This window comes from Papaver somniferum, chromosome 11 (assembly GCF_003573695.1).
Source record: "Papaver somniferum cultivar HN1 chromosome 11, ASM357369v1, whole genome shotgun sequence".
NCBI classification, from domain to species: domain Eukaryota; kingdom Viridiplantae; phylum Streptophyta; class Magnoliopsida; order Ranunculales; family Papaveraceae; genus Papaver; species Papaver somniferum.
Genome location: NC_039368.1, coordinates 126177050 through 126249138, shown reverse-complemented (window position 1 = coordinate 126249138; position 72089 = coordinate 126177050). Strand labels below are relative to the sequence as shown.

At 37.9% G+C, this 72089-nt stretch overlaps 5 protein-coding genes and 2 pseudogenes across 6 annotated transcripts; 2 read left to right on the top strand and 5 right to left on the bottom strand.

Moving 5' to 3' along the window:
* LOC113325079 overlaps positions 1-6253 on the top strand; it is a 21432-nt pseudogene extending 15179 nt beyond the window's left edge.
* A 25342-nt stretch (positions 6254-31595) lies between these two features.
* LOC113322807 (2-keto-3-deoxy-L-rhamnonate aldolase-like) lies at positions 31596-35994 on the bottom strand. Its single transcript, XM_026570960.1, has 2 exons — positions 34762-35994; positions 31596-31698 (listed from the first exon to the last, which is right to left on the bottom strand). The coding sequence occupies exon 1, from the start codon at positions 35905-35907 to the stop codon at positions 34792-34794; it is 1116 nt and encodes a 371-aa protein (XP_026426745.1). The 5' UTR covers positions 35908-35994; the 3' UTR covers positions 31596-31698; positions 34762-34791.
* An 8050-nt stretch (positions 35995-44044) lies between these two features.
* On the bottom strand, positions 44045-45802 carry LOC113320335 (patatin-like protein 2). The gene is made up of 4 exons (XM_026568249.1): positions 45566-45802; positions 45277-45461; positions 44826-45186; positions 44045-44747 (listed from the first exon to the last, which is right to left on the bottom strand). The coding sequence occupies exons 1-4, from the start codon at positions 45704-45706 to the stop codon at positions 44136-44138; spliced, it is 1299 nt and encodes a 432-aa protein (XP_026424034.1). The 5' UTR covers positions 45707-45802; the 3' UTR covers positions 44045-44135.
* A 2668-nt stretch (positions 45803-48470) lies between these two features.
* LOC113322038 (thylakoid lumenal 19 kDa protein, chloroplastic-like) lies at positions 48471-49375 on the bottom strand. Its single transcript, XM_026570045.1, has one exon. It carries the CDS (start codon positions 49318-49320, stop codon positions 48571-48573), a length of 750 nt encoding a protein of 249 aa, XP_026425830.1. The 5' UTR covers positions 49321-49375; the 3' UTR covers positions 48471-48570.
* A 118-nt stretch (positions 49376-49493) lies between these two features.
* Positions 49494-52782, bottom strand: LOC113322037 (UPF0160 protein-like). The gene is made up of 7 exons (XM_026570044.1): positions 52472-52782; positions 52194-52340; positions 51577-51675; positions 51250-51441; positions 50999-51118; positions 50307-50378; positions 49494-49948 (listed from the first exon to the last, which is right to left on the bottom strand). The coding sequence occupies exons 1-7, from the start codon at positions 52742-52744 to the stop codon at positions 49724-49726; spliced, it is 1128 nt and encodes a 375-aa protein (XP_026425829.1). The 5' UTR covers positions 52745-52782; the 3' UTR covers positions 49494-49723.
* An 8062-nt stretch (positions 52783-60844) lies between these two features.
* On the bottom strand, positions 60845-64250 carry LOC113323557 (vacuolar protein sorting-associated protein 26B-like). Of its 2 annotated transcripts, none has more exons than XM_026571875.1 (12): positions 64138-64250; positions 63987-64029; positions 63823-63897; positions 63666-63740; positions 63512-63584; positions 63035-63079; positions 62818-62929; positions 62662-62728; positions 62274-62318; positions 62003-62058; positions 61702-61877; positions 60845-61532 (listed from the first exon to the last, which is right to left on the bottom strand). In XM_026571875.1, exons 2-12 carry the CDS (start codon positions 63987-63989, stop codon positions 61354-61356), a joined length of 906 nt encoding a protein of 301 aa, XP_026427660.1. In that variant the 5' UTR covers positions 63990-64029; positions 64138-64250; the 3' UTR covers positions 60845-61353. The 2 variants fall into 2 exon arrangements, with proteins under 2 accessions (XP_026427660.1, XP_026427662.1); XM_026571877.1 differs by having other exon boundaries at positions 63987-64063; positions 64138-64244.
* Positions 64251-66317: 2067 nt separating this feature from the next.
* LOC113325078 lies at positions 66318-69079 on the top strand (annotated as a pseudogene).
* The last annotated feature ends 3010 nt before the right edge of the window (positions 69080-72089 follow it).

The following is a 72089-nucleotide window of genomic DNA, read 5'->3' as shown; positions in this document are numbered from 1 at the left end:
ACCCTAGCGACCGAACCTATACCAGCTAACCAAACACGCCTCCTCTGCCAAACCATCGAGCTCACCCCATTCCCTCTGCAGAAACCATTCTCGCCACCAGCTCCGCCTGCCTCTGCCTCAACCACCACCACATCCACCACCAAAGCCATCATGGCTCCTACCAACCCTAAACCCCATCGTTACTACCACTTTCACCTACTTTATAGCCTTCTAATCTATCAATTTCACGCCTCACCGATATCAGAAACCCTAGAGGTGAAATTGGTAGATTAGATTGGAATAAAGTTGAAATTAGAGCATGGGAAAAGCAGGAGAAGGAGAGAAGGAAGCATGGGTCGAGACTATTGAGATGAAATCAGAGAGTTAGGTGAGTGAATTTCGTTTTGGTGAAACCCTAATTTTTGGGGATTTTGATTTTTTTAGCTGGCATGTATAAATTGAAGCTTTGGGTGTTGTTATTAGGACATCTCTGGACTAGCCAGTGAACACTGTAGTAGTTTTGAGTTTTATTGATTCCCAAATTCAGTTGATTTTAGTTCCTGATGTAGTTACAATTTAAAGTTAAATTCAGTGCATCTTCCTTTGTTGTTTGTTTCTCTGTCAGTTTTGTAGTTCAGTTTATAACTTCATGTTAGTGTAGTTTAAATAGCATTACTTAATTGCTTTCAATTTCAAATTCAGTCATTTAAGTTCAGTTAAAATTTGAAGTCATTATTCAATTTTCTTGTATGATGTATGCTGTTAGTAACATGTTAGTTATGAGCTAAACCTCATAGCTAAGGTTCAATGAAACCATTAGGCAAATGCTAGTCAGCTCAGTTGTGAATTGGAATGCTTGTGTGCTTGAGTGCAATAGGTTAGCTAGTTGTGCTAAGTGAACAACTACACTTGTGATTGGTTGTGCCTTAAACAGACAACCAATGCTAGGGGTGTATGAGTGAATTTAGAAGATTAGCAAACTAGTATAAGGAATCTTGGAACACTAGGAGGACTAGAATCCCAACCTTTTGTTCCTTAAGAACAAGAATTCTAAAGAATAACTAAAACTGGTTAGCTCAAGCCAATAGGTGGATTTGATGACCTTAGCTTCACTTTCTCACCATTCATACCCTTAGCTACTTTCTCCACCGTTTGCTGTGAGTTTAGTGTTCAAGTTACACTGCAGCTATTTGCTGCCAATTTCTCTAATTGTCTAAAAACAACAACAAACCTTTTCTAAGTCTCTTGTTACTGTCCTGGCACTTAAAATCAGTGAGGAATAAATTAGAAGCAACCAAGCCCATAGAGTCCCTGTGGACAAACCCCTTTTTACTATTTCTTGCTTCAACTTCCCTGTATACTTGCAGGTTAGTTTGTAGGTTACTTTTACCTGCACACCAAGTTTTTGGCGCCGCTGCCGGGGACTCGGTAGCGGTTTGCTTGTTTTCTGATTTTTTTTTCCTGATTCCTGTCTTACTTTTTCTTCACTACCTTGCACTGCTGCAGTGCTGCTACTGTTGGTGTGCAAGTGTTGGTGACTCTGCTGGTGCTGCCAACTTGCAGCTGCTAACTGCTGCTGCTGCTGGTGTAGAGCTGTGCTGCCAAGTCTGCTGTTGCCAACTTGCTGCTGGTGCTGCCAGCTGTTGCAAGCTGTGCACTGCCAAGCTTGCTGCCAACTGCTGCCAGGCCTGCTGCCAACCTCTGCTGCTGGGCTTGTGCAACTTCTTCTGAATTGGGCTTGTGCAACAATCTCTGAGCTGGGCTTGCAACTTCAGCTGGGCTCCTTTGCAACTTCAGCTGGGCTCTGCTACACTTGCTGCTGCTGGGCTTGAACTGAGCTGCTAGGACGATCCTAAAGCCCAACTGGGCCTTGCAACTAAAAGGGGACTAAAAGCCTATTTTTGGGCTTCCCTCCAAAACAAGTAAGCCTAACCCATGAGTTAACCCACTTGGGCCTCATTTAAATTCAAATTTGGGCTTGTAATAATTAATTTAATTATTTATTTGGGATTGTAATAATTTTTATTTTTTTTTTCTTTTTTTTTATTTGGGATTGTAATTATTTTTTTTTTTTTTTTTGTTTTTCTTTATTTTTCTTTTATTTTTCTTTTTTCTTTTATGGGTTGTTTAATTATTATTATTGTTTTTATTTTCTTTTATGAGTTGTGATAATTTATGCTAGGTTTAGTTCAAAAATTTTCCAAACCCAAATTTTTAAACCAAAAACAAAACCCCTTCTTTAAACCAAAACCCATTCAAAACCAAATCTTCATAACCCTTGGGCCAAATTGTTTCCGATTGCTCTGTCTGACCAACATGTTAGTTAAGGTACCTACTAGGACATGATTGTGACCTACAGAGACCAACAAACACCTTGTTAGAATTAACCCAGACAACCTATCGAAATTCTAAGTTCTGAGGGAGACAGTCCAGATCAACCAGAAACAATGGGGAGAACCCCGTACCCAAGGATTATATGTACCCAACTAGAGCCAGTCAACCGTCCGTATTTGCTTGCCCGAGCTAATGCCATTGAGCTGAAAGCTGACAATACAGATGCTTCCTATTTTTTAGAGGTGGTGAGAATGAAAACCCTACCACCACGTGAGAGAATTCGAGGAAATTTGTGGAGCTCTGCGTTTCACTCAAATGACCGACGAAACCCTGAAGTTAAGGCTTTTTCCTTTTCCCTGAAAGATAAGGCAAAGGCCTGGCTCTATGCTTTACAGCCTCAATCCATCATGACATGGGATGACCTCATAAAGGAGTTTTTCAAAAAGTTTTTCCCGAACCACAAGACTGCGACAATTCGTCAAAGTCTGAATAGCTTTGTGCAATTAGAAGGTGAGACCTTAGCTAGATACCTGGAGAGATTCAATGAATTATTGCTCCAATGTCCCCATCATGGTTTTGAAAAATGGAGACTTGTGCAAATTTTGTATGAAGGTCTAGATGTGTCCACCCGAACAACGGTTGAGTCGATGTGTAATGGTCTATTCGTAGATAAAACTGCTGACGCGTCTTGGGACTTCTTGATTGAAGTAGCTGAAAAGACGCAACAGTGGGAATCCATCCGTGAAACCAGAAAGACTACATCCGAAGCAAAGGCTTTTAGGATTGAAGCGGATTTTGAGGGAAGAGCAAACATGGCATCAATAGTTAGGAGATTAGAAGAGTTAGAACTACATAAAAATTCAAAACCTTCCACCACTACTCTCCGAGAACATGTCGCTTCGTCTGTTTGTGCTGCTTGTAACGACCCCAACCATCAATTCCAAAATTGTCCGATTTGCTTGCAGTCCAGGAGTCTAGGCTTGAACAGGCACATGCCATGTTTCAAAAACCAGAGCATAACCCTTATTCACAGACCTACAATCCAGGATGGAGAAACCACCCTAACTTTTCATGGTCAAAAGGACCCACTCAGGAGGACCATCTCAACCCAATCAGAGCTATCAAAACAATCAGGGATATCAGAACAATCAAGGTTATCAACACCCGAGAAACCCTCAACAACAATCAAACTCTCAACAACAATCATATCCTCAACACAATACCGACAAGAGATTATCCACCCTAGAGGAAATGTTCCAGAGTTTGATGCAAAGTCAGAAAAATCTAGATCAAAAGATGGATCAAATATGTGAGAGAGAAAAGGGTAAACTTCCGAGCCAACCCCAACAAAATCCAAAGAGGATATTTCAAACAGGCACAACATCCTGCACTGAAACCTCACCTGATCAAATCCATGCCATTACCACCCTCCGAAGTGGTAAAGTCATCGAGAACAACGTGGGCGAACCTAATGAATCTGATACAAATTCCACGCTGTCTCCACAACCCCAGAAAACCAAAGAATCTGAGCAAGTTGGAAAATCTGACAATTCTACTGCTGTGAATGTCCCTTTGCCAACTCATCTCCTGTTGCCCCATTTCCTCAAAGATTGATCTATCAACAGAAAAGTACCCATTACAATGAGATGTTAGATCTGTTCAAGAGAGTCAACATCAACATTCCTTTTCTTGAAGCAATCAAGCAAATCCCTGCTTATGCCAAATTCCTCAAAGACTTGTGTACTCAAAAGCGCAAGCTCAATGTGCAAAAACGTGCTTTCTTAGCTGAGCAGGTGAGTTCCATCATTCTGAACAAAACTCCACCCAAGTTTAGGGATCCAGGATGTCCAACAATTTCTTGCACTATAGGAGAACACACGGTCAATAAAGCGTTATTAGACCTAGGTGCAAGTGTTAACCTACTGCCATATTCTGTTTATGAGCAGTTAGGTCTTGGGGAGTTGAAACCAACATCTATCACTCTACAACTGGCAGACCGATCTGTCAAGATTCCTCGTGGAGTGGTCGAAGACGTTTTGATCAAGGTTGACAAATTCTATTTTCCCGTAGACTTCATTGTCTTAGACACTCAACCTGTACAAAACCCAGACTGTCACATTCCTGTCATCTTAGGACGTCCTTTCTTGGCTACGTCCAACGCGATCATCAATTGTCGTAATGGAGTGTTGAAACTGTCTTTTGGTAACATGACGGTAGAATTGAATGTGTTCGATATTAGTCAACAACCTGTGAATCTTGATGATGATGATGTGCATGAAGTTAATATGATTGAAGGATTAATGCAAGATTCGTTGACTAACATTCTATCCGTCGACCCCTTTCAAGCATGTATGGAGAACTTTAACCCTGATTCCTATGATGATGCATACTGTAGTGACGTCCTATCTCTGCTCGAATCTGTACCTCAAATGGACGTCACTGAAAGGAAATATGAAGTGGAACCACCCTATTCTCTCTGATTCCAAGCTATTCCATCCATTGTTGAGCCACCCAAGCTTGAATTGAAAACATTGCCTAGTACGTTGAAGTACGCATTCCTAGGTTCTTCTGATACTTTACCTGTCATTATTTCATCATGTTTAGACACGGAACAGGAAAGTAAGCTTTTAGAAGTACTTAAGGAACACAAAGAGGCCTTAGGATGGACCATCTCAGATCTCAAAGGAATTAGTCCCACCATTTGCATGCACCACATTAACCTTGAAGAGAATGCCAAACCATCGAGGGAAATGCAAAGGAGACTTAATCCTAACATGAGAGATGTAGTCAAAGGAGAGATCCTGAAACTACTTGATGCGGGTATCATATACCCAATTCCCGATAGCAAATGGGTTAGTCCCATTCAAGTTGTGCCTAAGAAGTCAGGCATTACTGTAGTTCAGAACGACAAGAATGAATTAGTCCCTACTCGTACAACCACAGGATGGCGAGTATGCATCGACTACAGGAAGTTGAACACAGTAACAAGGAAGGATCACTTCCCGCTCCCTTTCATTGACCAAATGCTAGAACGTGTGTCTGGACACAGTCACTACTGTTTTCTAGATGGCTTTTCCGGTTATAACCAAATTCACATTGCTCCGGAAGATCAGGAAAAAACTACATTCACGTGTCCATTTGGGACGTTTGCTTATAGACGTATGCCCTTCGGGTTGTGTAATGCACCTGCTACTTTTCAGCGTTGCATGATGAGCATTTTTTCTGACATGATAGATAGTTTTCTCGAGATCTTTATGGATGATTTCTCTGTTTTTGGTTCCTCGTTTGACGAATGTTTGAAGCATCTTGCCCTCGTGATATCCAGATGTAAAGAAAAGAACCTTGTTCTAAATTGGGAAAAATGCCATTTTATGGTGAATTCAGGAATAGTTCTAGGACACATCATCTCAGAAAAAGGAATTGAAGTGGATAAAGCTAAAGTTGACCTCATTCAACATCTACCACAACCTTGCTCTGTGAAGGAGATCAGATCATTTCTAGGTCATGCTGGTTTTTACCGGCGATTCATCAAAGATTTCAGCAAAATCTCCAGACCTCTGTGCAGTCTTCTCTCCAAAGATGTTGCCTTCAATTTCGATGCCTGTGTGAAGGCATGGGAGGAATTAAAAACCCTTCTCACCACCGCTCCTATAGTCCGACCACCCGATTGGAAGCTTCCGTTCGAACTTATGTGTGATGCCTCTGATTATGCTGTTGGTGCTGTTTTAGGACAGCGAGTTGATAGACTACCATATGTGATATACTATGCTAGCAAAACCCTTAATGATGCCCAACTCAATTATTCAACTACCGAGAAGGAATTGCTTGCCGTCGTTTTGCATTAGACAAGTTTAGATCTTATCTGATAGGGTCTAAGATCATCATATACACAGACCATGCGGCTTTGAAGTATCTTCTTTCCAAGAAGGATGCTAAAGCTCGCCTTATTCGATGGATACTCTTATTACAGGAATTCGATCTCGAAATCCGTGATAAGAAAGGTTGTGAGAATGTGGTTGCTGATCATTTGTCTAGATTAACTAGAGTCTATTGATGAATCTGAGCTGATTAGAGAATCATTCCCAGATGAACATGATGTCTATCAACCTTCCTTGGTTTGCTGATATTGTTAACTACCTCGCTACAGGTAGATGCCCTCACGTTGGTCGAGACAAGACCGCTCTAAATTCTGGCTGAAGTTAAACATTTCCTTTGGGACCCATATTTGTTTAAGTATGCCGACCAAATCATTAGGAGTGTCCCCAACACTGAACAGAAAGATGTGATATCTTTCTGTCATGACCAAGCATGTGGAGGCCATTTCAGTGCCAAGAAAACCGCTGCAAAGATCTTGCAGTGTGGATTCTATTGGCCATCATTGTTCAAGGATTGCCATGATTATTGTGTTGCTTGTGAACGCTGTCAAAAGCTAGGAAGCATTTCGAGGAGAAACATGATGCCATTGAACCCCATTTTGATTGTGGAGATTTTTGATGTTTGGGGGATAGACTTCATGGGTCCATTTCCCATGTCTGACAGCAAGTTGTACATCCTAGTCGCAGTTGATTACGTTTCTAAGTGGGTAGAAGCCATAGCAACCAGAACAAATGACCACAAGGTGGTACTTTCATTTCTAAAGGAAAACATATTTGCACGTTTTGGTACCCCTAGAGCTATCATCAGTGACGGCGGTTCACATTTTCGTAACAAGTACTTTGAGTCTTTAGTACGCAAGTATGGCATAACTCACAAGGTTGCTACTGTACCACCCTCAGACTAGTGGACAAGTGGAAGTGTCTAATAGGGAAATTAAGCACATTCTGGAGAAGACGGTCAACCCGTCCAGGAAAGATTGGTCATTGAGATTGAATGATGCTTTGGGCCTATAGAACAGCTTATAAGACACCAATTGGCATGTCCCCCTATCGTCTAGTGTATGGAAAGCCGTGCCATCTACCTGTGGAATTAGAACATCGTGCCTACTGGGCAATCAAAGAGCTGAACTTTTCTCTGGACGAAGCTGGAATTCAAAGGAAACTTCAACTCAACGAGTTGGAAGAATTGAGAAATGAGGCTTATGACAGTGCCAAGCTGTACAAGCAAAGATGAAGATGTTTCATGACAAGCGTATTCTGCGCAAATCCTTCACTCCTGGTCAGAAAGTCTTGCTGTATGACTCCCGATTACATCTTTTTCCAGGAAAACTGCGTTCCAGATGGAAGGGTCCGTACCTAGTACGCACAGTTTTTCCTCATGGAGCTGTAGAGTGGAGGATGTCTCCAACAAGAACGTTTTCAAAGTCAACGGGCAGAGATTAAAGCCATTCCTTGAGCCATTTCCACCCGACATTGAAACAACCACCTGGAGGACCCAGTCTATGTGGACTAAACTGGTCCACTCTTTCCCTAAATAACCAAACAGTTTTTCAAATGTTTCCCTAAAAACCAAAATTTTTCATTTTCCCATCAAAACCAAAATTTGTCTTTTTCCCAACAAAACCAAAATTTTCCAAAAAGTCCAATCCCATTAAAAACCAAAATTTTCTTGTAGATAATGTGTTAGTTAAATTTCCTTTTGTGTATATTTTGTGCTCATCCATTGTGACTGCTAATATGATGGATTTTTGCCTTGAAATAACGGAGTTTTAATCGAGCTACTACCGTACAATCGGGTATTCTCTCTCCTTTTACTCTACTCAGCATGTTCCTCTTCATATATTATTTTATAATTCTTTCCATATTTTGAAACATTGAGGACAATGTTTAGTTTAGGTTTGGGGGTATAGAGTAGATACCATGATAATTTGCTATAATTAAAAAAAAAAAAAACGAACTCCTTCTTCTTTTTGAAAAAAATCGAAAAATCAAATATTCAAAAAAATTAAAAAATGAAAAAATCATAAAAATGGAGCTCATTTACCTTGAAATGCTGACTCTTGTGCAAATATGTATTTTTATTAGGAGTCTTAGTCTAGATATTTAGGCACCCTGATTCTAGCACAATTCACATAGTGATAAGAAATTTGCACGCGCACGATCTACCAATACATGTATGGCCTCGATCTTCAAGGTGTTGGATAGGAAGTCACGATTGCCAATCACTTTAGAATACTGAACGAAACTGGACTAGCTTGTTCTTTGGTTGGTTGGGATAGAAGATGGAGGTTACATTAAGAAAGACAACCATCGAATTTAACTGGGTGCATCAAAAAGGGCTACCTCTTGCAAAGTGTCATGTAATCTTTTGTTTCTTTATTGTTATGTATCAAAATTGCATCAAAAAAAAAAAAAAAATCAGTATTTGTTCGATTCCATCCTCTCTTGTCCCAAAATAAAAGAGAGTAGTCAATGTAAATAAGAGTCATGTAAAGAGTTATTTTTGTTGTTTTGTTGTAATAAGCAAGGAGGGTGTATGCCATTGATGTACAACGCGAGAAATTGTGAAATACCTCCAACTCATTCACAATTCTCGTAAAGTCCGGACAGCTAGCTAGATTTCGACCTCAGTTCTTAGCCTGAGAAACTATCTCTTGGTGATTAGTAGTCATGACTTCAGATCTTTCTTTACACATGTGTAGATACACTTTACACTCTTATCACATGTCCTTATTTGTTATCAGTGCTAGGATTGTGCCTTCGATAGCTAGATTGACATCTCCATTTTGCTGTGAGCTTAAACTGTTTTGCACATGTCACGTTTGATGGAATATGAGCTTATATTTTGACCTAGAACTTTGTAGGTACGTTCTAAGCAAACCTTCACGAGACTTCAACTCGTCCACTAGGGACACTTAGTGGTTTAAAGGCTTAGTGCATACGCTAAATGCATTCGAGAGACCAGCGACAGTGGTATAGTTAGGATTTCCTTAGTTTTGTTTTACTTGAGGACAAGTAAAATTCAGGTTTTGGGGGTATTTGATGAGTGCCAAATATTGTATATATTTATCCCTTTTTGTTGGCATTATAATCATCTTTTATGCGTTAATTCTACATTTTATCCCATATTCTGTATTGTCATTGTTTTCATGAATAAATATTTTATTAATTAATTTTTGCATTTTTAGGTAATAAATAAAGTTCGGATGAGTCGCGGAGCGAAAAGAGCAGAAAAGTAGTGAAAAGCCGGGAGAAATTACGCAAGGAAGCCGCGAAGAATGGTGCGCACAACCTCATTTTCTACACAAAAGCGCCTCCGTTCTCAGCCGTCAGATCAGTTCCCAGACGCATCCGATGGTCGCTCCTTCATAAGCATCAAAATCTGAAGTCTCTGCCAAGCACCACAGCGCCGAAATTCCAAGCCTTCAGATTAGATGGTAGTTGAATCCAACGGTCGCTCCCTTGCTGTGCATCAGAGTTTGATATCTCCGCCTTACACTACAACACCTAACCCCATCTAGAGCCGTTAACTTCGTTGTATCAAAAAATCTGACGGTCGCCACAAGCTTCACTTCACATCACCGTCCGATCTACCTACCAGCTTCGCATCCAGTGACTCAGCATCACAGAACATCAAACTCGATACGCCCGCCTCACACCCTAGCGACCGAACCTATACCAGCTAACCAAACACGCCTCCTCTGCCAAACCATCGAGCTCACCCCATTCCCTCTGCAGAAACCATTCTCGCCACCAGCTCCGCCTGCCTCTGCCTCAACCACCACATCCACCACCAAAGCCATCATGGCTCCTACCAACCCTAAACCCCATCGTTACTACCACTTTCACCTACTTTATAGCCTTCTAATCTATCAATTTCACGCCTCACCGATATCAGAAACCCTAGAGGTGAAATTGGTAGATTAGATTGGAATAAAGTTGAAATTAGAGCATGGGAAAAGCAGGAGAAGGAGAGAAGGAAGCATGGGTCGAGACTATTGAGATGAAATCAGAGAGTTAGGTGAGTGAATTTCGTTTGGTGAAACCCTAATTTTTGGGGATTTTGATTTTTTTAGCTGGCATGTATAAATTGAAGCTTTGGGTGTTGTTATTAGGACATCTGGACTAGCCAGTGAACACTGTAGTAGTTTTGAGTTTTATTGATTCCCAAATTCAGTTGATTTTAGTTCCTGATGTAGTTACAATTTAAAGTTAAATTCAGTGCATCTTCCTTTGTTGTTTGTTTCTCTGTCAGTTTTGTAGTTCAGTTTATAACTTCATGTTAGTGTAGTTTAAATAGCATTACTTAATTGCTTTCAATTTCAAATTCAGTCATTTAAGTTCAGTTAAAATTTGAAGTCATTATTCAATTTTCTTGTATGATGTATGCTGTTAGTAACATGTTAGTTATGAGCTAAACCTCATAGCTAAGGTTCAATGAAACCATTAGGCAAATGCTAGTCAGCTCAGTTGTGAATTGGAATGCTTGTGTGCTTGAGTGCAATAGGTTAGCTAGTTGTGCTAAGTGAACAACTACACTTGTGATTGGTTGTGCCTTAAACAGACAACCAATGCTAGGGGTGTATGAGTGAATTTAGAAGATTAGCAAACTAGTATAAGGAATCTTGGAACACTAGGAGGACTAGAATCCCAACCTTTTGTTCCTTAAGAACAAGAATTCTAAAGAATAACTAAAACTGGTTAGCTCAAGCCAATAGGTGGATTTGATGACCTTAGCTTCACTTTCTCACCATTCATACCCTTAGCTACTTTCTCCACCGTTTGCTGTGAGTTTAGTGTTCAAGTTACACTGCAGCTATTTGCTGCCAATTTCTCTAATTGTCTAAAAACAACAACAAACCTTTTCTAAGTCTCTTGTTACTGTCCTGGCACTTAAAATCAGTGAGAAATAAATTAGAAGCAACCAAGCCCATAGAGTCCCTGTGGACAAACCCCTTTTTACTATTTCTTGCTTCAACTTCCCTGTATACTTGCAGGTTAGTTTGTAGGTTACTTTTACCTGCACACCATCTACCGTGCCACGTGGCATAATATTAAATGTGGAGCAACTTATTATATTACAACAACGCGCACTACATCTCATTTTAGGATGCTAAGTTATGAAGTTATCTCTATCAACGTGTGGCGCAATGTCAAAGGTTGGAATATCAAAGTACGATACAACGGAGTACACGAAATCACTACCAAGACTGCTTAGTTATTAAGCAATGGGTTGTAGTATAGGCACATGGGTGTGTCTGTCTGTCAGAGGTAGCTAAGCAGTCTGCACAGCTTTTAGTACGAAGGCGCAGTCGTCAACCACGCGGGCTCGGAGTACGTGGCATCCTCTGAGCGGCGAAGGTACGCGGCTAACGAAGGTACAACTTGTACGGAGGCTTCACAGTTCACGATGGCACGTGGGGTCAGCTGAGGTGGCATTTTCTGATTGGAGATGGTGGGTGGCCAACGAAGGTACGATCTGTACTAAGACTGGGTAGTTCCCAAAGGAACGTGGGTCAACTGAGGTGGCAGAGTCCGGTTGGATAAAGCTTGCGGTGAACGAAGGTACCATTGGTACGAAAGATATATCAGGATAAGATGGACCCAAAGACAGCAAAGATATATCTGGAGCAGAAGAGGCTATAAATACCAAGCTTCACCAACAAAGAAAGGGATCGTTTGGGTGAGCTAGGATTAGAGGAAAGACTCACATTCTCTCTTTACTCTCTCTCCCTTATCTTCTAGAGATTCATACCTTCTTTAATGGAGTTCTTCCACTCAAATGTAACAAGATCAATAATAAACTTATGATCTTTACCCGTGGACGTAGGTTAAGATTAACCGAACCACGTAATCTCTTGTGTGATTTATTAACTTAGTTGCACTTACATTATCTTCTCACTTAACTATTTACTTACTGAGTCGTCTCTGTTCTCAGAGTTATCTCTGTTATCTGAGTTGTGTTTGTTCTCAGAGTTATATCTGTTCTCTGGGTTGTCTCTGTTCATCTGAGATTAGAGCTGGAAAACAAGCCGAAACCCGCGGATAAACCCGTACCCGGACCGTGAAAACCCTAACCCGGCTTGGCTGGGTTATAAACAAGCCGGGTTAGGGTTAGAGAAATGGTGGCTTGTGAGAAAATGGGTTAACCCGTGCCCGGACTGTTAACCCGTGTACAATATATTAAGTTATTAACTTTTACCGTTGGATTATCTAGGGTTAATCATATCCCTACATTTAAAATATAAAAACACCAAAAACACTAGCAGATGGATATCTTTTCATTTCTTCTTCGTCTTTCTTTTATTTTTTCTCTCCACTTTCTTCTACTGCGGCTGCGCCTCCTCACCACCTCCATCATTTCTCCGGCTGTTGATTCTGCTGCTGCTGCTAAGTTTCCTTCAAAAGCTGGTATACCCAATTTTCTATTACTTTTTAAGATGCTTTTGTTTTGTATCTTTCTTTATAAAGGTTTCTACGGTCAGGGTTTTGTTTTGCTAATTTGAAGAAGATATGTTTGTCGAGCATATGAAGACGTTTCTGAATACGAGAGAGAAGTGGGTGTTGTTGATCGAATTAATTGATGAGAAGAGAAGATTTCTTTTGTTCTTTCTCGTTTGTTGCTGAAGAAGAGCTGCGATTGATTCAGTGATTCATAGGATATAGATCTAGTGACCGTAATCGAAGTTAAGATGGGTTTATTTGGTTCGATTTAGTGGTGGGTGTTATTCAATTCTTGGTTATAATCAAAAGAAGATGAATTTGAGATGGTATGGATCAATGGGTTTGTTCGAATTGATACTCACCTGAAGCTGCTAAATTTTGGTTTGTTAGGGTTTACTAAAATCATACGCTCTGTATATTGATTTGGCATGATGTTTTGGTGTCTGGGTTTTGTTAATATGTGCTGAAAATGAGAATTCTTGATTGAAATTTTGATTTTTGTTTTTTGTGAGAATGATTGATGTGGGTTTGTTTTGAATGTTTTAGAGATTTTTGATTACTACTTTTGCTTAATTAACTGTATTGGATTTTAAATTTTGAAATTCATTTATGTTTGTATGAATTTGTAAAAGAATTAGATCTAAGTAAAATTGCTCTTGATTTTTGTCATATTTGAATTGTGTTGCAGCTATTGATCTGTTATGGTGTTTGAATTTGAAGAACTGAAAAGAGGAGAATGTTGCGGATGTGGTATGAGTTGATGTGAAGCTTGGGGTGCTACTAATGGGTTGTGCAGGCATGAGGTGTTGCAGGTTATAGAATTGAAGGTGTTGGTGTTGGTGATTATCATGGGCGTGAGTCTGAGTTTGAGCAGAGAACACAACTGGAAAGAGTTCTTGCTGCGATTGAAGTCGTGAATCTCGTGATGGATTGAGATGAAAATGAAGAGATTAGATGGTTGTTAGGTGTTACAGGCCTGAAAATGAAGAGATTAGATGGCTGTTAGGTGTTACAGCCTTACAGGGAAGGAGTTGAAAGGCCTGAAAATGATTTAATGAATTTTTGATGGGTATTGTATTGAGGTCTAATTTTTGTAATTTGTGTTTGATAATTGTAATTTGTCATAAATTAAGTTGATTAATTTTTTATTTTATTTTTAATTAAAAAAGTCGGGTAACCCGTGAACCCGCAAGCTTTACCTGTTACGGGCGCGGGTAGAAGAAATGACCACCCGTGAAGAATATCAACCCGCGGGTTTTGGCCCGTGGTAACCCGTACTCGTGTAACCTGTAACAAGCCAGCCCCGGCCCGCCCGTTTTCCAGCTCTATCTGAGATATCTCTTTATTTAGATTATTTCCTTACTCGTGTCTGTTCTACAGAGTTACCATTGTTTTCTTAGCATCTGCTCTATCAAAGTATCTTTACTTACTTAGTATATGATCTTCTGAGCAGATCCCATTACGAACATACCTTTTATTACTCAACAATATCAGTTCAACTGAGGTATCCATACTACTTAGTATCGGATTCTCTGAGCTGTTCATATTACGAAGGCTTCGGAAAAACTAGTATTCACAACATCTGTCCTGGTCATTTTTTGCGCCAGCATTATCTGGAAAAGAATAGATGATAGATGAGGAAGATCCCTCAACATCACTAGAAGGGAATCCGTTGATAGTAAGGTCTTCAGGAAGGACCTCTTTCGCTTGAGGAGTGTTTGTCGCGCACGTTGTTAAAACCGCACGCGGAGATTGGACAGAGGCATGAGCAAGAATAGAAATAAGTCGTGGAGAAAGACTAGTGGACATTTCTCCCTTCGCCTGGACAGAAGGTGCGACAGCGGCTTGTCCTAAGAGCGACAATGGACTTACACAAGAGACAAGGGCTTTGCGGCGCAAAACTTTCTTCTTCTGAGGAGTATCCTCATCAGTATTAACTGTCTGATCCTGCGAAGACTTTACCTTTATAAAACTCTTATTCTTCTTTATGACCCCCTTCCGATCACCAACAGGTTTTGACGGAGGTTTCAATTGGGTACGGCTGGAACAGAGAAATCAGATATGGGAATAAATATGACAGAATACCAAGAACATCAAGAACAACAGCAACAGAAATAAAAAGAAGCCCAAACATTTATCCAATATTAAAAACTCAAGCACAATATTCAAGATTCAAGTAATACTTACCGGGGAGATGATTCAATAGATGAAGGGATGACGGATTGGGTCGACATGATGATAAATCTCTCAAAAAAACAAAACAAACCTCTAAGAATAAAAACAGGCTCTTTAAAAAACAGAGAAGAAGAAGAAATAAGAAAGTAAAAATGGTCGCATCTCCCCTTTCAAAATTATTTATTAAAGCAAGCGAACCGGCTATAGCAGTAGCCGGTCAAAAGTAGAAGCATCGATGTGTCAACTGAAAAGGGACAAGTTACAACAAGTGGGAATAATCATATGGAAAACACAGAAAAATGTCGGATAAAGGAAAACGAAAAAACAAGGCTAGTGCGAATCCCGACAAGAATTCTCGGATTGTTCCACTTGCAGAAGAACAACACGAGAAGAGAAAAAATGTAAGGTCGAAATATCGCACAAGACAAATATGCAACTTCGCTCTGGACTAAACATCCTTAAGCACGAAGACATAACAATGTTTAGAAAACAAGGCGAAAAGTGGTCACGCGGTAATAAGAAAAGAGTGTGAATATAATACTTACGCGATAAAGACAACGCGATTACTAACTCCATCAGAAGAAGCGCGAAGAACCAAGCAACAGTGCGACAAACAGAGACAGCTTCCAAAAACCTGGCGTATAAGAAAAACTGAAATTGAATCAGTCATCTATGATATTACACGTGAATCATAATTGTCTTCTATTGATAAACTTGCATATACAGTATAAGGACTTAGAAATGATATAGAGAGAAAGAGAGAGATCAACTGAGAGAGATCAACTAAGAAAGTTTTCAGTAAAAGAAAAACATATTCCATCTTAGAATTTTGTTTGCATCTTTGTATTTCTCCGTTGTTGTGTGTAAAGCTTAGCTTGAATCTACTGTAAGAGCAATATACATTCATTATAATTTGCATCTTTGTATTTCTCCGTTGTTGTGCGTAAAGCTTAGCTTGAATCCACTGTAAGAGCAATATACATTCATTATAAAGCATTATTGTGTGTAAAGCTTAGCTTGAATCCACTGTAAGAGAAATATACATTCATTACAAAGAGTTTAGAAAGATCATATAAGTGTCGAAGTGGTAAATAACATCATTAATGTTTAGGTTGATCAATATGACTTAAAATTTGTGGCGGCTTGTTTTGAAAGGTCATACACAGATCTAGGCGATGTGTGACTATATTTAACACCGCAATATACATTCATTATAATTTGCATCTTTGTATTCTCCGTTGTTGTGTGTAAAGCTTAGCTTGAATCCACCGCAAGAGCAATATACATTCATCATAAAGCGTTGTTATGTGTAAAGCTTAGCTTGAATCCACTGTAAGAGCAATATACATTCATTATAAAGAGTTTAGAAGATCATATAAGTGTCGAAGTGGTAAATAATATCATTAATGTCGAAGTGGTAAATAATATTATTAATATTTAGGTTGATCAATATGACTTAAATTTTGTGGCGGCTTGTTTTGAAAGATAAGTGGTAAATAATATCATTAATGTCGAAGTGGTAAATAATATCATTAATGTTTAGGTTGATCAATATGACTTAAATTTTGTGGCGGCTTGTTTTGAAGTATCATATACGGATCTAGGCGATGTGTGACTATATTTAACACCCCCTCACTATCTGGGTCAAACAATTCCTTAGCGGGCCAAATTGTTTTGAAAGAAGTGGTAAATAATATCATTAATGTTTAGGTTGATCAATATGACTTAAATTTTGTGGCGGCTTGTTTTGAAAGATCATATACGGATCTAGGCGATGTGTGACTATATTTAACACCCCCTCATTATCTGGGTCAAACAATCCCTTAGAGGGCCAAACAATGTCCACAAACCATCCAAATATGGGTTTAACTATCCTTGAAAACCGGCTTACAAAGTTAGGGTTACACAAGGCTTATATACTTCGCAATCCAGGGATCTAGGCGACGTGGGACTATACTTCATAATAATATCCTAACTCAAAAAGGTACGATAATAGTAAAGTTTACTCAACATCTCACCAGCCTCTTTGAATTTGTTTAACATGAATCGTAAGCAAGCTTTGTCATCATCAAATCATTATAGCTCAAGAACAACGTACGAATACGATGATAATAATAAAGTATACTTATACCACCAAGTCAAGTCAAAAAAAATTTGTTTATTCGTACCCTGATCCCATCGTGGTTAAAGCCTTCTACGGAGGAGGTGGATGCTATCATTTGTCTAAGTACGTCGCTATCTCAGTAGCAGTAGCAGGGACATGTGTTAAGACCTGTTCGGGGTAGCTTCGTGCAGAATCAGTCGTACGTGGTGTGTATGTGTGCATGTACACATTATAGACTTGACCTGGATATTATTACTGTTCACATTTACTACATGAATTCATTTGTCTATATATACCATGGTATCTGGTATTCTTGGATACATACCAAACAAGCTTCTTCTTCTCGTCTTGTTTTCGCTCAGATATTTTCTTTCACTTCTTTCCTGCCCAATTATCTAGTTTCTTGCTAACACTTTCTCGATGTCGTTTTTTACCGATCCTGAGTTATATCTTGTATGGGGACGCCAAATGGGTTTGAAGTTTTTTGTATTCAGGATTCGAACAAAACCCGGTTGCCCATTTCTGTCAGGAGAGTTTCGCACCTCCGAGGAATTAGATTTCTCTAAACATCTATCTTTTCCAGGCCATAACAAGGAGAGTGATTTCGGTACTTTATTTGCTTACCTGAGCAACCATGACAAGTTCGTAAATTGTCAAAGTCATGTCATCAACTAGTTTAACCAGTCCGGTAAGAATGATAGGCAACACAATAGTTGGTCCTGGTCAACTCAGGCTCTTAATTTGTCCAGCTATGGTGTATCCGTGCCGGTCATCAGCGGTCGAGGTAATTCAACTTCAACCAGTAGTAAGAGTAAACGTTGAAGAGTTGGTTCCTCACAAAGAAAATGCAAGTAGGTTCGATCGATCCCGATATTTGGGGTTTGTTTGTTTCAGAATAAAGGAACTTTTATGCGGTTTAAATCCGTGTTTAAATCCGAGATGTGGATTTGCCATTTGGTTTGACAAGTCATGCACCTTTGAGAGGATTCGCATAAGAAGTTCTTAAATAGACTTGGGCTATTTTGTGTTTCCTCTCCTCCCAAGATCGCTAATTAGTGTTTTCTCCCCAAAAAGATTAAAATTAGTGTTTCCTCCTGTCGTTAGGTATTCCGTCCAGTGCGCAGTTAGATGAGTCATCGTCTGTGTACGCGTGGCATAAATTGTACACATGTAACTTGAAGTACCCAAAATACCCTCCCATACTAATTTAATCTAACGGTTGTAAATAAAGTGAAATAATGAATGGCGGTGATTTAACATCGACAACACCATCCCCAATTTTTCCTATCACTGCTAATCTTCAAAACCTGTAAAATCATTTCATCATCTCTCGTCTACTCGGAAACCTGCTCGGAAACAACATACAGACACCTTCAATCATCACCAAACCCAAATTACATAGAATTAGCACCAATCAAACGTCATCTGTTGTTGTAAACACCCCCAAATCATCTCGAAAACCCTTAAATTATGTTCCAAAATCAGTAGGCAGCCACAATTAACAACCCATTTTCACTTCCTTGTTCACGACTACATCTGTCTACTAAATCAAACATATCCCATGTCTCCATATCATCATAGCTTCATCAACCTTCTCAATCGTACCCAATTGAAGTTTCTAACAATAATCCCCAAATTCGTTTCGAACCCTAAATCTCATCTTACTGCCAAATCCAAATCCAACGTATATTCAATTCCAGTCCTCAGTCAAATTTAGCCTGCGCTATTTCTTTACAAATCTCCCATTATTACCACGACATTATTGCCTTTCTTTATTTTCTCATAGTTTCCATTTTCTGGGTCTCTATCTGAATTGGAATCTCTAATCATATTTCAGGTTTGTTTCTCAATATGGGTTCTCAATTTTCTATAATGGTTCATTTGTTTTACCCTCTGGATTCTACTCTGTTTAGGATTCATTATTCCAATATGTTAATAGTTTTTCCAGATTAGATTAGATTTATTCTCTGTATGGGTTTTTCTAATGATGGGTTGAATTTAATTTGCAGGAGGTTGTTTATATTGCATCTATCAAACCATTGGATAAGTCTGTGTTGATCGATGGATGTGAGATTAAGAATGGATTTTGCTTAGAGGGAATGGATCTGGTGGTTGTATTTGCTATGGGTTTGTTTGAAATCAAGACAAGAAGATGACCTTGTTGTCGTAAGTTTGATGAAGGAAATTGTGATTAATGGTACAGTTCGAATTATGAGGAACTGGTGTTGTTGGTTGAGGAATGTCGTGTTTGGTTGACGAATTATGAAGCAATCTCCTTAATCTTGGGGATGAGGTTATTTTGGGTAGTTTACTAATAAAAAAAAAAATTATGCCATGTGTGAACAGGTGCTGAGTCAGCTAATCAAGGCTTGGACGGAATATCTAACGATAGGAGGAAACACTAATTTTAATCTTTTTGGGGAGGAAACGCTAATTAGTGATCTTGGGAGGGGTGGAAACGCAAAATAGCCCTAGACTTTGTTTATTTTCCTTTGGATTTTGTTGCATTTGATTTGGTGTGGTCAGAGGTGTCTGTCTTTGGGACTTGTATGATCACCTCTTGGTTTCATTTGAATTTATGTTTATTTGTTAGAGATTGAACATCAATGCATTTTCTTTATCTTGTGTGCGAAATTTCATTCTTCTTGAAATATGTCACGTACTTGAACATCTTGAGTTCCAGATGCTCGTTGGATAGGTATTAGCGTGATTTTGTGCTTGGTTTCCCATGTACTTCAAAGGGCAGTGACTCTATTATGGTTCTGGTAGATCGTTATTCAAAGATGGCTCACTTCACTGCTTGCAAGAAGACAACAAATGCTTCAAATATTGCATGTTTAATTTTTCAAAGAAATGGTTCGTTTACATGGAATTCCTGAGACAATAACTTCATATAGAGACACAAAAGTTTTGATCTACTTCTGGAATACTTTGTGGATGCGCTTGGAAACTAAGTTGCAGTACAGTACAATTGTTCATCCCTAAACAGATGGCCAAATTGAAGTTATAAATCATTCTTTAGGAAATCTGATTCGAGCCAAGATTATTGGAGGCAAAGATAAGCAATGTGACACTCTCCTTCCACATATGGAGTTTGCTTTTAACACTTCAGTCAATAGGTCTACAGGTACGACACATTTTGAGAATGTGTATTCTAAGGTTCCTAACCATATTTTGTATTTGGTAGTACTTCCAAGACTACGCCAGTCAAATGTAAAAGCAGATCATGTTCTTGAGAAAGCTTCACAGATTCATCAAGAAGTAAAAACAATGCATGAAGATTCGAACAACAAGTACAAAGAAGCTGCAAATAAACATAAAAGAATAAAGACTTTCAAAGAAGGAGAATTAGTTTTGATTCATCTAAGAAAAGAGCGCTTTCCTACTGGAACTTACAACAAGACAAAGATGAAAAAGTATGGACCACTCAAGGTACTTAAGAAAGTCAGTGATAATGCTGCTTATGTCACTGATCTTCCATCAAAATTGGAGCATTTCTAATGTCTTCAACGTGTAAGAAATTTTCACGTTTCATGGTGAGAATAAAGTTTCTTTTACTGATTAACTCGAAGGCGAGTTTCACTCAAGAAAGGAGAACTGATATGGTGCATCTTTCCTAATTCTTTGTTTCTTTTAGTTTCTCTTATTTTTTTGTCTAGATTCCATATATATAACATTGCTTGGATCATAATTTTTCCTTTCAAGATGATGACCTGGGGAAGACATAGTAGCCTATTCTCTTGGTCGGGCGTCAGGTCAGCAAAAAAAGGTATATTTTATCAGTCATAAAGCAGACAATCAATGTTGCGTGTATGGGATGGGCTTTGGTGGATCGGATCTACTTAAAGTCTTAAAAGTCCATGTTTGGGGTATCATGTAGTGGGTCTTTTTTCGAAGGGTGCATTTTGCCATTTTCTTTAAAATGTACTTTAGTTTTAAGCAAAAATAAAAATAAATATAAGTAAATAAATAATCTACCAAGTCAAGAGCTGTTGAATCAGGAGAGAAGAGGAACGATAAGCAAGCTCTCGAGATTCGAGAAACGAGTTATTGGTTTAACATCGAAACTTGAAGAATGTAGCCGTGGTGCTGCTGGTGGTGGTGCTAAAGGTGGGCCGAACTGCTGATCAATTGATAAACATGTTAATCTTTGTTGCTTTGCTTATGTTGCATCTGGTGTGATGCTTTGCTTGTCTTTGTTGCATTTAGTGTGTGCAACTTTCTCAATAAGAAAAATGTTTGTTTTAAGTGCTTTTGTTCTCCTGTAGAAGTGTTCGGGCTACACAGACTCTCCACAGGCCGATTCTTACCTTCTTGATGATGAAAACGCCGTCACACGTTAGGAATTATTAAATTCTGTCACACGCAAAGTAAACAACTGCACTTCTCCCTGTACCTTTATCTGATTAATTTTATTTCAAGCCTCCTTGTGCTTGGATAAGAAATAATTTTAGATTCTCCTGTACTTAATATCCCTTCATTCAATTTCTGTCCAACTTTCCTGTTAACACTATTCTCCGATCAGTCTCTTACAATGTCGTTTTTTTGTGATCCTGAATTATAGTATCTGGTATGAGGACGCCATGTTGAAATATATTCCCCATATACAAGATATCAAGGTAACCGTACGTGAAGAGAAGATACCGAGGTGTCCGTGCAATGTCCATGAAGAGAAGATATTAGAAGATAATTACAGATTAAAGATCAAAATTATTAAATGTAATCTTTATATTTTCCTAAATATTTACCTAGTCAAGATATTTTAGTTAAGGTATTATCTTCTTAGGTTTAGTCATATCACACTATAAATAAGAGCGTGAATGTAAATGTAAAGTTATCCCAGAATTATCAAACTCTGGAGATCAATCAAATTCACCCTTCGGGGTTCTATCAGTGGACGTAGCCGTTAGTGCCGAACCACTTTAAACATTGTCTTCTTTGATTTCTGTTTTCCGATCTATGAACCCTCAATACCCATAATTTATTATGGTATCAGAGCGGGGAGATCCGCTCGAATCGCTTCCGCTACAAAATTAAAATCTTCGTTTTTCGCATCTAAACATTTTTTTTTTTTTGTTTTGAGTTTGATGTTTACAGGGTGCTTGATATTTTCACTGCTTCCCACATTTCTTAGGGTTAGCATCTTAAATCATGGGGAAGTTCAAAACTTTATTTTCACTGTTATCAGAATTGGTAGGGTGCCTATGTTTAGTTTCTCATGTTTTTAATATGTTTTTTCTATGCCATATCCAAAAGAACCTTTGAAGGAAGATATGTTTGATATTTGCGTGGAAGTATTGGGAGGGTGCCTATGCTTAGTTTTTCATGTTTTTAATGTCCGGGTTGATATATGGACGTTGCAAGATTATGGAGTGCGAGAATCTTGGACCAAAAGTTTTTCCATTACCCATGAGAGTGTAATCAGTAGCACGTATTTGAGCTTAATATGGAGCTTCAAGAACAGTGAGATTTTATGGTTGGGCGATCAAGGTTTCATTTTATATGACCCAAACAATATGAGATACAAAAAACTGATGTTGGATTCTCTAATTAGCTCCGAAAGGTTTGCTATATTACAGAATTATATGGTTAGTTCAGTTTCTCTTACGCTATAAGTTACTTGCGGAAGGAGAAGTTAATGGCAATGTGATGCATGAGAACCAATCCAGTATATAAGTACATGATCGATCTTGTTCCTTCTACTAACTTCTGTTAAGATTGTTATTGATTATCTAGCTGCAGGTAAAAGAAAGATTCGAGAGTTTATTAGCCTACACAAGGCACAAGACTATAAAAGAAAGACTCGACAATTTTCTACAATGTTGGACATATTTCTTCATTATATATCCGAATCCCGTGATATCTTCCATTTGAAATGTGTTAAGACATTGTAGACATCCCAATTAGTAGATGAGCCGCGTACGTCCAATATACTCCCTAGATCTAAATCCAAATATGATTTCCCCCATATATTACTTTTTTTTGTTTTAGATGGTAGCTGGCTGCCGGCCTCTTTGAATTTGGGCAACACGAATCGTCAGCAAGTTTCGTCATCATCAAATTGTTGATCAGATCGATGTAATATCCCAACTCAAAAGGTACGATGATAGTAAAGTTTACTCAACATCTTACCAGCCTCTTTGAATTTGTTTAACATGTGAATCCTAACCAAGCTTCGTCATCACCAAATTATTATATATAGCTCAACAACAACGTACGAATACGATGATGATAATAAAGTTTACTTATACCACCAAGTCAAGTCAAACAAATTTTGTTTATTCATACCCTGATCGAATGTCCCCATCGTGGTTAAAGCCTTCTACAGCGGAACCAGGATTGAAGACCAGGGGTGGCTTAGAAAAAAAAATTGTGCACCTGTAAATTTTTTCTTTTGGCGGTACAAAACATAGAAAGGAGATTACCTACTAAAATGAACATTGGAAGTCCTAAGGGCAATAATAGACACATGAGTTCCTAACCAAACCTTACAATGTCTTCACTTTTTTTCTCTATTCAAAATTCGAAATGCAAAGATCACTTTTAAGTGTCTGTCCAAGAGGGTGGTGGAAGTATTTGTTGGCATTGGATTTAGCTTGAAATGAAGTAACAGGTGGAAATGGAACTTTACCTTGAAATGAGGTAGCCAGTTGGATCTTCTTCTAAAGCTCTTCGGGTGATATCAAAGCCACCAGACTGTCGGGATCAACTTGTAAAATATTCTGAAATGACCTGTTAAATAACAAGTAATAAAAAAATAGATATCAGCTTATGTGTCTGCAACAACATAAACTAATAGACCACATCCTCTTTTTAGTCAAAATAGAACTTTACCATGTGCAATAGAGGTAATCTGCAAAACCATATTAATCTGAGAAACTTTAGAATCAACTAGGCGACTCATGTACTAACCAAGATATGGTGATTGTTGTAGTTTTGGAACTTAGATAATCAGATGGATGCAATATGTAGACATAAGCTAAACATTTCAGCATTTATGGTCACGTGAATCCATACGTTAATCTTGTCTCCTTTATCATGTGCCAAGACTAGGAAAAACGTTGAATTCAACTTCAACCAGTAGTAAGGGTAAACGTTGAAGAGAAAGAAAATACATGGTTTCGATCGATCGATTCCGATATTTGGTGTTTGTTTGTTGCGGAATAAAGGAACTTCTTATGCATAAGTGTTGCAGATTTGTCATTCGGTTTGACAAGAGGATTCGCATAAGAAGTTGTTAACAATATATAATTTGTTTAATTTCCTTTTGCTTTTGTTGCATGTTATTTGGTGTGGTCAGAGACTCAGAGGTGTCTGTCTATGGGACTTGTATGATCACCTCTTGGTTTCATTTGAATTTATGTTTATTTGTAAAAGATCGAACATCAATGTATTTTCCTTATCTTGGGTGAAAATTTTAATTCTTCTCATCTTCTTCATTCTGTGATCAAAATGCACTCTCAATCACCATACTATGTGTGAGGCAGAATAAGATACTTGTATGCCTTCATCCAACTCTAAAAATTCTATGTATGAGCTCTCATGTACTGGGTTTTTCATTCTTTAAAAAACATTTCGAAGGTGCATTTTCTTCAAAATGTATTTTATTTTTAAGCAAAAATAAAATAAAATAATTTACCTCTTGGTTTTGTTTGAATTTATGTACTTTCCTTGATCAAAACTTGAAGAATGTAGCTGGTGGTGGGCCGAACTGCTGATCAATCGATAAACATGTTAATCTTTGTTACTTTGTTTATGTTGCATTTTGTGTGATGCTTTTGCTTGTCTTTGTTGCATTCAGTGTGTGCAGATAAAGCCTGTCTCAGAGTTAAATTACCTTTTTGTTCTTTTGGAAATTATTTTTATCTGCTTGGCAACTTTCTCGATAAGAAAAATGTTTGTTTTAAGTGCTTTTGTTCTCCTGTAGAAGTGTTCGGGCTACACAGACTCTCTACAGGCCGATTCTTTCCTTTATTGATGGTGAAATGCCGGAATTATTAAACTCCTGTCACACGCAAAGTAAGCAATTGCACTTTTCCTTGTACTTTTTTCGATTAATTTTATTTCAAGTTCTCCTGTACTCAATATCCCTCCATTCAATTTCTGTCCCCAGCTTTCCTGTTTACACTATTCTCTGATCAGTCTCTCACGATGTCGTTTTTTAGAGATCCTGAGTTATATCTGGTATGGGGACGCTATACGGAAAAGATTTTTGTGTGTTATATATTCAGGGTTCAGACGAAACCTGGTTGCCCATTTCTGGAAGGAGATTTTCACAACAATGAGGTATTAAATTTCTCTAGACATCTGTCTTTGCCTCACAACAAACAGAGTGATTTTGAACCTCTCTTTGCTTACTTGAAAAAAATGACATATTTGTCAACTGTCGAGGTCTTGTCATCAACTGGTTTCCTCGCACCATCCGATACAGATACACGAGTTATTCCTGGTCAACTGAATTTCTTAACTTGTCCAGCTATGGCGTACATGCTCTTGATGCTCAACAGGATAACCAATCTGATGAATTCATAATGATCCTCGGAATGCTGAGAAATTGCAAGCTCTTGAGAGAAGGGTATCAGATCTATTCGAGCACCTGAATCTGGAGAAGAACGATAAGCAAGCACTTGAAAAGAGCGCATCACATCCACACGAGCAGCTGAATCATGATAAGAGCGATAAGCAAGCACTTGAAAAAAGCATATCAGGTCTACACGAGCAGCTGAATCAGGTGAAAAACGATAAGCAAGCGCTTGCAAAAAGTGTATCAGATCTAAATGAGCAACTGAATCAGGAGAAGAACCGCATGCAAGCTCTTGAAAAAAGAGTATCAAATCTAGACGAGCAACTGAACAAGGTAGAGAGCAATAATTTTTTGGGTTGGTTGGATGACAGCCAATGTGGGCCTATGTCAAGAACAATATGCGAACTCTACGATTATCAACGCCCCAGGCACGCCAGTATCTGGTGGTGATAACAAAACTAATGTTCACGGGGTTAAGTCGGGTCAAGCAGTACAGCATATTTACTAAATGGGGATAGCCTAGAGGGGCTAAAAGTCCCTTTTAACTATTTAGAAAACTAAGCACCCATGGCCTGCCCAAGCCTCTTATGTATTCCAGGCCATCCAATCAGACCTATAAATAAAAAGTATCCAAATAAAATAAAATAATTATGCAATTATTGTTATCTGTATCCTCTCTTTATGAAAATCATGTTAACAGTCACAGAGGTTCAAGAAATTCAATTTTCCATATATGGGTATTCATGCTGTATGGGGCACTAATAATGAAAGCAAAGCTCTTTACATAGTCAGAAACTCAACCTTAGGACTAGCAGGTAGATCAATCTTGGTTCAAAAATAGAAGATGAGTAGAATTCCAGTGCTGTCGTAAGGCGATTTTAGAGAGTACAGGCAACAGCACACATACCAGTTTTCAAGGGTTAAGTCTGGTCAAGCACTCCCGCTTATTTACTAAATGGCATAGGCTAGACGGGCTATAAGTCTCTTGACTATTTAGTTATGGAGGCCGAGCAGGCTGGATTATATAAGAAAACTAAGCACACATGGCCTTCCCAAGCCTATGATGTATTCCCGGCCAGGCAAGTCAGAGAATGGTGGAAGATAAAGATTAGACCCAAGGAAAGAGTACTCCTAGTTTAGATTAATTTTAAGAATATATTGGAACCAGAGAAGAAGGTTTTAGGTTCTAAGAGTGTCGCAATCAGTAATAAGCACTAATATAATGGCTAATTTAAATCCCAGGAAGGCAGGCCTATGGACGTAATCATTCTTATCCCCTCATCTAATTTAAATCCCAGAAGGGCAGGCCTAAGGACGTAATCATGCTGCTGTCATTCATAAGCACTAATAGATCAAGGCAAAGCTCTTAAGGTTCAAAAACTCCAGCTTAGGACTAGCAGGTAGATTAAACTGAGTTTAAAAAGTAGAAGTAAATAGAATTCCACTGCAGAAGCAAAGCGATTGTACAGAGCACACAGAGTAACTTGATAACAGAGAATGTGTCGGTCATTATGCTCTGGATGACAACTAACGGACCTACCGGTTATTATGAACAGTAACAAATATCTAGTCTCGATAGTCGATTCCAATAAGTAAGACAGCAAGCCTGGAGACTTCTTCAAGTCATAATTATGTCATGACATATGAAAGAAGATTGTCTATTACTACTATTAGAAAATGAACATAACATAAAGAAATGCGAAAAATAGCAAAGACTTTAGTGCTTATGAATGTGTGAGGTGTCACACCCATAGGAGTGCCCATGAATGTCCAAACACAAGGGTGCACCTAGCATTAGCAAGTGCTTTATGTTTTTCGGTGCATGTCTAGAAATGCAATCTCAATCTGTATTCTACGTCTGAGGCAGGAAAAACCTAAAATTTCTAAAAAAAATAATCCCCGAACTAACAACAGCAGAGCAATATTAAAACAAGGAAAACTCGCACTTAAGAATTTTGTAAATCTAAGTAATGCTATACACATTCTCGCATGCAAAACACTCCCATGTCATTGGTGTTAGACTTAATGTTGGTTTAGCAACAATTCATGTTTAGCTTAAGGTAATTCCTGATTAGTTTATGATAATCCAGTTTAGTGTAATGTAGATTATGGTATGGTTATTACTTTAATCATTTATGTAATCTTGTTTATGGTTAAACTAATCTAGCTTGAGCTGTCATATGTGTTGTCCATTGAAGCCATGAGGTGTCCCCCAACTCATGATGGAAAGGTTGGAGCGACATGTGGCTAGCATGACAAGGACTCACTTCTAGCCTCATTTGTTTTAAAAAGAAAAAATCAGTTTTCATCCGTCATTAAGGAGGTGAGGAAATAGAAGTTGATAACATGTCATCCATTTCCTTTATGATGTGACTGTTTTTCTATTTCTTCTGCTAATCTGATTAGCATGAACTATTTGTTCTTGTGGTGGTGTATAAGCAGCTTATGAACTGAAATATGCTTGTATACATGATGTTTTGTTGCAGAACATGTTAAGACTAGAGTTATTCTTAATTTCAGCTAATGGGTACTTTATAATCATGTTTATGCATAAAGTTTCTTGATTAAGGAGCTGAAATTCCAACAATTGGTTCTTGCTCCACTTGGTTAGTGATGATTGTTTATAGCACGCCATGGCATGGCAGTGGTCTTTATTTCACAATTCATTTATTTACACAAGGCAAGATTATAAAAGACAGACTTAAGAATTTTTAACAACAACAACTGTCTAGTCTTAGTTCTAATAAGGAAAACGGGAATCCCTGAATCTAACATTTATAACTTCATGGATAACAACACCAGAGATATATGAACAAAATAGAAAAGAGTTTAGGGCTTACAGATGCGTGAAGTGCGTAGGCCTCTTGGGAGATAGTGGCGACCGTTGCTTTTAGCAGTTTCTAGTGTATGTCTGGTCTTTCAATCACTTGAACAGTGGTGCTGCTCCTAGTAACATTTGAACATGGTTGACTGACTGCGCTTCGTAATGGCAGCCTAGAAAAGCCACCCCAAGCTCCATTCCATTTCTCACCACACAAAAGGATTAATATGTTTACACAATCATATCAGCACTGAACCAGTGTTGCACAACTAATACTCAAGTAATGCCATACCAAGTCTCGCACATAGAATTACTGTCATGGTGTTAGCCGCTCATGAAAAAAGAGTATCAAATTTACACAAGCAACTGATCAAGGTCGAGGGCGATATCTTTTTTGGATGGTTGGATGACAGCCCGAGTGGGACTATGTCAACAACAATATGCAACCTCTACAATCATCAACGCCCCAGGTAAGGCAGTATACGGTGGTGATAACACAACTAATGTTCAAGTGGTTAAACCCAGTCAAGCAGTCCGCCATATTTACTAAATGGCACTGGCCAGATGGGCTATGAATCCCTTGACTATTTAGTTATGCAGGCCGAGCAAGCTAGATTATATTAGAAAACTAAGCGCCCATGGCCTTCCCAAGCCTAGCATGTATTTCCGGCCAGGCAAGTCAGACCTATCAATAAAAACTAGAGCGATTCTGGACAGACTGTCCAAATGGACAACACAAAAACCGCACATACACGTGAAAGAGGGCCCCGCTCCACTGGGGGAAACAGGGGTCCAGCTTTGAGGTTTTCATGTGTCTATGTGGTTTTTCTGGCGTCCATTTGGACAGTCTGCTAAGAATTTTGTAAAAAGTATTCATTCAAATAGTGTAAAATTATGCGCTATAAATAAACTGGTTTCACTCTTAATGAAAAATCATGCCAACCGTCACAGAAGTTCAAGAATTATAATTATCTATATATGGGTATTCATGCTGCTGTTATTCATAGGCCATCAATATATTCATAGGGCGCTAATATATAAAGGCAAAACACCCAGGGCAGTCAGAAACTCCAGCATAGGACTAGCAGACTAGCAGATAGATTAAACTGAGCTCAAAAAGTAGAAGATTAGTGGAATTCCACTGCAACCGTATGGCGATTGTAGATAGCATACAGCGCCGAGCTCGGTAAGAGAAAGTATGTATGACGTTATGCTCTGGGTGAGAACTACAGCAGGCAATAACACATCAACCAGTTTTCAACAATGACAAATATCTAGTCTAGATTTGAATAACTAAGACAGCAAAGCCTAAAGCCTTCCTCGGGTAATTCCATTTCTTAGCATATGAACGCAGGTAGTCTAGTGCTACTACAGGAATATATGACCATAACATAAAGAAATCTGAACAAACTAGCAAAGACTTTAGTGTTTGCGGATGTGTGGGTGCCTATCCCCGCCACCCCCAATCAGAGTAGGCTATAGAAGCCCAAACATAAGGGGGTTTCTTGCTTTAGCAAGTGGTACATGTCCAAGGCAACGGCTAAATTTTATGACGTTTTACCAAGTAAAGAAATGGTTGAAGATAAAAAGATTAGACCCAACAAAAGAGTACTCGGAGATATCAAATTCTCCCTGGTTTGGATTACATTTAAGAATATATTACAACCAGGGAAGAACATTCTAGGTTCTAAGTGTGTCGTAAACAAGGGGATAAGAATGAATACGTCCTTGGATCTGATGATTCGACTGCTCTTACATCTGGTATGCAAAGGGAAGAAGATCTTGCAGTAGATTTTTATTACTGGTATATCTCACTTCCACCAGCATAGCCATAATGCTAATTCAAATCCCAGGAGGCCGGATCTAAGGACGTAATCATTCTAAACCCTTGTCTGTATATGGGTATTCATGCTGCTATCATTCATAAGCACTAATAGATCAAGGCAAAGCTCTTAACATTTGAAAACTCCAGCTTAACACTATCAGGCAGATTAAACTGAGTTTAAGAAGTAGAAGATAAACAGAATTCCATTGCAGAAGCAAAGCGATGGTGTAGAGCACACAGAGTAACTCGTTAACGATGCTCTGGGTGACAACTACAGGCATTAACGTGCCTACTCCAATAACTAAGACAGCATGCCTGGAGCCTTCTTTGAGTCATAATGACATATGAAATCCAGAATGTCTATCACTACTATTGGAATATGACCATAACATAAAGAAATGTGAAAAAATTAGCGAAGACTTTGGTGCTTACAGATGTGTGAGGTGCCACCCCCGTAGGAGTGGGCTACGAATGTCCAAACACAAGGGTGAATCTAGCTTTATTAAGTGGTTTATCTTTTTTAGTGTATGTCTAAAAATGCAATCTCAATCTCCATTCTATGTTTGAGACAAGAAAAAGCCTAAATTTTCTAAACACATAATCATTGAACAAACAACCGCAGAACAATACTAAGACAAGGAAAACTCCCATTTTTGCTCACTGTCATGCTAAAATGAAACTTAAGAGATTTGTAAATCTAAATAATGCTACACACATTCTCACATGCAAACACTCCCATGTCGTTGGTCCTTGCTCCACTTGTTCAGTGATGATTATTCATAGCACGTCATGGCATGGCAGTGGTCTTTCTTTTACATCAATTCATTAATTCACACAAGGCAAGTTTTCAAAGACAGACTCAACAGTTTTTTAACAACAACAACTGTCCAGTCTTGATCTATTAAGGAAAACGGGAAGCCTTGAACTAACACTCATATGTTCATGGATAACAACACAGTAAAGATATATGAACAAAATGTTAAAGAGTTTAGTGCTTACAGATACGTGAAGTGCTTAGGCCTCTTGGAAGATAGGGGCAAACCTTGCTTCTAGCAGTTTCTAGTGTATGTCTGATCTTCCCAAATCACCTAAACAGGGGTGACTGCTCCTAGTAACATCTGAACTTGGCTGACTGCGCTTCTTAATGCCAGTCTAGAAAAGCCATCTCAAGTTCCAATCCATGTCTCACCGCACAAAGGGATTAATACATTCGCACAATTATATCAGCACTGGACCAGCATTGCACAACTATTACTCAAGCAGTGCCATATCAAGTTTCAAACATTACTCTCATGGCATTATCCGTTCTTCCATGTCTTTAGCACGATTCTACACTAAGGAAAAATAATCCCTCTAGGTAAAAACAGCAACACAGATCAATAATTGAAACACGAATTGGAAAAAAGGTACCAATTTATTTACCATGAACCAGCATTGCATAAACAGAAGGAAAAAAAAAACGAAATTTTACCAATTTTTTCTCCCTCACATGAATCTAAGAACTCAAAACCTAAAGCATTTTAACGCAACGCCGCATCATTCATTCACTCCAATACTTCTCCTCTTTATCTTTATCACTATCACCTTCTTCATCATCAACATTATCAATACTCAAACCTGCCTTAAACCTCTTAACATCTTCAACAACAACACTTCTAAACAACCCGAACGGACAGCACCGCTTATCACATGATACCCACTACACCTCAATTGCTCTGGCTTATCATGAGCCATTGCAAAACCACCTAAATACACACCACCACCACCACCATTATCATCTCCACCCTTCTTCTTAGCTCCTAACACCCCTTTCTCTGCTATTCGCATCATTTCTCAAACCTTCTTATGCCCAGGATCCCACAAATACCCCAAACTAACACTCAAATCCAATGGGTGGTGATAACACAACTAATGTTCAAGTAGTTAAGCCCGGTCAAGCAGTCCGGCATATTTACTAAATGGCACAGGCCAGACGGGCTATAAATCCCTTGACTATTTAGTTATGCAGGCCGAGCTGGCTGAATTTTATTAGAAAACTAAGCACCCATGGTCTTCCCAAGCCTATCATGTATTTCCGGCCAGGCAAGTCAGACCTATCAATAAAAATTAGAGTGATTCTGGACAGACTGTCCAAATGGACGACACAAAAACCGTACAGACACATGAAAGTGGGCCCCACCCCGCTGGGAAAAACAGGGGGTCCAGCTTTGGGGTTTTCATGTGTCTATGCGGTTTTTATGGCGTCCATTTGGACAGTCTGCCAGAATTTTCGTAAAAATTATTTACTCAAATAATACTCCGTTTTTGGAAAAAAGAGATACTATCACTTTTTCATTTTAGCCTAAAATACTATCACTTTTTCATTTTAGCCTATTTTAGGCTAAAATGAAAAAGTGATAGTATCTCTTTTCTAGAAACGGAGATGGTATAAAATTATGCAACTATAAATAAACTAGTTTCACTCCTAATGAAAATCATGCCAACCGTCGGAATTATAAATATACGTTCAAGAAATTATATTTATCTACATATGGGTATTCATGCTGCTGTTATTCGTAGGGCATTAACATGTTCTAATATATAAAGGAAAAACACCCAAGGCAGTCGGAAACTCCAGCATAGGACTAGCAGATAGATTAAACTGAGCTCAAAAAGTAGAAGATTAGTGGAATTCCCCTGCAGCCGTATGGCAATTGTAGATAGCATACAGCGCGAGCTCGGTAAGAGAAAGTATGTATGATGTTATGCTCTGGGTGCCAACTACAGCAGGCAGTAACACATCTACCAGCTTTAACAATGACAAATATCTAGTCTAGATTCCAATAACTAAGACAACAAAGTCTAAAGCCTTCCTCAGGTCCTAATTCCATGTCTGAACATATGAAAACAGGTAGTCTAGTGCTACTACAGGAATATGACCATAACATAAAGAAATCTGAACAAACTAGCAAAGACTTTAGTGTTTACGGATGTGTGAGCGCCTATCCCCGCCACCCCCAATCAGAGTAGGCTACAGAAGCCCAAACATAAGAGGGTGCCTTGCTTTAGCAAGTGGTGCATGTCTAAGGCAAATTTTCTGACTTTTTACCATGTAAAGAAATGGTAGAAGATAAAAAGAATAGACCCAACGAAAGAGTACCCGGAGAGCATTAAATTCTCTCTGGTTTGGATTACATTTAAGAATATATTACAACCAGAGAAGAACATTCTAGGTTCTAAGCGCGTGGTAAACAAGGGGATAAGAATGAATACGTCCTCATGTCTGATGATTCAACTACTCTTACATCTGGTATGCAAAGGGAAGAAGATCTTACGGTAGATTTTTATTATTGGTATATCCCACTTCCACCAGCATAGCCATAATGCTAACTTAAATCCCAGAAGGCCAGATCTAAGAACTTAATCATTCTAAACCCTTGTCTGTATATGGGTATTCATGCTGCTATCATTCATAAGCACTATAATAGATCAAGGCAAAGCTCTTAACATTCGAAAACTCCAGCTTAGGACTAGCAGGTAGATTAAGCTGAGTATAATAAATAGAATTCCATTGCCATGCCTGGACATATGAAAGCAGGTAGTCTAACCATAACAACAACTTTTTTGAAAGAACTAGTGAAGACTTTAGTGCATACAGACATGTGAGGTGCTTACACCCCCATCGGAGTAAGCTACGGATGTCAAATATAAGGGTAAGACTTGCTTTATCATGTACTTTATGTTTTTAGTATATGTCTAGAAATGCAATCTCAATCTCCATTCTATGTCTGAGGCAATAAAAGCCTAAAGTTTCTAAACACATAATCACTTCTACAGAATAAAAATAAGACATGCAGTTTTCAATTCATCACTGTCATACTAAAATGAAACTTAAGCAATTTGTAAACCTAAGTAATGATTGTTTAGTTATCATTGTTCATAGTGCTCTGTCATGATACGACTTGGCATAGGTTGTTCTTGTATGCGAATTCATTAATCTACAAAAGGCAAGAATTTAAAAGACAGACTCAACAGCAACAACTATCTAGTCATGATTCTAATAAAGAAGACAAGAAGCCTTACATCTTACATTCATAACATTCATACTTCATAGATAACAACACTACACCTAACAGTAATGTTTAAAAATTTTCAGACGATTTTCTATAATTATATAAAAATACGACCATACAGTAAAGACATGAACAAAATAGAAGAGAGTTTAGTGCTTACGCCTCTTAGGAGATGGGGGTGAGACTTTATTTAGCAGATTCTAGTGCATGTCTGGTCTTCCTTAATCAGCTGAACAAGGGTGATTGCCCCTCGTAACATTTGAACTTGGCTGATTATCCTTCGTAATGGTAGTCTAGAAAAGCCATCTCAAACACCATTACATTTCTCATCACACAAAGAGATTAATACATTAACACACAGTTATATTAGCACTGAACCAGCATTGCACATCTAATACTCAGTAATGCTGTGTCAAGTCTCAGTACACAAAGTTACTCTCATGGCATTAGTTATCCTTCCACACCTATTCCACTAGGAAAAAACAGTAACACAGATCAAAAACTGAAACAAGGAATCGAAAAAAGGTACCAATTTATTTACCATGAACCAGCATTGCATAAACAGAACAAAACAACAACCAAATTTTACCCGTTTTTTCCTCCCTCACTTAAAACTAAGAACTCAAACCTAAAGCATTCTAACCAAACACCGCATCCTTCATTCACTCCAGTACTTCTCCTCTTTATCTTTATCACTATCACCTTCTTCATCATCAACATTGTCAATACTCAAACCCATCCTAAAATTCTTAACATCTTCAACAACAGCACTTCTAAACAAACCCAAATCGACAGCACCACTTATCATATGATACCCTCTGCTCCTCAATTGCTCCGGCTTATCATGAGCCATTGCAAAACCACCTAAATACACGCCACCACCAACAACATTATCATCTCCACCCTTCTTCTTAGCTCCTAACACTCCTTTCTCCGCTATTCGCATCATTTCTCGGACCTTCTTATGCCCAGGATCCCACAAATACCCCAAACTAGCACTCAAATCCAATGGCCCCATTTGAACACAATCCACCCCATCAACCTTAGCAATATCTTCAATCTTCTTCACACCTTCCTCAGACTCCACCTGACACATAATCAACAACTCGTCTTCGTAATTCGTCAAGTACCCATCATCAATACCATAATTCGACGCTCTAACAACCATATGAGCTGATCCACGAACCCCATTTGGTGGAAACTTACAGTAAGAAACAGCTTTCTTAGCCGATTTTGGACTTTCAATCATTGGAAACATAATACCCTGAGGACCTAAATCTAATGCTTTCTTAGCCCATGTTTCAGTCGATTCAGGTACACGGATAATCGAAGCCGTACCTGTAGCAGCAAGTGCTCGGAGACACGGGAGTGCTTCGGAAATCCCTCCTTCGCCGTGTTCCAGATCGATGACGACGTAATCGTAACCGGCATGACCAGCGATTTCTGCGAGAGTTGGTGATAAACTGAGTAAGAACATACCGTAGAGTGTTTCTCCATTAGCTAATCTTGATTTTAGAGTCTTTGGATTTGTTTCTAATGGTGTGAGATCTGATGTTATTGAATTTGATTGCAAGGGTTTCAGTGTTGAGAATGGGGATCTGGATGTGGTGGTGAGATTGATTGATAGTGAATTTGATTGGAAATTTGTTGAGGGTTTTGATTTGAATGAGAGATTGTTGTTGAAATGAGAACGATGGGTTTGGATTAAAGAAGCAAGTGATGGTGGAGAGTGGTTGTTGAAGGTGGTGGCGGAGGTGGCAGTGGTGGTGGCCATCTTTGGAGAAATGAGATGGTGGAGTTGGTGAGAGAGTGTGGGAGGGGAGAGAGAGGTTGGGTTATATTGGGGACAGTGATGACAAATTTGGAGTGATTCATGATATGTCCATAAAAGATGTGCAAAGCACAAAAACTACAAAATGTGGTCAAATAATACACGATTTGTAAAGGGGATACCAGTCTTATTAGGTGCTGATATTATTTTATGGATCCAACGGTCAGGATTTTTTTGTCCTAAATGAAACGGTATCAGCACTTAATAGTACTGATATCCCATTATAAATAATAAAATAATGATACCAAAATGGGATCTTTTGAATTTGTGAAATCTTAACATACTGATGTTGGTTCAATATTTTGGCATGGGGCAGTGTTGTGCGTTTTTTGTGGTCATGTATCTCTTGAATGTAGTTATGAGCAAACACTTTGGTATAGATAATAGCATGTTTAGATACCAGAAGAATAAGTCATAAACAGAATGTATTCCCTTCACAAAAAATTAATCTTTTTGCTTTTAAAAGTTAATTTTGAAATTGTGCATTCAAACTAATTTCTGACATTTCTTCTTCCAAAAGTCAAAAACACAACTTCTGGAGTGGTATAATAAAGCTATAGACTTGTTTAATTCTAGCACTTGACTAATATGTTGTTTGTTTGAATCTATTTCACTCGGTCAGATATTTTGTTTTTCATCTCTTCTGATTCAAGGGCTAACTCGGCCCATACATCTGACTCGAAATAATTAAGTGAAGTACCATTTTGTACCCAACTTGTCGGGCACAAACCGAAGTCAAATGATTTTTTTATAATTCTACCTTTTAATAGTTTTAAGTCAGATTCAGATGTAATGAGTCAGATTGATTCAGAAGAATCATTGGAGAAAATCTGTAAATATGTAATTGCTTGCTATTAGAAATTGCAACATGTGTTGGAAAAGGCTTAGGTCGAAAACTAGGATTTGGCGTCCCTGCCTAGAAATATACAACATTTCTTATTTCATTCTCTCTTTGTTTTTCTATTTCTTTTTTTTTACTTAACTTTTTTGTATTTTCATTCTCATTCATCAAAAAAACATATTACAAGGTTTGTTATTATAGCCTCGATAGCCGCGTCTAGAGTTTTCTAAATATAAAACTTTGACCAACTTTAAGCCAATGCCTATGGGTATGCCAAAAAAATGTTGTTTGGCATACCAGGTGGCATGGCAAATGAGTTTCCCCACTATGGTAGATATGCCAAACTTGATTAAAAACGTATATTTAATTGTGTTGGGTGGGACCCTAATGAATAAAAAATATATTTATTTGTGTGGTGGGGTATTTATAAAAAATTTAGTATTATAATATAATAAGTGGGACCCTTTAAATATAAAAGTATATTAGAATAATGAAAAAGTAGGAGAGAAGGAAAATTTATATATATATAAAATTACTCGGAGGTAAAGAGAATATCGCTGGAGATAAAAAGAATATCGCCAGCGATAAAATCTCCATCGCTGAGCAAAGCCATAGAATCTATATCGCTCGCTGGAAACTCTGTCGTGTATGCGTGTATGTTATTCCTGACATATAGACATATGAGTTTGGCATTTTGGTTACCCATAGCGGATGCATATATGGCAAAACGTGATGCTTTCCATATACATAGGAATAGACCTTACTAGTTCACTTACATTACATTAGCTTTTTCTAGATTTTTCTTACCTTTTTTGACTCACGAATCTAACTGACTGTCCATACAACTCTAAAGACTTCACACAACTTGTGATTAGTAGATTTTACATTTTGGTAAACGGTAAACTATAAAAAATGCATTGATTCCAACACTCCTCAATGCATTTTTTCTTTTCTTCCGATGAGCCTCTAGCATCATTTTGTTGCATTTTATTTCTTTGTTGAAGTCTTTTAATTCTAGCACTGAAGTGTCGTGTGTCCCTGTTCGTGATTTTTCTCTCCAAACTTTATATCCTCCACTTTGACTTTAGCAATGACCTGATTCATGTTTTTCTTGTCATATATAAAACACATTCCTTATCAAAATGTAGAGAATATCCAATTGCTACCATTTGACCAACACTTAAACAGATTTGTTTTGAGATTAGGAACTAGAAAAACATCTTTGACAAGCCTTATACATTTTCTACTTTGAATTGCACTTTTACCTTTGTCTTTCGCTTCAACCAAGTTACCATGTCCTAGCCTTATTAGAGTTTTGATAGATGTCTCTATGTCGCGGAAATTGCTTTCATCTCAAGCCATATAATTGTTGCAACCGCCGTCAACATACCACGGTTCATTTTTCTCTTCTATTGTTGTTTGGCGAGATTAAAACAATTGTGCTTCTTCCTCTTTCTCTTTTTCATGGTAGTTAGCTTGGTACTTTTTCTTAAAATGACAATCTTTTGTGAGATGTCTGTGTCGATGACAATTATAGCATTGTGGCTTGCTTTCATCAAATCAGCAATCTTTTTCTTCATGATTAGTCTTTTAACAAATCCTAAAGATGGATAATTGTTCTCCCATCTTTTATCCATGTAGTTTTCTTCTCTTTATTTTGAAACTTTATAACAATCTTCACTTTCTTCTTTAGACTTTCCAGCTTTAGATTTAGTTTAGACTGAAAAGCATTTTCAATAGGAGCTTCATGTCACCTACTCAATCTCTATTTATATGCTTCTAAAGAACCTATAAGTTCTGTCACTGAAAGAGTTGCGATGACTCTTCAATGGCAGTAACTATGGGATCATATTTATCTGTGAGATTAATAAGTATTTTGTCCACCAACTTTTTATCTCCAATACTTTATCCATAGTTTTTCATTTGATTGACAATCTCTTTTACTCTAGAATAGTAATATTTTGCAGGTTCAGATTCTTTCATTTGTATGTTTTCTAAATCTCTTCTCAAAAATTACAATTTAACCGTACATACCTTGTCGTTCCCTTGGAAATCCTCCTCTAATGTATGTGAACACATAAATATCGATGGCATCCACGTGTTCACAAACAAATATCGCAGTGTGTATAAAATCATTACGGGGAATAAAGCAGATGTAAAATGGCATAAACACGATGACTCATCAACTCGAAGCCTTCGGACTCGTCCTTGTCTAGTCATGAGAATGTAATTCAGCTATTCTTATGAGCACGATGCATGGTATCACAGAGCATAATAACAAAAGTAGAAAGTAAAGTGTTGAAGTATAAATGAGACAATGATTTACATGGTTCAGCACTAAGGCTTACGTCCACGGGGTTGGGGTTTCACTATGTACTTGGAATTACAAGGGTAGTCAAAATGACTTTGTGTGAATCACGAAGATAGAGGGAAAATAGATCTCATACTTACTCTTCCTATTTCTCTCTCTCTTATTCTCTTAATCTCAGTTGGTAGACCTCCCTCTTCTCTCAGTAGAGAGGGGTATTTATAGGGATGATACATGGGGTCCACTATTAGAGACAGTTGCAACCTTATCTTCTTGATTTTTGCGTTGATCCCGCTGGTGTCTTCGTTCTCGACAGATGGCTTCATCGGTCCTGTATGGTTACGAAGGGTCACCTCCTTTTCTTCCACAGATCTGCTGACATGTACCCTATGCCTATGGTATTTAATGCGGGTGGTTGAGGCGGTCCGCACGCGTCAGACAGATGTCTGATGCCCCTGTCACATCTTCGTCAGTGGAGCTAATCTTCGCCGTTGATCTTGGATCTGCCTCGAGATGGGATAAAGCAGATCTTTGGGTGCTCTTCAGTACTTTTCGGTGGCTCGTTCCTTCAGTGCTCCCTGATCCTGAGCCATTGGATCATCGTGATGACGAAAAAATATAGGCGACAGAGGTCCCCTGGGTGTTGGGAGGTGGCATCATATCTTGATGTCTCATTGTTGCGTGTCTTCCACGTGTACTCCCTTTAACACGTGGCGGATGATGAATAATGTGTACACAATTTGCCCCTTTTCTCTAAGCTTGAAGTTGGTCAAAGTTTGGAGAAAAACCACCTTCACATTCATCTCTCCTCATTAACCCCTCCTTATCCTTAGCGCACTTCCCACTATTGGCATTAACTTCCCCTTGATTCGTGGGACGGTTTTATCTTGTTATAAATATGAGAGAAGCTGTAAATTCAATAAATTTTATTCTTCTTCATTCCTTGTCAGTTCATAACTCTTTATTCTCCTTGGCTCTTCATTCTCTCTTCAAGTTCTTCTCTTTTGTTCTTTAGCTTTTAACTGCTGCTCCTCCTCATTCTCTCTGTTACAACTTCTCCCCATTCTAACAAGATTCTCTGAGTTAAGCCGTTGTCATTGTTCTTCAATAGTCTCGATCCTGTCCACCTCTGATTTTCCAAACCGCCTTTTATCCAGGTATGGTGTTCATTATCTTGTTCTAGATTTTAGTTGATATTCATCTTTCTGTTGCTGTATATAGGTTTTTGCAATGAAGAACACAATATACGAAAGTATATATACTTGCCCATATTTTTTACCGCAAAAACTTAAGACTTCTTTGTTGTTCGTTGAAGCTTATTTTTGACAGTTATGACTGAATTAGGGTTTCTCGTTTCTGTTAGGCTATTTGTCTCTGTGCCCATGTCGATATTTCGTATGAACTGTGAAAGTTTGCAAAATCTAGATTTTTGATTATTTTCTTTATCTGATCTTTGTGGTACTTCCTTCCCCTCGTAGGTATGTCTGATCGTTATCGGGTCCCATACCAAACTCCGCCATCGAGCCCCTACAGATCTCCACATAGAAGTCCTGATATATCTCCGTCGAAGGGTGGTCCATCTAAGTATTTCCAACCAGATCCACGAGCACAGAAAGTTTCGTCATCTTCGGGTCCAAGGGTTTCTATTACGAAGAAAGGGGATCCACCAAAGGGGTCTCGGTATGCGGTAAATCGTCCTGTGGCTCATCCCTTTTCCCAACGTTTTGAGCCAAGAAATGTGCATCACTCTTCTCCCCATCTTGACGAACCGCTGACTGTTCAACCTCTTCTATCCATGCTTCCTCAAACCACGATGCCTCCTTCGGGGTCTAAAGCTTCGCAATCTACTGCTGCGGTAAAAGATTATTTTACTAAAGCTACTGCGCCCATGGCGGACCCTCCCAAGAATCCACCGGTCAAAAGGAAAGGTTCAGATATAAGTCCTCCTAAGACAAAGAAGCCATCGTTGAGTAGACCCCCTAGCCCTGATACTTCCCCGGTCATACGAAGCATTTCGGTGGGAAAGAAAGGTTACTTTCAAGCATGTTGATATCGAATTATTCAAGGAGAAGCATGGCCTCAAGTTCTTTGATGTTAAGTTCTATGCACCAGACGATGATCTTACCTGTGATATGATCGTGAACTATAAGTACGATGACCTTCATTTGCTGACTACTGTGGGGTCTTTCGAAGCGGGTTAGATGCTGCCCTTATATAAGTCGGGGGATTCCTTTTATTATGATGTTCTGGCCGATCGCGAAGGTTCTACTCATAATACTCATTGTCGCTCGGTAGTGCATCTAAGTGGGAATTATCTTCGTACTTTGAAGGAGTGTTATCTTCGAATCAAGGGTGAGACGATGATGACCTGCTATGTTCCCGATCCTGCTGAGAGAGATTTGTATACTCCTGCAAATTTTAACGCTTCTTTTGGAGATTAAGTCAATAGTAGAAATCGCAAGCCATGGAGTGTAGGTCTTCGTACGATTTCTGCTTCTCATGGCGAAGTTCGTCTTTTAAGTGAAGTGAGTGATTCGAAGCTTCTCTACGCTCCTGGTACCGAAGGGACTTCTCAACAGAAGCTTTTTTTCCAACCGTGAAAATCTTAAGCGTGACCATGATTATGAATGGCATTCCATGCTAAAGAGTCCGGTGCTTTGATTGACGGCGTAATAAGAGTTGGAAGTCACGAATATCAAAGCCAAGATAGGGTTCGTGGGTCTAACATCATACCTTTCTCTTTACCGCATCTTCCAACAAAAGCAAAGCTACTAACTGCTAACTCAGTAAAGCTAGCAACTAACTCAGAACTCAGCAACTCTAGGTATATGAAGATGAAGGAAGCTTGAGCAATTCAAGCTCGGATTCTCAATACCCATGTTTCCCGAAGCGACACTTTGTTCCACTCCTTTCATTTATACTCCAAGTGCGAATTGTAAGTCCATGGAGTCAGACTATTGCCAAGACCTATCTTAAGCACCTTCAACACCAGAATACGATAAGTAGATACATCAGATAGAGTGTAATCTATGACCAAAAATCAGACAATGACAGAGAGTTGAGAGGAGGCCGATCACGAACGTTACAGGTGTGGGAGCGCAGTCATCGAAGTTGTTGGCCCTTGGGCTTATAGATGGGTGCCTGGTCAACATGGATGGCGTCCTGTTGCTGGAAGTCAGCCTCGTGATAGCGCTCCAGCTCGCTACGGTGACTTCTTCCCCTGGCGGTTGAATTTCGATGGTATGAACTTTGATTATGACGTTGACGCTGCTGATGAAGACGAAAGATCCGATGTTTTTCTTCCTTCGAAGGGTAATGCCGCTGTCAAGGTATGGTCCCTTATGTTGCCCCTTTTCTTCTTAGTTTAAGGTAACTCGAAGCATGGAGAAAACAGTTGTTGTATTGACATGTGGAGTGTTATATACTTAGGCAAAGAAGAAAAAGAAGATAGGCGCGGTTCAGTATTCCACTGCCCCTGCGGAGGAGACATCATGATGAGGTTACCAGCCCCGTAAATGGTAAGGATCTCGAGGATGAAGAATATTTTACCGATGATGAGGAATGAACAGAGACCTCTCCTCATAATCATGCGAAGGATGAAAATACCGATGGTGGCGCCAACGAATGGGAGAATGCCCCTGGTGGCACTGGTGGGGAGAGAGTTATGTCTAACACTCCTATGAACGATCCCCCTATTGGATCGGTGCAAGATCAGGGGAATGGGGATGTTGAGCTTTAGCCAACAAACCCTACTCCAGAATTTTCTTTTGGTAAAATTCATTCCGTTGGGGTTCTGATGGATATTAACGCTGCCATGGGGCTAGCTGATGTTCTTGGGGGTGAAGGTGAGAAGGCCGCTGGTGGGGGAGTAACTGAGACTGGTGGCGAAAAAGCAGCTGGGATCGATGGTGAAAGGGCAGCTGATCCGGAGGAAAATTTAGGCGGTGAGGGCGATGAGACTCGTGCTAACGAGGAGGCCGGGGCCAAGAAGAGTTCCAATGGTCAAGGGGATGTGGCTGATATTGGATCTACTGCTGGTGCATCTTCGGAGGATTTTGATAGAGCCATGATGCAGGATGGTGATGATGCCATACTGGATTGGTTGATGAAGAAAAATCTGATGTTTGTGCCGAACCCTGACCCGGTGATACCTGGCAAGAAATACTCGGATGCCTTTACCCGCCAAAGGATGCAGTTGTCATCTCCCGATGATGTTCCTGAAAGTTCGGAGAAAGATTTGGGAGCTACCTCTACCAGCTTACGGGTCGATCCCCCTTCTTCCATCGCTGACATGATGGCTATCGCCGATGGGTACCAATATGGTTATCCCCAACAGCGTGTCCTTGAAGTAAGTCATCGTTGATTCCTTCTTTTATTACTGACATACCTCTTTATTGATAGTTATTATTTTTTCGTGATCAATGCAGATAATGAGAAGTGAACATTGCAACAACAATCTATACAGATTCTTCAAGGCGAAGGCCCTCAAGCTGGAGGCAAAGCTTCGTCATAGGGAAGAAAAGTTGAATGTCGCTTAAGTGCTTATTTCTTCTAGGGACAAGGAGATATTGGAACTGAAGAACCGTCTGAAGGGGAAGGAGCAGCTTGAAGCCGAAAAGCAGAAGCTTCGTGTTGAACTTGCATTGGTTCGTAGTGAGTTGGAGAAGACCCGCAATGATGCTTTGCCTTCTAAAGGTTTGGTCTCTAAAATTCGGCTTTCGCAATTTTTCATTTTAGAATGCATGGATGCATGTATGTGTATACCCATTCAGATAAGCAGCTCAAATAAAAGTAAGTCGAAGTTTTCCATGTTTGAATTTGAGGGTTTCTGGAAAGGGAATTGACATCGACCTTTTGGTTTTCGATCCCCATGCTTAATTAGTAGGTTATCTACTTCATTTTGAGTTTATCAGATTTAAAAATATGCAATTTATTGATCAAATGGTATTCACAGTGTAAGAACATATGGACAGAATATGTACACAAATATGAGTACTATAAAAGTACTATGAGACATTGAGACTAGAGACCACTTGATGCGAAACCAGCAGCCATACCACTGTTTTTTCTTCGAATACGATCTTTCGTTTCACTTGAAAGCAGTTTGGCAAATCTTACAAGTGCTTCTTGATTGGTTTCTAGGTGGAGGAGATTTTCCTGATCATTATGCACCACGGGTTCGAGATGACCTGTTTCTACACTAACTTGTGTAACCGGTTTCTTTAACAAATCTTGGCCAACTCTGACAAGAGATTCAAGATTTTCTTTTGTAGCTATGTCGATTGAAGATAGTGTACCACTTTCGCTATTAGTGAAGTTATGCTGAATTCTGAGGAACTCGATTTTATTAGCACCAAGCCAAAGTTGAGACAAAGCTAGGATAGATGCATTATCATAATATGATATGTCAGACTCAGCTGGTGAAAACAAATCACTTAGTCCATTTGTGTAGCGCAACCAATCCACAACCCCCCATTTGGCTGCAATGTCAGCTGTTATTTCTTGTTTTTCAGCCTCCGCTCGTGTTGATGATCCCGTGCCTAATGATAATATCAGAACTTTACCATTTCCTTGGTTGAAAAAACTTGGATTTCCCTTGCATACTCCGGGGATAAGTCCATACGGAATTGTAATCTGCATACATAGAGAGATTTGTAATATATCTATAGTTTGGAGCGGAATCGATTAATGTAATATAAAACAATCTCATACCGGACAATTAGCAGCAACCCCGCCATCAATGAGATTATATTCTCGTACTTCTTCGCTTTCACCGGTTTTGGACTTCACTTGGAAACGGTGAGGAGGGAGATAAGTTGGCGCCGCAGAAGTACCAATGCAAACATCTGAGAGTAGTGGATCTTCTAGTAAAGTGGTTTTAGCTTTCTGAGTGGTGAAGATACAAGTGTGTCTTTGCTTTACATCGTACGCAGGGATAGCAACCGAAGTTAACGTTTGATGCAATCTAGTTTGTCCAAGTAACTTCCTCAAAAGTCCATGAAAGTATTCACCATCATACTTCGGTCCACCAACCATGTCATGGATCCATTTTTTAGCATTATCAAGAATCCCACTACATATGCCAAAAATCAAATTAAGAACATAGTACAATCGATGAAATGCGTAATCAAACAATCCAAAAAATTGAAAAGTGCGTATATACATTTTCGTTTGTGGGAAGATTTTTGAGCTATGATCTAGGTAGAATTGAGGTATTTCCTTTGCTGCAAAAAGAGGTCGATTTTGTTCATTTGGTGCAGTTAACATTGCTGTTACTAGTCCCCCAGTACTTGTCCCACTGATGATATCGAAATAGTCGCAAAGTCTAGCTTCAGGACCATCCAGTATCTACATAGTTGCACAATCAATTTCAAGGTTCGATACAAATGATGAGAATGAAGTTAAGTATACAAATAGAGATAGAAAATATCAGAGAATTCTCTTCTTATTACCTGTAATTCAGCTTCGAGGAATTCTAGAATAGTACTTGGAATGACTCCTCTAACACCTCCACCATCAATACAAAGAATCGTGATTAGTTTTGAAGGTGGTAATCGATCACTATACCTAACAGAACTCTCCACTTTATCCATGAATATATATGTTGATTAAAATGAGATGAAATGAAACAATTTAGAAAACTAACTTTGAGTGAACTTGTGAGAGCAGAGATTGGAAGATTATGAGAAGCAAAGATGAGTAGTAGTTGTAGTGTGGTTGATGAATGAATACTGGATCAGTTTATATAGACTTAAGAAAATGTGTAGATGGATAAGCTCGTAGGTACATTGATGAACTGGATGATGACATACATTTACAAGTAACATCCCAACTATATTTCTTAACTCATGCCTTCTTTATGAACAGTTCTAGATAAGCAATACCATATTAAGCATATAGTTAGCTAAATTTAATTAATTAAATAAAATTTACCATTAGTAATTCTATTATATAGGAGCTTCAATGAATCTTCCCCTCTTACAGGGAACATGATCACTTAAGTTGTTTTGGATGATCTGATCTTATCCACCACGTACGCTTTCCTTCTTCGATCTATTAACGTAAAAGTTTTACCTTGAGTTGTTCTTGATTTCTTTTTTCAGTTTCTTTCTCAATTCAATTCATTGCAAAGGTTAAGAACATTGACGATTTTGGATAATGACAACCACTTACAAGTTAAAAATGCTATAAATTGACCAGACAGGTAAACTAAAGTTCATGCCTTTTTCAATCAGTTCTTGATTTGGCAATTGTTTTCTTGACTTCTGTTCTAGACCTCTATTAAGCAATACCATATATGAGCATCACACTCTTTCCGGGAACATGCATGATCACTCGAGTCTTTAATTTAATTTAATTTAATTTTTTGGATGAACTGATCCTATCCTATCCACCTACGCCCTTCAATTCCTCTTTTCTATCTATGGAAAATGGAAAATGTGTGTTTATAGTTTTTCTGGAATTGCGTTGTCGGTCCTTTATTCTAAGGTTACGAACATGGCATTCAGTAAGATTGTTAGTCGCCTGGGCCAATCTAAATGCTTTCACACTAAGAATTTGTTTGTTTGCAGCTGACTCGGCGTCTGAATCTGAGTCAACCCCTGACTCGGACCGAGTCAGCAGTCAGACCGTTTGTTTTCCATTTTGAGTCAGATCTGACTCGACCTCTGACTCAGACATAACCCCTGACTCGGACTCATCTGAGTCAAGTAACAAAATACCCCTGACTCATGGAATCAAACCACTGACTCACTTATTTCCGAGTCAGATGAGTCAGATCTGACTCAAAACAAACATATCGACTCAGATCCAGATGAGTCAGGTGATTTCACTCAGATCCAGATGATTCAGATCCAGACGACTCAGATAAGTCAGGAGTAAACAAACATGGTGTAAGCTTACAGTTTGCATTATTCCAGCGGAGCCATATACTTTTATTTTTGCTAGTAGAAGAAATCCGGTATTATTTTATTTTTTTGACAACCATGCAAAGAAATCTGGCATTGCATTGCAGATGGAGGCAAGGGAACGGATTTGGCACGCTGCAATATTAGCTCATGCAAAGAGAATGCTTGGTGCCAATTGAGCATTAAATCTTCAATGCCATATATTGATACATAATTAAATTACAAAAATACAACACCAAAAGTTTTATTAATGTATAAGTTATAAGATAATCCTACACTGTTTGAAATGACTCGTGAATATGCCTTAATATCTCCTTATCTATGTTCCATTCCGGTGTTGGAGCATTAACAAAATGAGCATAAAGCTTGTTTCTGGCGCACGTTACTGAAATAAGACTATGTGCAGCAACCCCGTACGTCGATAAGTTACTGAAATCAGACTATGAATTATGGATCGGTTTATATGGGCTTAAAGCATTAATGTGCTAGATAAATTCATAGTTCCATTGATGATTTGGATGCCTTTGTTTATGATCAATTCTAGATAAGCAATACCATATATGTAGTTAGCTAAACTTAATTAATTAAATACAATTAGCAACTCTATTATATAGGAGCTTCAATGAACATACCCTTCTTACCGGGAACATGATCACTTGAGTTGTTTTGGATGATCTGATCCTATCCACCGCGTACGCTTTCCTTCTGCTATTTACGTAGAATTTTTATCTAGAGGTTTTCTTGGTTTCTTTTTTCAGTTGTTTCTCAATTCAATTGTTTCCTAACTTCATTATTGTACAGGTTAGAAGGAACATTGATGGTTTTGGATAATGACAAGTTAGAATTGCTATAAAATGAGCAGACACTTAAGTCATGCTTTTTGCAGTCAGTTCTTGGTTTGGCAATTGATATCTTGACTTGTGTTCTAGATAACCAATACCAAGCATACACACTTACCGGGAACATGCATGATCATGTTGAGTCTTAAATAGTTTTGGATGATCTGATCCTATCCACCTATAAGCCTTCAATTCCCTTTTCCTATCTATGGAAGATGTGTGTTCATAGTTTTTCTTGATTTGGTTTGTCGGTCCTTTATTCCAAGGTTATACATATGGCAATTGGCAAGTCTAGTCTGAGCTACAATAACATGCATATTGGGGTTAAACCAGGCGGCAACACGGTTATCCGCCTAGGCCAATCTAAATGCTTTTACATTATCCCAGCTGAGCCATACTTTTATTTTTGCTAGTAGAAGAAATCGGATTTTCTTCAACAACCATGCAAAGAAATCTGGCATTGCATTGCTGCTGGAGGCCAGGGAACGGATTTGGCACGCCGCAATATTAGTGTTGGTAGTTCATGCAAAGAGAATGCCTGGTGCAAACTGAGCATTTGGTCTTTAAATTTGATTCACAATTTCTCAATACTCAGATGGGGCTGCCTTGAAACTTCTTAAAGTGGAATTAGACAATCCATTCTTCATCATATTTCCATGTATTATACATAATTAAATTACAAGAATACAATCTATGAGTTATAAGATTATCCTACACTGTTTGAAATGACTCATGAATATGCCTTAGTATCTCCTTATCTCTGTTCCACTCCGGTGTCGGAGCATTAACAAAATGAGCATAAAGCTTGTTCCTAGCACACGTTACTGAAATCAAGCTATGTGCAGCAACCCCGTCGATTTCGTACACATAATAAACCTGCCCATTCTCTTTCTTCGTCTCTTTCGATGTTACATTGTCCGCACTAGAGATTAAATCTTGCAAATTCACATCTGATAAAGCTAAATTGTTTAAGATAACCTCCAATGGTGCTAGTTGTCTGATCCCTGCAAGATATGTCAAGTACTCTTTCTCGGTTTTCTTCTTCGGATTAAAGAATTCGCTATCAGTGCCGTTTGTTCCCTTCTCAACTTTCGATACTGCCCGTTCTTTCCATCCATCAGGCACATCGTAAATGTATTCAGCGGAATCTTTCTTGCTCGAGTTGCCTCCGTAACCACCGTAATTGGCCGCACTGGCTGCTGTACCGTAGTAAATTTGGTACGGATCTGCAGCAAAAGCAGATGGAGTAGTAGAGAGAATTACAGCAGCCGCTGCAAAAGTTGCTGCTAGTTTGGAAGCTGAAGAGGATTTCACCGAGACAGAAGCTTCAGTAATGGCGCCGCTACTGCTGCAGCCGATGGCGGAGAAGATGGTAGGTTTACATGATGATTTAAGAGGATATCGAGAGGGTGAAAATGATAAGTTTATAGCTGCTGAAGGGGAAAACATAGTGTTATTCATAGGAAGAAGAAGGATCAAACAATGAAAGGGTTTGTGGCATTCTCTGCCTATTTCATCTCATTTTAGATTTTCCTTATCCATTCAAATGGATAACATGAAAGTGGGGATATGAAGTCCGTCAGTCCTCGCCTAGATTAGAAACGGGCCAAGAAGCACGACCCAGGCAGATTTACACTTATAACCTCAGTAAACAATCTCTGTAAATAACCTCAGTAAACAATCTCTGTAAACCACAGTAATAATAATGTGAATAGCCGGAATACAGTTTGGTTCAGATCAACAATCTCAAGTAATTCAACATGGTTAATACTTATAAAAACGAGTCAATGGCAGCATATGAACCATCATGAGTGGCAATTGTCAGTTAAAAATCCCAATGCACCCACGATCATACTAGGAAGATCTACAGCTTCAAAGCAGCTCTTGCCATGGCTAAAGCTCCCTCGTAAGTTTTGTTTCCACCAATAAACCCGCTCATATGAACAAACACGCAATCTGGAATTCCAGCCTCCTTGGATAGCTCTTCATCTCTCAAACCCCTCCACTGAGCTGGGAGAGCCTTTCGGCTTTCAAATTTATCAGGAGATACTCCTACAGCTTGAATTCTCCAGCTTTGACTCCTTTCATCCTGTATTTAGCAGTCAAATAAATTCAGATACCTTGAGTACTTGCATACATTTTGCAATTACATATAGAGAGTTGAAATGGAAGCCTTTTCTGTTACTCCTTAAAAGATGGCAATCTTCCAAAACAACTTACGAAGTTCTTCTGAAGTTTTTCCTTGTCATGTTTTATACTTTATATAAAGTTTTTCCTTGTCATCTAGGTATAAATGCTGTTCTTAAAGTGCCATATAGTTGGTGTTCCATGCTCGTAATCTTTATAAGTTCTAACAAAATTCAACATCCTCAAGTTCAAGCTACTCAAAAATCCATTTGCTGCAAATGAACATCGAAATCAGAGGCATCATGAGATGAACTCCATACCTGGTAAAGAACATATTTGACGAGAGGATCATTCTTCATCTCCTCCTCGAGTTCATGTAGATGAAGCTTCCACTGTTCAACAAAAAAAGGAAATAATCAATAATGTTACGAGCCTTCAGTTTAGGTGGATGAACCAACTATGATATTACTACCTATCAAAATAAAAAGACATTGAAAGTTCTAAGGCCATAGTATATGAAATATTTACACAATGACTCAACTCTGCAATAAGACCTACTGTATGAATCATGACATGTATATCCTACTGGTGGTAATAGTAGGGATAAGAAAACAAGGATTTTGACTTTAAAGGGCAAATCCTTGTATAGAAGCTCACTGCATTCAGGGGTGAAAATTACGGTATTCCTTATATGACCAGCTCAGGCAACTAACAAAGTTGTAGATTCCAAAAAAAACCCGGATAAGAAACCTTAACGGATTTTGTTTTCGATCAATTTCACCCGTTCATGTTAAGTATTTAACAACTTCACATCTTGTTTATAGAGTAAATCTGTAGAGCCTTTAGTTCGGAACAACTAATGACAGTATTGCACCAAAAGACAGATGGGAGAAACTGTAAATATTTCAACAAAGCATAAAAGACTATGTAATTGAACTCCAAAATGAACAAATTAAAACACAGATTGGTGTCTGCAGCGAATTTTTGATAGAGGAAGGGGAAGGAAACCTACGGGGCAGAAATTTTTCAGCGTCATGATTTCTCCACTGGGGTCAACTTCGTGTCTTGCAGCAAGGCACTCCAAAACAATAGATCGTGCAGGTAACCATGATTTTGCGTGAAACCGGACATTCTGAAAAAATAAAATATCTTGTGTTAGTTTATTCTCTGCCTTACAACCCTCTGTTGACAGCATAAATCAGCAAAGGAGGAAATTAAAGTCACAACATATACATATACAGAGCTAAAACAGAAAAATCTAACCTCTAGGAATTCACTACCAGCAAGAGCCATTGCACGATGAAAGGCCTCATTCTCTCTCTCAGCTGACTGATCAGGATCGACCCAGTCCAGATTAAGCCTTCCAACTCTGGCAGAAAGACCTGTGTTATTCACGTATCTTGGAGGAAGATCCGTATCATACCTATTAATCCCATTGTCAATAGCATCAATTGCCTGTCACAAGTAGAACAGAACAACAAAACTTCATTAACTAGTCTTATCCAGAACACCAACAAACGAATCAATACTGTTCAAAAATGTTTCACATCACCAAACATCTAAAGTACACACACACACACACACATTTACCTCCATAAAACTTTTATAAATAGCTAGAAATAATCGATGCACATCTGGGTGTCCTTGATCAACCTGTAGCTCCTTTGCAATTATCTCCATACCAAAATGCTACTACCAAAAATGAAATAAAAACATACCATACAGTTAACCATCCCGTACAAATAGACAAGAAAACAGAACAATTAAAGCTGAACAAATCTACACACTTCAAACTAGTAATACATTCACAGAGTAACAGTAGTCGCATAGGTTGTCAATTTTTTTATTGTAATTGGAGAAGGGGGTATCGGTGGTGGATTGGTGGAGGTGTAGGTGACATCTACCAATTACACCACCTCCACAGACTCCACCTCCACCTCCATCTGTAACTCCCCCAATTACACCACCACCACAGATTCCACACCTCCACAGACTCCACCTCCACCTCCATCTGTAACAGCCCCAATTACACCGCCACCACAGATTCCACACCTCCGACGTCAGGGTATAGTATCACTGCCTATTGCGTAAAATTGCGAGCACCACCACAACCCTCTATAGTCACACATGCCACCACAAGCATTAACCATCACCACCACAAAAACACCAAATCAAATTGAGGGTTTAGAGAAGGTTTCAGTATGTACCTTGTATACAAGTCCAGCACTACTGAGTTTAGTAGTAAACCCATGACCAAAAACCTCTTGAAACCCTTTCTGGTGATGATCATAACGATCTGTACTTGGATCATACACACCACCAACATCAAGAACTGCATCAAGTGTATCCAAAACCTAACACCAAAACAAACAAAACCATCAAATGATTCTCTAACGCAATTTATCAAACAATTGATGCACAGAAGATGAAACACAACCAAATTCATCAAAACACTGAAAACAAAAACATGGGTTTGTATCAAAACCTGTGGATCTCTTGAACGAACGACTTCAGCATCAAAGAATTTATCAGTGAGACGAATCATGAAACAACCAAGTGCTTCATCACAGTGAAAGCTGCCATTGTGAGTACCAACACGCTTTCGAGTGAAACTAACGGGGGGAGAGTCGTAAGCTCTTCTTTTACTCGAAGGACTAGAGGGACTGAATGAAGCAGTAGCCATGAGTAATGTAGGTTGAAGAATGGTGTTTCTCTGGTATATGAAAAGCTTTTGACTGAAACTTCTTAAACCAAACATATCTTTCTTTCGCTGAAGAAAGAAGTATAAAAAGAAGAAGAAATAGAAGACTTTTATCTTGACTTTGTTGACTGTAAAACCCTAAAAACTAGCGTGAATCACTAAGGGCAGCCCTCTGATAGGCCAAGGCATGATTTTCATACTTCAGGTCACGAGTTCGAGCCCACCAACTTTTTCCAGGTGAACAGAGTCGTTTGAATTTGACTCAACCAGTCCGGTACAAAGTTGTGGCGCACTCGGATTCTTGAGAGGTAAATCCAAAATTACATCGGATTCAAATACATGAGTCGAGCCACATTTTGAGTCAGAACACATATATGAAAGTATGAAAAAACAAACAATCCAAAATCTATAACTAGAGATGCGTCAGATCCGAACAAACAAGATGTCTCTACTTACAGTCTTAATTTAAATCTCTATAGCTAGAAATTTCACTGTTCTACCGGAAAATTGTACTCATTATTTTCAATGTTGCTACTGCTAATAAACTAGCAAGAGGCTTTGTTTTGAACTAAAGATGGTATAAAATTGCATTGATATATATTGTATGTAATATGCAAAATGGGGAAAATATAAAATGTGATACAATGCAACAACCTATTTCTCCAGCAAACGTCACAAAAACAAACTGAACACCTTCTTTCCCTCTTTCTCCTATAAGGCTCATTGAGCGTCTCTTACGTGAGTTTGCTATATAAGTACTTTCTGATGAGTTTAATGGATTTCCAGAGTATTGGTTGTATACTTTTAAAATCTCTTTCAAAACTTATGTTACTGGTTATGGATCGCAAAAAAGGTCTTCCAAAGTTTATGTTACCCATATAAACTTGAAAATTCAAAGACTTTCTACCTATTATCAGGACTTTGAGTGACATTTGTGTGTGTATTTACCTTGATGAAAGTCTTAGAAGATATTATGGAAGATTTTGGAAGACTTCAAAAAAAAACTTAATTTATAATTCTCTTATATTGTATTTCATAAATGCACAATCTATAAAACTCATATCATATATGCATATATAAACTATATGATATGATCAATTTTTAATTTTAATTGTTAGGTACAAATGATCTACGAATCAACTGTCTAGGTATTTACATTTTGGGACAAAAAGAATGGTCGAGATCGATCCACTAATACATATTCACACTCTCCTTTCATGTTTTACACGTTGAACGGCGATTTACTGTTTGGACCTATAAAGTACATTGGGATTGAAAAACATGTGTAACGCTCCAATCACGCTTACACCAGCCCTAATCTTATTCATTGTTCGCCTCATTTACTTTCAGTCAAAAAACTACATTATTCTTCGAAATCAATGTCAAAAGCGTTTCAATGTTGCTTGGCTATCAATTTAAATCAATTTTATTTATAAACCCTAACTATCCATAACCTTCTTCCTTGCTTCGTCTATTCATATTCTTTAATGAACTTGGAGACTTTATGTTAATCCACTTTCTAAGGTTTCGTTATTCCACTTGGCATAGTTAGGTCTTCAATCCCTTTTCTCGTCCATCAATTTACATTTAGCCAAATCGATTTAGGACGAGAATAACTTATATTTTGAAAGTTGAAAAATAATATGTTTCTTTTTTGTTTATAGAGCTAATGCATGACTTTCTTTTAACTAAATAGTTGTATGAAAATTATTGTTGATGCTTCTTCTTTCTTTAATTTTTTTACCAACGGTTTTTATAGTTAGGTTTCATATTATGAATAACTTTTGAATAATCACTTACGCATGAAGTGCCATTTCTTTTGTGCTAGTGGTGTTAATCCACCCAAATACTTAAAAATCCAGTGGCATCAGGAAAGGTTAAGGTATGGAAGTTATGTTGTATATATTATGGTACTCTGCAGTAAAATTTGATGAACTCTACACGAATACAATATCCCGAGGAAACCACCTAAAACACCAAACTACATGATATTAGGTTGCAGCAGTGAAGAAAAGTTTATTTACATTTGGAATTTGGTGTGTTGTTATTTCATCACTTTTATCGGTTTCCGTTTTCTGTATTGGTGTGTGAAGAATTGGTTCTAATATTACCCTAAATATAAAATTCATTTTTTTCTCATATTTAATGCCAACATATACCCAAGCAAGACTACTATAGGCTGAGGATATATATGAGTGGCTCAAGAACCTAGGTTTCCATTACCTAGATGGAGAAAATCATCAAGAACTTCTATATGTATAGAGAGTCTAGCTAGAAGTAAAGGTCAAGTACATCTCTGAAATATTTATATAGAGAGTCTAGCTAGAAGTAAAGGTCAAGTACATATCTCAAATATCAGTATCAGAAACTATTGTTCTGAACTTATTCAAAATTATTATCCGAAAATGATCTAGAGTTTTGTGTAATTTTGTTTATTTTCAGTATTTTTTTTCTTTGTTGGCTTAGTTTTTATTATAGAGAAACTTTGTCATAAAATTGTTATTGCTAAATATGGAGTGAGCTTATATGGTTGGACATTTTTTAATTTAACCTCCAGCTTTTAAACTGAGCTGGTATATTCTGAATTATGCTTAAATCCTTGGAACATTGGTACAATGGATGTATTTTCTATACCACAAAGATTCATGTGTGGTATATATAATTTTTCTCAAGTTAGAAGTTAGTATAACAAAATAACAAATATATATATATATATATATATATATATATATATATATATATATATATATAATAGTATACTTGTATTTATCATGTCACATTTTTATATTTGTTTTTACAATTCTTTAGGACTCTACAACTTTTTGTAAGATATTAGATAACTCTGCATACTCTGCAAGATTTTATCTGGTTCTACAGAACTTCATACAGTTATCAATTTTAATGACTCTTTTTAAATCTCTAAAAATCTATGCAAATAGTTTTTGAGTACCTCTATTAGTTTAGAATTCACCGCCTATCTTGTCAAAACCAACCCTTGGCCCAAGAGTAAAATTAAACTCAACCACCGGTCATGCCCTTTAATTCAATATACGGTAATAATCAACATTCGCATCAAAACAATTTCAAAGCAACTGTTGGTTTCATTTCTCTCCTTCGATGCTGAGCTTGTTGTTAATGTTGAGGTATTTTGATACAATGGAACAGGTCTTTATGTTATTCAAGTATTGAAACATGTTGCTACGATTGCTTGGATTTCTTTGCATATATATTAATGTTGAAGATACTTAAATAAAATCACATCAAAATTAGACCAGCTAGCGCAATCAACGACTATGAACACTCGCCATGATGATTTTGTACTAGTCGAAGGCAAGCTCAAAATCTATTTATCTCCAATCCGAACATGTACATCAAATCTCAGCCACTGAATCATATTTTTAAAAGATAACACAATTAAAGTTACACCTTGTTTACAATTTGTGTTGTGATGCGGCGTACTACTAACACACGTATAAGACTAATATCTGATAAGATTATCAGTATTTTTTAGTGAACTTGTTATGCGAGATAGATAAAATTAGCTTCTTAAGTGAGATTTGGAGTAATAACAATAAGTTAAGTTTGATCACTATCATATATAGAGACAAGAGATTTTTGTCGTTGGGATTATATTTCTGTCCCTTTCTCCAAAAAAAGAAGAAGAAAAAAAATTGAGGAGGAGCTTATGGTGAAACGGTAGATTTATGTTAGATTTGTTAGATTACTCCTATAATAGACATTTTTTGAAGAAAATGTTACTGAATTATGAAAATAAATTATTTATTGTTGTGTTTTGAAAATTACTAAACTTACATTCGTCTTTTTGATTCCATAATTTTCCGGTCCTTTAAAATCATTTCATCTTTAATAATGTCATGCAATCCATAGCCAGTGTTGGCGACCTTGTACGTAATGGTCTTTGGCCATGGCGTTTGGGCATGTCTTAATGTGGTGGTCTCTGGACACCGTGTTCGACGATGTCTGGATATAATAGTCTTTGGCCATGGTGTTTAGCGACGTGCAAATGACGTGATTGTTTCCCTTAGTAACGTTGCAGTTGATAAGACCGTTGCAGTTGATAAGACCGTTGCAGCTGGTTTGTGAGATTTTACTTGTGTTTGATAACTTCATAGATGGTTATAAGAGATTTAAATGCAGTTTTAGTTACACGATGAACAAAAGAAAAGTAAGTTCGCTTTCAACAAAAATGAAGCAAGGATTTTCAATGAACTAATAAATAATCGTGGCTCGATGGATCTGGGGTTCACAAGAAAGGATTATCAATTAATATAGAAGTACTAAAAAAGATTATTATTACATAATTAAATAATATAATTAACTTAGTTATAAACATGTGTCTCATGATATAAATTTATTTTTTTGCATATGGATATTTGCAAAAAAATAGTTTTTTTATACATAATACTTTCTTATATAATAACATGACTTTATTTTCATGTATATGATTTTTCTTTCTTTTTTTGAGTTTGCATACCTTAGTATGCATTTTTATTAATTAAACCTAATTTTCTAATTTTAAGAATAATATCCATTTTAAATTCTAATTGTTTTATCTAATAATGAGAAAAACAAATCTTAAAATAAAAATGTATGAATTATTTGATATGATACATGCAATACAAACACAACCAACAGACTCCATCACCCATGGATGAACTTGGGATCCAATAACAACTTTAGTTTGAAGGTTATATCGAAAGTTACTTCCATGATAGTCACCAATGTGCGAATAATAAACAATTCCAAGGGTAGGTAACCAAAACTTTTCCTTATTTGTGTTTAGAAGCATGGAGAGTTTAGTGAGAAAGATCTTCTGATGATTGTGGGTAATAATAATGGTCAAAATGATACAGTTGGCAATTAAGATGGTGAAAGTAGAAAGTAGGGTTGATGCAAATCAGCAAGTGTTATGGCTAATCACCAAGTCATGGAATATCATCAACCACAACGCTATTACCCTTATGACCGTTTGAAATGACGAGGGTACCAAGTACACCACAATTTTATCGAGTCTAATGGTCTTCAAGCATACGAGTAAGGAAAATGCTTTTAAAATTAAATAGCTTAACTGCGGAAAAAGTAAAAGTACACAAACACAACATTTTTTTAACGAGGAAACCGCAATGCAGAAAAACCCAGAAACCTAGAAAAATTTTGAATACTCTGAAATTAAGATATACAAAGACTGCTACAACTTTATATAGTTGAGACCAAGTAAGCTACCCCCTAGTTTCCTTAGTAAACCTGCGCCAACAACAATCTGGCAAACGCACGTAAATCGTAAGATATAGTCCAATATATTAAGTTGCTTCTGCCACTGTGAAGATTTCAAGCACTCAGCTGCTCCTTTGGATCGTCTTTTCGAAAAAGTGAAGGTTTAATCTGTTTAGTAACCGCTCTATCAATCTCAAGAAGTAAATCAGAGATTATCAATGTTGAGTTAAACAATGGCTCTTCCGTTTAATCGTTATTCGGTTTAGATCAATCATGATATATATTATCATAATAGAATGAAACTTATAAAATAACCAGCTACTATCATTTCTTCATTATAGATTATGATATTATTTGAACTTGATGCACAAAGAAAGAGAATGAATGAAATCTAGTTTACACACTATCATATTCGGCTACTGAAGAATACCACCAAATGATAGTTTGTCGATCTATATGACTAGCAATCAATGGTATATCAAAGATAAACAAAGTTTAGTCAGATCCCAGCCAATCAAGTGTGTGCATGAAGTAAATCACAAAGATCAGAAATCAATACGAAATCTTCTTGTCTTCAATGTCTTCAAAGTACCTGCACAAACAAACTTGATTCTCTTTGTGATCGATAATGCACAGAACGGAGTTTGTTAACAATGGATAAACAAAAGCATAACTTCAGAACTACCTTGAATCCTTGATATAAAGAGAGAAGGTTCTCACAATAGACAAACAAGGTGCAATCAAGGTTTAACAACCGTTATTCAACCAAATCAATACTTGAAAACTAAAATAACAATGCAAATTCTAGTTTCCCGCCAATGGCACTATCTAGACGCTTTTCGATCCCACATAAGTGTTTAAACTGGCGGACATAAAAGATTTCTCCTAATTAGGTTACTCTCCTCTCCAATATAGTAATACAAGTAATACTATTAGTCGGCTACAACAGTGATTACAAAATGAAGTGTCTTCTTCAGGATGAGTTTGTAAGAAGAACAAACTTCACTATTTATAGACCAATGTAGTTTGGACACCAAGGAGTTTCCATAACCGAATATAATCTCAAGATATATATACAATATATTCCCATTTTCGGTTTTGTCTAATTCAAACCAATATCCAGCTGTAATACCAAAATCCCTCTTTGAATAAAACTCAATGTTATCTAGCGTACACGTATACTTTACAAACATATCTCCCAGAGATATGTTTTACTTGCTGGAAAAATAAAACATATACATTCGAAAATCTAAATAAAAAGATTCTCAAACATTTCGGTTTGGGATCTCATCTTGAGTATCAAGGAATATCTTTGAATAATAAAGTATAAGATTCGTACACATGTTCAAATTATTCACAATGTCAACATATTGAACTTTCTTATTTTGCAAACCTAACTTCCAAAATCACACGAACCCTAAAGTATGTAGCTTGTATACAACTCCTGCACTACTGAGCTTAGTAGTAAACCCATGACCAAAAACCTCACTAAACCCTTTCCGGTGATGATCATAATGATCTGTACTTGGATCATACACACCACCAACATCCAGAACTGCATCAAGTTTATCTAAAACCTAACACCAAGACAAACAAACCCATCAAATTATTCTCTAACTCATTTTATCAAACACTTGCACAAAAGATGAAACACAATCAAAACACTCAAAAAACTTAACATAAAATGTGGGTTTGTAAAGAACCTGTTGATCTCTTGGACAGAAAACTTTAGCTTCAAAGAATTTATCAGTAACACGAATCATGAAACAACCAAGTGCTTCATCATAATGAAAGCTACCACTGCGAGCAACAATACATTTTGTAGTAAAGCTTACAACGAAGTCATAAGCTCTTATTTTACTAGAAGGACTAGAGGTGCTAATTAAAGCAGTAGCCCTAAGTAATGTAGGATGAAGAATGGTGTTTTTTCGTGGTATATCAAGAGCTTTCGACCAAAGCTTTTTAAACCAAAGATATCTTTTTTAGTAGAAGAAATAAGTTTAAAAAGAAACACAAAGACTTTCATCTTGACTAAGTTATTTTAAAACTCTAAAAACTAGCGTATTTGAGCTTTCAAGTCACTAAGGGCACCCCTCTAGTAAGCCAGGGCATTTTTTTCATACTTGAGGTCAGAATTTTGATCCTTCACTTTACAATTTGTCATCCTAAAGTCAAGGGCTATGTTATTAGAGCTCTCATTCAAAATGAATGAGTATGATCAAACTTGATCAAACTAGGTGCTACCATGGGTCCATGGGCAGTGGAGAGGTCCACTTTAACCCAAACCCTTTCACACACTCATTCAATTGAAAGAGTGTTCAACGGTGGAGACTAAGAGGAACATGATCAGCCGCTTGAGAGAACACCTGTGTTGGGCGGCACATGTTCAGTCTCATGAAAAATAAAATAACTAATAACTAAAAATGGCTTGGGGAGGCGCATGATCAACCTATTGGGTGAATTTTTCATCCCGGCCAGGAGGCACGTGATCAACCTCTTGGCTGGATTTTTCATCCCAGAAGGCACATGATCAGCCTCTTAGGTGAATTTTTCTTCTCAAGCGGCACATGATCAGTCTCATGTGTGAAAAACACTCATTCGCTCAGTTTGTCCCACGGTGCACAACCCTTATTCACTCAGCCCCTCACTCGATTTGATAGTGACCGAGTGTTAAAATCATTCTACAGCCCTTGCTCTAAGTAAATTGAAGAAGTTCGCCCATGGTGCTCAAGCTTTTGATTTAGCAGTCTCACCACCAACCATTATACAAATGAGTTGGTGGTGGCACAATACTTGCAAAATTATTTGTTAAATGAAAAGATATCCTAATTTAACTTGATTTATGTTAAACTAGTTGATTGTGAAGTTGCTAAATAAAAAATGGTCGAGCACACAAGCAAATAAATTTCCTAGATTTTACTATTTTATGGGGAAAATGTATTCATTATTTCCTCTTGTTCTAACAAACTAGCCAGGTGATGCATGTTCTTTCAAACAAAACAAGATCTATAATTGTATTGTATGTACTGGCAGAAGTGGCAAAACAAAATGTTAGACTCTGCAAACATATAAGGAGAATTTCCCCAGCAAACGTCACAAAATCAAACTGAACACACAAGGCCATATAAGGAGAATTAGCCACGTAGCATGGAACACACAAGGCCATAAGGAGAATTTCCCCAGCAAACCATACCTTGTTCCTTCTTCACCCATAAGGCTCTCTGAGCGTCTGCGTGTTTAGTATTCACCACCTATCGTGTCAAAAGTGATCCCCGACCAACCATGCCCTTTGATTAAATATACAGTAACTAACATTTGCTTTAAAACAATCACATCATTCTTCCTACTGAAGAAGCAATTATTGGGTTTCTCTCCTCGTGTTGTTCTTGTAATCAGGATTGAATACCGACCACTGGTCAAAGCTGGAACAATTAAGATATTTCCAAGAGGCGAAATACGTTAATTTCTTGCTGCTTGAAATACCGTCTGTCCTCTTCGTCTACAAGAACAAGGTTCAAGTAGTATTTCACACTGAACTTGTTGTTAATGTTGCGGTATGTAGGTGTCAGCTCGTATGGGCTCAAAAACAGTCTGACTGGAATAGACTCCCCTGTGAGAGAAATCAAGAATGTCGCATACAAGTGTTACATGCTTTGTTGAATATTAAAGAGAACATGCAGACTACAGTTTCAATTTTAAAAACCAAAACCATAACTTGAATGGCAGGAACACCAAAAACGGTAACAAACACAAATGACAGGTACAATAAAATGATTTACCTCTGACTGGAGCACCATCCATCAATTCATACTTCGCAAGGGTCTCGGTCTCAACATACGTATTTTGACCTGATCCTGTTGATTCTCGCCGCCGTATTTCAAGCTCCATATTCTTAATCTTGATTCTCACAAGAAGAAAATATATTTTGCCTATAATCACATCCTTCAAATGATACCTGGGCATATTAAAATTCTATTAGCAAGCATACCACTTTTTCTTTTCCATCTCTGCATCCACAAGAGCACGTAATAAAAGCGAGTATGCTATTAGCCACGTAGCATGGAACACATTCACACTTACTTGCTTTTGCTGTACTCGAACTCAATGTGCAGGCAATCTTCAATTCCAACTTCCATCTGTCCAAGGCATGGTTTCGTAACAGCCAGTTAGCAATCTTACGCAATAAAGGTTAATCATTGAACTGTTGCACTATGACAAGGCGGTTAAATTAATTTGATACTCTATGTTATACTACTACAAAAACGATAAATTAGAAAATTAATTCAATGAATCGGCATTCCATACACTACATGTAGCAAAAGCAACTAACAACCACAGGTCAATGACTGACCTTAATGCTGTTATTGATCGGTGGAAGCGGCGTATAGTTATGAACCTGCAGTATAAAAGTGGCATCAATTAAAGGAAGTGTAAATATTGCTACAGTAGCATTATAGGAAGTAGATGAACTGTATGTTTCGGAATAAAGCACTAGGATTAGGCCCTGAAGGGCAGCAGTTTCAGAGTAAAGCACTTAGATTAAGGCGCTGAGGGCATCTAATGAAACTAGTGTTGCTAAATTGAGTAACTCCTGGAGATGATGTTCCACCAATTCCACTAGAGATATGATGGAGAAGGTAAAATTCAAGAATTCCAAGTAGAGCTAGCTAAGTAGAACCATGAGAATACAGTAACGCCTTGAGAACTAGATGTTCTGGAGGAAAGGAAGATAGATTTACCACTAAATCTTGATATTCAACAATGTTGTTGACGTAGTTACGACTGATAGTCACTTTCAAAACGTACCTGGAAGAAACAACCACCAAATGGGTAATCATCTACCAAAAATATGTAAGCAAATTCTCAAAGTTTAACTAAGTTCAAGAATAACATACCTAAGCCTTACATTTACCCCATTGTAAGTCTCGTATGGCATTTCAACAGTTGAAAATTCAAATGGATATGATTTTTTGTCATATATCTCACCAGGCACATCAAGTTCCCTGACTGCACATAAGAGTATCAGCAATCAGTAAACCCTTTATGTAATTGGTAACTTCACACAGTATGCGATGTTTAGCATAGAAGGAAAAAATAGACCATAACGCTTACCTAGAGAAGTAAAGTCATAAAAGTTTCCCCTGTCAAGGTAAAGCTCTGCAAGGGAAGAAGATTTACATAAGAACCACAACTTTCTTAGCCAATAAGAAGAAACTTGAATAAAACACACTATAGCAAAAAATACTAGTAGCACTTTTTTCAGGGGAAGGTCCTAGGAAAAGCATAATGTGCAGATGAATCAAAACGACATATCATTACATGAGTTCCAATAGTAGCCTCATCCTTCCTCCTCTCATATGGATAACTAACAGATTTAAAGCTCCTTGTACCAAGGCATTCCATTCCATCCATTTATAAAGTTGAGCACTTAATCAATATCTAGTTCATTGCACATAAGCAGTAACGATACAAATATTGATCGCTACAATATAACCAAATCTGAGAACTCAACAAGATTAAACAAACTGTGTCACGGTTAATACTCAAATGAAGATGTGGAAACATTAGCTTAATGGAGTGTACACATACCTATCTGACCAAGAAGCTCAATCTTAACCCCAGTGTGTTCAACTTTCTTCCCATGAACTGGTTCTATAGCAACCTACAGATTCAATCACTTCCAATTAGATAAAACCTAACTAAACGCGAGTAGAGTATTATCGCCAATGTGGGAATATACTACCTCTCCTATAATGTTCTCTTGACTTTTAAATAGAGGAACCATAATAGTTTGTCCATTTTCCTTCTTCAATGGAACCTACATATACTAAAAGATCAGTACCAAAATGTAGTCTAAAATTGGCGTTGATAATCGACATAAGAGAACTAATTTGAAGTACCTGTTTGCGAGTTCTTCCATCAGACAATGTGATTGAAATGTTACAAGGCGCTTTAAATGCTCCAATTATAAAATTCTGAAGAAGAAATCAAAATCAAAATCACTTTCAGATGCAGGAATCAAAAACAACAAATCCAAATATAACTTTGTATCGAGAATTTTTACCATGTTTTGTTGATGCTAATAGAGTGAATCCAGAAGCCAATTTCTACAGTTAAAAACGAATTCAAGAGATTGTGATCCTGGTGATTTTATAGGGTATGAGCACAAGGATCTATCCAGAAAAAAATGTAATTAGGGAGATCAAATCACATACCTTGTTCGTAGAATTTGACGGAGGGGATTTTAAGGAAATTGGGGGAATTTGATTTTCGATCTTTTATTGGATCTGTTTCTGTTTGGTTTCTTCTCGATGATGGAAGACGAGAATGACTCGACGTTTGACTGTTTGTTTATTTTGTTGGAAATTAACAGCGGGGAGGGCTGACCCGGGAACAAGGCACGCACAGAAAAGCCCAAGGACCACAAAAATTAGCTTTAGCTATCTGGTTCTACTCTTGAAATGAAAAATAATAAAACGGCAATTCAAATAAACATCAATCTACATGGTAATTTTGCTTCATCCTCTATTAAATTTTCTTAAGCTTTCTAATTTTACTTACTCTTGAAATGTAGTAATACAGAGATACAATCAAACATCAATCTACATGGTAATTTTCGATTTTGACTTACCTCATTCAAGTGTTATAGGCCGTTTGGATACCAGAAACAGAAGTCAGTTCTAGAAATTAAAGCCCGAGAACCACAAAATTTCGCTTTGTAAAGCTCTCTAGTTTTACTCTTGAAAATCAGTAAAACAGAGATCGAATAAACATCAAGCTACATAGTAATTCTTTTTTTACTTTGTTCTATTTTTTTTGAGGTAGGCATGACTCAATTTCAGAACCATAAATGCACATATATAACACAAAGTTATTGTAGTCACTATCGATAGGAAAAGTAAATTCTCACTAGATAAATATTCTTTGTTATTTATTGGGACTAATCTCGTTCAAGCATACTTATGGAGTATTTGGATACCAGAATGAAAAACCAGTTCCAAAAGTCAAGAAGCAAAAATGTTTTGCTTCATAAAAAGTAGACTTTTTTTCTTCTAGAAATCATTTTGAAATTCTGTCACAAATTAATTCTGACCGATTTTTAGAAGTCAAAAATTAACTTCACAAATACCCAAATAGGCTATTATTAACTATCAAAAACTCTTAATAAACCGGAGAAAAAACTACGAAGAAATCATTCCCTCACATTCATTAATGGTAGGGCCCAAATGTGGCCCCCTGCTAACTCCATGTGGGCAGAGCCCATCCCCAATGTGAAGAGGCGGTTTTGACGTGGTTTTATACCACGGTTTATTTAGAAATGCGCATTAACTATGGTTTTACCTAAATACCACCCACACATTTCCTAATTACCACCCACAGTAAAAAAATATAATAATTTTGTACCTAATCAGAAGTGGGTAATAAAAACTCGCCTTCTTATCTAAGAATCCCCCAACTGCCGATCACATTTGATGTGATAGTCGCCGTCGCCGACAAGTTACAACATACTCCCTCCATTTCAATTTACTTGCTTTTTTAGGGTTTCTTTTGTGTTTCAAATTAGATGATAGTTTTAGTATTTTTTTCCAATTCTCACTAATTTACCTCTGCTTTGGAATCACACCAGAGAATAATACTCATCCTAATCAACACAAAAAATTAATTTAATTTTTAAATATACCCCATGGAGGATATATATACTCAATCTTGGAATATTTGGTAGTACCTCCCATGTAAATTGTTACGGGATTGATAAATTTCCTAGAATCTAGAAAGACAAAACTAGACTATTTAACTCTTTAAGTAGGAACTAATATGGGTATTATTGAAAAGATTTTACTCTCTCTGATATTTTTTAATCTCCGTGAAAGACTCTACAACGTCAAGTAAATTGGAACGGAGGGAGTATAACATAAGTTACATAACCTTGTATAACATCGATTTTAATTATTAAGATTTATATTTCAATGTTAATCTTAATCTTCATCTTAATCAAGGTTCAAATTGTACCGATGAAGTCAAGTCTTAAATAATAATTTTCATGGATTAGACTTAAATTTTTGATAGAGACGAACTAAATTTCAATTTTAATGTTAGTCAGGGTTTCAATATCGAGAAACTCTTATAAGATTTCAATAGGAACAGACATTGGGGCATTCCTAACTTAACGAAGTACAGTTTGAACTCTATCGCCAATTGATTCCTTGAATATGCCAAGTATCCAGTTTTAACTTTTATGAAGAAGAGGCGGTGGTGGTGGTGATGACAGTGGATATTGTAAGTTGTAGTGGCAATAGTAATGATAGTAACAGGGATTACTGTATTGGAAAAGAGAAGAAGGAGAGTTTTAATTACTCACTTTAAATTAGGTCTACAACAAGTGTGTTTTTAGAATATGGATGGTACTTTTAGGTAAAGCGCGAGTGGTATTTAGGTAAAACCTTAACTATTCGGTTTTCAACTTCCAGAAGTAAGAACAACTCTTGCATTGACCGTTTGTTTGTTGGAGATTAACAGCACAAAGGCCTGGCTCGGATCAACGAAAGACAAAGCCCAGGGGCCAGATTGCCCTAAAGGCTGCACTCTAGTGCATTTGATCAGTTTATGGAACCGAAAATTAGAAATAGACTAGGAAACGCGAAACTTTTGCTACGAAGAAGTGGAATTAATTGTGTGAGACTGACTATAAGTAAAGGCTTTGCTTCAGCCTTCATGTGTTTGTCATTCAAACTGAGATATATCTGTCCGTGATCGAGAGCTTTTGAGTTTTTATATCGGTCTCTTTTTGCTGATCAATCTTCCCCCGGCCAGTAGAACTCGATCCAACAATTCAATAACAATGCCTTATCAACAATAGTGCAGTAGTTATTGTATCTCTTTCTTATTTTTCCTCTTCATCACACTCCTTCCTACCATTCCAGTCACAACCAATATTTTATCTGTCAACCCAGATACGAATCACACACTGAGTGAGTTCTTAGATACCGGTCGAGGTAGTGATGTCGTTGGCTTGTCGGAATTAAAGAAATACTTCCACCGCTTTGGGTACCTACCAGCAACTGAAACGAATTTCACCGATAATTTTGATGAGCACTTTGAATCAGTTGTCACTCTATACCAGTCCAAACTTGGGTTACCTGCGACTGGTAGACTCGATTCCGCTACTCTATCTCAAGTTATGTCACCAAGATGCGGTGTGCCTGATCAGAATGATGATCATAACAAGTTACATGCAACTAAACACTACTCGTTTTTGAAGGGCCGGAACATATCATCGATTACATTAACATATCAGACATTCGTGTTGCCCTTGAGCGGGCTTTCTCGACGTGGTCCTCAGTTATTCCAGTTGATTTTACAGAAACTCAAGATTATGAGCATGCTAACATCACCATCGGTTTTTACTATGGCGATCATGGGGATGGGGATCCATTTGATCCTACAGTTCTTGGACATGCAACTGGTCCGGGACCAGGCGCACATTTACATTTCAACGCAGCGCTTACTTGGGCAATTGATTTCAGTTCAGAGAAATCAAAAGATGCCTATGATTTGGAAAGCACGGCGGTACATGAAATCGGGCATTTGTTAGGGCTGGATCATTCAAATATTAGCCAAGCAATCATGTGAGGCGCTAGAGAGAAACACGTATACTTGGCTCTGGATGATGTCAATGGTGCTCAAGCTCTCTACGGCAAAAACCCAAATTTTAAATTAGATTCTCCCGAAGGAAAAGAAGTGGCTAGTAGGGATCAGTCTTCTTCTTCGTTTGGTTTAAGGGAAATCATTATTTGTCTAGTAGTTAAAGCATTGTTTTTCTTATAATCTCTAGTTGCTGAACGAACTCGATTCTTTCATTTTCCCAGTTTCGAATACAAATTTCGATTGTTACTTGGTAATGTAACTCTGGGTTCATAGTCACAAAATATCGTTACATTTTGATCAAACCTGATATTCTCCGTGTAATGATATTAAGCATGAAGATTTTGAGCCTACTTATTATATGGAAATTGCACATTTAACATTTCCAGAGAACTTTAATAGTGTGCCTGTGTATAGTCATTTCTAATTACAAAGACCTATTTCTTGGAATCATTTATAGAAGACTAAACTTCCCACAAATATCTTCTATATTTTCTTATGAAATGTCTCCAAAAGTGTCTTCATGTGTAACAACCATAACGGAAGCATGCACATCTCTTTATTGAATGCTCCTTTCTTTTTTTTGATGAATACAACAAAAAAAATTTATAGATAGGAGGATGAAGTACAGTAGAAGCCATGGGGATCCCATGGGATACAACACCAAAGCAAGAAGAGAAAAAAAAAAAAAAAAAAAAAAAAAAAAGCCTCACCAAACTGCACAATAGGGTGAGAATTGCAAACAAACATAAACTGATGGTGGATTAATTCAGTAAGAGCCTCTACCTACACCACCATTTAGAGAGATAAATAGATCTAGTGCCTGTTTACTACAAGGGCCCAGATATAGTGTAGATTTTGGAATGTAATACCTCTGAAAGAAGATGTCCAATATAGCAACAATGACTTAATCTTCCTGATGAGAGTATCCTGCTTGGAAAGTTGTAATCAATAATGACCTCACTATACTAAGAATGAAAATTGTGTGGAATGTTGTAATCAATAATGAAAATTGTCATGTTTTATCTGTTCAATTTGATGATTGGCATGTAGCATGTTTCAGGTGAACAATCAAAATGGTACCACAGCAAGTATTCCGGAATGGTTTGGTTTGCATGTTTGGAAATGCAGGTGCATGAAAGTTGCTGATAATGAAAATCCTAACACACAATCTGTTATACACTTGATTAAATCTGATTATGCTAATTGGCATATAATAAGTACTTCTAAATCTGTACCCAATACTGTTGATATTATCCAAATAAGAAGATCTTATGTTAAGCTTGATCCAACATTTAACTAAGTTCAACTTTGATGCAACTTATAAAGAAGCTTCACATGAGATAAGAATTGGACTAATCCTAAGGAATTTTACAGGTGTCGCAGATGGACTTAGAATGCTTCAAAGACAACGCAGTAGATCCTGAACAAGCTGAAGCCAAAGCTCTTTTGAAAGTTGCTCTATGGACCAAAGAAAAAGGAGTGGAGGACTTACGCTTGGAAGGAGATTTTTAGAATGTCAACGTTATTAATGGAAATTTAGATGTAATGTTGATACATGAAAAAATATCCCTTAACGGGCTTAGGGTGTCCCTAAAAATGGAGATGAGCTTGGCATAAGGTGTGGGGACTTGGGGGACTAATCCCAAGTCCAAATGGAAAATATCCATGAAAAGGAAGGACAGAGAAGGAATTGATAAGAAAGAAGGGGGCGATATTAAGGAATGACATTAGGAGTAAATAAGAAAGGTTGGGACATGTGTCATGATGTGATAAAAAGAGGGGCTTTTGGGAAAGCAAATATAAGAAAGAATAAGGTACAATAGAAAGGTAACTCTCTCCTACTATTCTTAGTATAGTGAGGTAATTTGGTGTGACTAGGACGGGTAGAACCTAAAACTGAATTCACCCCTCAGCATTTGGCGACCACACCTGGAGGCTCGTGCCTAGCCCATCATGACATACCCAGAAGGCGCTAATTCAGGCGCGGCAGGAAACCAAGCGGCCAATCAACCCGTTAACCTTGACGAGGTGATGATGGAAGCTGATGATAGCGAGGAAGAAACACTGATCCTATGCGTTATCAAGCAATCGGCGAACCATGGATACCAAAATAGAGAGGCGGCAACAACACAGGAAAAGAACACACATGCAACTCGACTATCGAAATCCATGTCATCAACTTTGCAAAACATGCAAGAAGAATTGTACTAGCGCTCACGAAGGAGACAAGAGCTCGAAGACTGGATAGCACAAGCAGTGATGGCAGGACAAAGTACCCCCGAGGAAGCAACAAAAGGTGAAGAACACAAAGGAGACAAAACAACAGTAATGTCATAAAAACAAATTGCCGAATACTTAGAGCATAACTACCATGTGGTAAAACAAGACAATCATTGCCGCGTAAGTAGCCCATACCCTGCGCATCGTATCCCGAAGACTACACCTCTCCAAAGTTCAAAGTGTACGAAAGACAAGGAAATGCGCGAGAACATCTCAGCCGATTCTTATCAACAATGAACGACATAGCTACCGATGGAAAACTGTGCCTAAAAGAATTCCCCAAGTCACTCACAGGCACATCATTCACTTGGTATGATAATCTAAAAGAGAAAAGTGTGGATTCCTGGAAAACTTTGTCTGCACTCTTTCTTGGGAAGTTTTACTCGGCCAAAAGGAAGACCACGGCGATAGACTTGAGCAAAAGTGGGCAAAGGACAGGTGAAGAAGTAGGAAAGTACATCTTACGGTTCCGGCGCTTGGCACTGGACTGTCATGAAGACATCAACGAGGAGGCGCTTGTCGAAATTTGTGTATCCGGAATGATCCCAGCTTTTAGGGGGTTTAATTAATTTCAGGTTCCAGACCTTCGTTGAACTAGAAGAAGCAGCTGAGAGAACTGTCGACTGCATAGGAGCCACTAAAGTTTATCTTTTTTGTATTCCATATGTATTAATAGTTTTGTCACTAAAATTGACAAATGGGGAGATTGTTAGATCATATCTCGGTCGACCTCGCATGCGTTGATATATCAAACATGTTTGTTAATGTTAGTGATCAAAACTATGAGTCTTGATTTCTAGTCTATTATAGCTAAGTCTCGGACTAGGATAGAAAAGTATAGTTGAGCTCAAGGACTTCATGGCGATTCATCATACAACGACGAAGATCTACACAAGGAACCGTGGAACTTCATCAACAAAAAGGTATGTGGAGACTTGAACTTATCTATTACTCAAAAGTCTATCTATTCTATCTCCTACTTCTTATGAGACAAAAAGTCGTATGCTATATAGACTGGATCATATACATTTGACATTTCGAGCTGAGTATTCACTACTTATCTTTTTCTCGAAATCGTGTGTTGGTAAAGCGTTTCGCTTTGATCAAGTTTATCTTCACCTAGTGACGAAAGTCATGAAAAGTTTCAATTATTTTGAGAATTGCTCTGACGTGAAACGGTCTATGAATAACGGCTATATAACGTCCTCTGAGAATGTCTCAATGATCGGAATGAGAGTTTAGATTACATAACCATGTATTCCTTAATCCGAAGTTTTCGAATTTTGTTGATTGAGAGAAACCGGAGGAATCGGCTTTGCCAAGTCCGCGAACCCAGTCCGCGAACTCAGTCCGCGAACTGACGGAAGTTCTCTTGCCGAGAATTTCTGTTGGGATTTTTCAAAAAACTCGTTTGCGTGTTTAGTCTGCGAACTGGCGGAAGTCTCTTTGTCGAGATTTTCTGCTGAGTTTGGAAACTCTGTCGGTTGCCTTAAGTCCGCGAACTTGTTTGTGAGCTTAAGTGGTTATGATCTAAAGATGTGCTTTGAACATGAAACTTATATTACTAAGGAATGCTTTATGCAAACCGTGGCTATAAATTTCATGAGCCGATTCATCGAATCATCTTTGTTTCAACTGTGTCTTGTGTGGTTACATAAGATCTCATAGCAATTGAACAACTCTCTAACTAGTTCATTTGAGTCAGTTGAACTAGGTTAACGACTTAAGTTCATTTAAGTTCATTTGTTTCAACTGTGTCTTTGTTTCTCCTTTAACCTTTCGTTTGCTTCTCTAGAACCAGGTTAACGACTTAAAGACTTCATTGGGATTGTGAATCCAGACCGATACTACTTTTATCGTAGTTGTGTGATCTGATCTTGCATCTTCTATCGTACGAGTACAATCTTTGATTGGCTTGAGATCGTGAGAGTTCTCCGATAGGCAAGATATAGAAGTCACAAACATCTTCCTCTCACTGTTTGTGATTCCTCGACAAACCGCTTGTGTAGTCAAGAAGGATTGTGGAGAGGTGATTGATTAATCTAGGTTGTTCTTCGGGAATATAAGACCGTATTATCAATTGGTTCCTGTTCACCTTGATTTTATATCTTAAGACGGAACAAAACCTAGGGTGTTTCTGTGGGAGACAGATTTATCCTTTGATGGATTTTTCTGTATGAGACAGATTTGTTTATTATCAAGTCTGCGATTTTGGGTTGCAGCAACTCTTAGTTGTGGGTGA

Coding starts and splice junctions, on each gene's coding strand:
- LOC113322037 (XM_026570044.1), bottom strand. CDS start 52,744: ATGTTTGGTTTAAGAAGTTTCAGTCAAAAGCTTTTCATATACCAGAGA. Junction 51,676..52,193: donor GTGCTGGACTTGTATACAAG/GTACATACTGAA, acceptor TTTTGGTAGTAG/CATTTTGGTATGGAGATAAT. Junction 51,442..51,576: donor TTTATAAAAGTTTTATGGAG/GTAAATGTGTGT, acceptor TACTTGTGACAG/GCAATTGATGCTATTGACAA.
- LOC113323557 (XM_026571875.1), bottom strand. Junction 63,585..63,665: donor AAGAGAACATTATAGGAGAG/GTAGTATATTCC, acceptor TTGAATCTGTAG/GTTGCTATAGAACCAGTTCA. Junction 62,930..63,034: donor TTATGACTTTACTTCTCTAG/GTAAGCGTTATG, acceptor TCTTATGTGCAG/TCAGGGAACTTGATGTGCCT.
- LOC113322038 (XM_026570045.1), bottom strand. CDS start 49,320: ATGAATAACACTATGTTTTCCCCTTCAGCAGCTATAAACTTATCATTT.
- LOC113322807 (XM_026570960.1), bottom strand. CDS start 35,907: ATGGCCACCACCACTGCCACCTCCGCCACCACCTTCAACAACCACTCT.
- LOC113320335 (XM_026568249.1), bottom strand. CDS start 45,706: ATGGATAAAGTGGAGAGTTCTGTTAGGTATAGTGATCGATTACCACCT. Junction 45,462..45,565: donor TCCTCGAAGCTGAATTACAG/GTAATAAGAAGA, acceptor GCAACTATGTAG/ATACTGGATGGTCCTGAAGC. Junction 44,748..44,825: donor GGGTTGCTGCTAATTGTCCG/GTATGAGATTGT, acceptor CTATGTATGCAG/ATTACAATTCCGTATGGACT.